Raw genomic sequence first — 56,117 nt, 5'->3', positions numbered from 1 at the left:
TGTTTTGTTAAAACAAAAAGCTGCACTTTGATACACTCTGGTGTACATGCATAAGAAAACATGAGCATGAACTCTTTTTTTTTTTAAAAAAACACTGCAGGAATGAATGCTTTCCATGTCTTTGGAAAGATGGTGTTTTCACCTTGAAAGCAGCACTTGTCGTCCAGATTATGGGTTTTAAATTGTGGGTGGGCGGGCATGTGCTCCCAGGCTCTGGTCCAGACAGTGATTGTGGTGGCACTGCAGTCTGTCTTTTTCTCTTTTTTTTGGATGGATGTTAAACACGGAAATCTGGATAAGAGTTGCAGCTCCCTCTGCTGATCTGAGAGAATGGTCTAATTAAAAAGCCTGTGTCAAAAGAGCCCTCACGCTGGCCTGGAAGGCAGCAGGCAGAGACCATTTCATTTAAAGAGGTTGCAAACTCCAGTTCTATAAATAGATTCTCATGTGTACATACAGCTTAGCTTCAATTTTCAGATGGCCTCATGCACCCACTTTCAGTGCTACAAAGAATGCTTCAGTGAGTCAGATGGAGACAAATGGGAAAGCCTCAGGGTGCATCCCTTCTCTTGCATCACAACCTGAAAATGAGATGTTAGGCATGTGGATACAAATGTGCTGAAGCTTGCTTGGACTATACCTGTGAAAGTGGAGGGTGTGATCACATATATTGACACTGTATATTTCCTTAAGTCATGTGAGGGCTACATTTATCGTCCTGTGGAAATAACACTGTTTATCTAATTAGGATCTTTGCACAGGAAATGTGGTGACACGTCAGCAGGCTTCAAAAGCATGCAGCAAACATGAGAAACAGAAGCTTTTTTTTTTTTTTCAAAACTACAAATGTCTCAGAAAAAGAAACAACAGAGAAAGTCAACAGGAGCCGGTGCCCCAGGATGTAGAGTTGTCATGCACTGGCAGGGCATTGACCTATCCTCAAAGAGCTGCTGGACTGAGCAATTACCTGTATCTGCAGCCTGACAGCCAGGTGGATGCCCAACCCCAATTTGCCTTTGGCATCTTGTGGTTCTGGCTGTGGACCTATAAATCCATTAAGCCTTTTTTGTCGACTTGTGTTTCAGGAACTGAACCGCCCTCCCTCAGAGGGGGCAGTGCGACTCTGTGCTCAGATCCCTTCCACTTAGAAGTCTCTGAGGCCTCCGTGCTTTCCTCACATTATACTAGAAAATCAGAATTCACTGAGTTTAGTAATTCCCGACGCTGAGGAAAAGTCAACTCAGGTCAAGCTTTATAACACTTCATACATATGGATGCCCATTGTGCTTCATCTTTGTGCATGCCGCAAAAAACAAAACAAAATGCACACACACGGGCATATGCGTTCAAGCTTTTCCCTGCAGAAAAAAACTCATCAAATGCAGCAGAAAATAACAAGGTGGACGCTGGATTGAGAGCTTATTTATTATTATTTCAGCTGTCTGTCATACTAGATGCACATTCATCTGTCCGACGATACACTGAGAAAGCCCGAGGCAATGTAAACGGATAGTGTATCCCGCAATAAAGACAAAAACATTACTGCTAGCTCTGATTTTTTTTTTATCTACCATATCAGCAGCACATCCTCATCACCAGGACAACTTCTTTGCTTTCATGTAGGAAGCTGAGAACAAACAGTGTTTATGTCCCAGCTGTTGTGGCTCTGAGCTGCTTGTGCAACCTGTTTCCATTTACTTTGCACATGTGCACACGGCTGGATTATAAACTGTTTTATTTCCAGAAAAAGGAGGCTTTATTATCAAAATACTGCACCTAGTCAAAGACTAGCGCAGGCGTCTGCCTGACCTGATCTAAATGAGACAATGAGGGCAAAAGGGGTTTCTAGTAAGGAACAGCCTGTCTCCTTCTATTGCTTATGGAGCATTAAACTTCAGGTGAACTCTGGGGTTCAGTCAGCTTGTAACTCGGTCTCTCGCGCTCTCTCTCTTTCAAACACACACACTAACACACCAGTGCACGCAGACACCCATCTAAATTTCATGATTTCTCCTTATGGAGGAAGAGCAGAAGTAGATATTAAAAAAATACCATGGCAGACCATAAATGTGACTCAAGAATGAGGCTTATCTATAGTACTGCAATAGCAGACAGCAGTCAGGTGATGGCACTGTTGTATTCCTTTTTGCAAGCTTGAGTGTTTTCTTTATAACTTCCCAAAAGCAACTCTTTACATTTCATATGAGAGATTTTGCCCAAAGCACAAGAAGAATCAGAGGCAAAAAGGGCACGAGCAGATGCGAACACCCTCCTACAATGAACTCAGCGAGCACCTACGGCTCAGCCAGAAATAGGTCACAATAATCATCTGTAACGGCTCAAGTCATAACCTTGAAAATTCAGTTACAAAATACATCCCTGGTCCCCAGTATTCTGGATGGCCTCAGTCAGTGTACTTAAACCATTTAGCTCTGTAAAACTGGTTAAACTTAGAGCAGAAAGAAAACATGCACAGTCACTCAAAATCCTATCAACTAAGAGCAGAAATGCTTTCCGGCTTTAATTAATTACAGTTTTCTCTATAGGCTTATAAAGTGCTATTTTGTAGTTCCCATATGTTTAATAGTCCCCCACACCACCACCACCCTTTTTTAAATAACAGCTTCTAATCAGACTGCTCTGCATTAGTAATAATTCATTACAAGCTGTGTTCAAAAAAGAGACACATCACAATAGATGGGGGACAGAATAATGGAAATTGTCCTGGTACAACAAAAGCACCACGGCTGAACATTACTGACAGCACCATTTGGTTGACCAGTGGCAGCAGAAAAATAAACACATATGACGGGCAAACAAAAGGCTGAATGGGCTACCAGATCTCAGAGCCAACAGCTGTAAATTACTTCAGTGGGTAGGGGATGGGAAGGCAAAGGGAGGGGAAAGGGTGAAGTCTCATCTCACTGATGGACAAATCAGCAGTTGTGTTTTCTGGCATTGCCTCCATAGGCTTCTCCTAATTTTGTGGCTTGCATGGAATGGGCCACAGTTAAATCAGATATAGTCTTGACTATGAGAGCATACCTAGAGAGGGGCCGAACAATCCAAATATCAGTAGTACCAATACCAACGCTGATATTGGTATTGATACTAGCATGACAGGATCGATATTTTGTTTCTTTCCCAAAGTCAGTATGCAGCCCACAGGATTGTGATAAATAAATATTTGTTTTTTGAAAATGAAAAAATATGCTAAATATACTATTAAAATGTCTATAGCCTATAACACATTTAAACAACAGAACTTGGCCCTAAGTGCTTTAAAGACAGGCTCATTTATATTCCACGTCTCCAAAAAAACATAGTTTCAAAAATAAATGAACATTTGAAAGGTGTGTTTTATTGTGCTAATTGTTGTGGAAAATAAAAAGCAAAGTGTAATCAATAAAATTGTTCAAATGTGTGAAGAACTTGTAATTGGATGATAAGTCATGACACAGTGATCTCCCTCATGTAAGCTGCCTTTAAGGTATAACTATCATTCTCGGTATTGGTATACCGATACTGGTACCAACATTTGCAGTATCACACAGTGCTGAGCACCACCAGCTGCAGCAGGGACTCTGCAGTTCAATCTCATTTTGAATTAAAAAACAATAACCTGGCTATCATTTATTTATTGCTCATCAGTGATTTATAACTCTGTCTTCAATTAATTATTCCTCTGTAAGATTGTCAACTTGTGAGGCAGTGGCCTCCTGAAACCGACACTATCGGGAGTCACTGGAGCAAAGCGAGAGATAGTTCAGTCTTCTCTAATTTCCCCGAATTCAATTTGAAGCTCATTTGAGGATTTATGAGGAACTGTTAAAGTTATCGATTGACTGATGGCGAGAGCAAAATAGCTGCTGGGACTAAGGTTGCCTGGGACAACTACCTCCCCTTGATGAAATAAGTCCCTGCGGTGTATTGTGGGACTGCCCTGCGTTGTATTGCGCTGGGGGTTGGGGGTTAGCTCGTCAAGTGAATGGTTCACGCCTATCCCGCTCTCTCCTCTCTCGGCCGTGTTGTGCCCTCCTCTCCCCTCCCCGTGAACAAGTTATGATGGCGGAACTGTAGATCTCGGGACGAGCAGGAGTGCACCGCCCGCCCTCGGTTAGCAAGTGTATATACTTATTTATTTATCCACCCAACTTCACGTCTTCCCCCTCAGCTATGACCCGCTGGATTCCTACTAAAAAAGAGAAGTACGGAGTGGGTAAGTGTTTGTATTTAACTACGTGCCCACCACCCCTCTTTATTATTTTCTTTTGCTAGTGAACAACTCTCCGCGTTAACTCCCAGAAACTCCACCAACTTCAAGAGGGACAAGAGTCGGGAAGTTGGGAAACTTAAGTTACTGGCGACTTTGTTGCTGTTGTTGTTTGTGACCTGAAGTGATTGTTACCACACTGTTGCCCAACTGGGTTTCACAAGCTTCCCTGTGGGGGCTTGTTCTCCCGTTTGTCCCTCTGTGCAGTTTGGTTTTAAGTGAGAAATTATTTACAGTTCAGTTACTACAATGTGCGAGGAGAAATGGGGGAAGAGCCGGGAGTTCAGTGAACGTATCAGCCATTCTTGAGTTTATAATCCCGCCGAGCTGAAGCTGTGCTGTAGTTAAGGTGAACTTGAATGAATCGTCATTTTGCTGAAAGGTCCTTTCCTTCAAGGACTCCTGTCGGGCCCCCACATGGGATCCGCTGCTGTGACTGCATGCCTCATGTGAGATAGTGGAGGAATGTTATTTGCATAGGCACGAGAGGAACTTTGTGGACAAGTGGCATTTGGCTACATTTACATAAGACTGTAATGTGTCAATGCAGTGGACCATGACCACGTAGCATATGTTTGTGGTCCTCACGACTGTATTTTACACTTAAGTTTGTTAAACTAAGGTGTGGCCCTTCCACCTGTGTGTGTGTGTGTGAGCTTGCAGTTTACTTTGCATGTATGAATGCATACACGTATGCTCGTGCTATCAGGTACCAGTTATCCACGCCCTCAAGGCAAATCAGCACAACTGTTGTCTCTGTTAGGAATCCCTTTGATGTTTACTGTAAAGATTTTATAGCCTACACAGGTTGTCTGGTCATCGGTTTCTTCCCTGAGTCACTGCTGGATCTTTTGGTTTAAGCTACAGACACTTACCAATATCGCTTCCTGGTGTACTACACACATGAGAGTGAATATATCTGGTGTCTTTTTTTTCTTCTTCTCTGGATGAATCACAGCTTAGGACTGAAATACCTTGGCTGTGTTCTCTAACCTGGATCCCCTGCCCATGACTTTATTTTGGCTTTAAATAAAATGTTCTGTGCTCGATTTGCTGTTGTGACTAAAAATATTTCTAAGCCACAATTCTAAGGCCGCATGTGTTTCTCTGCACACAAACTCTGCCTTTTGGTTTGCATGTGACCTTGTTTTAGCAGCTGATATCGAGGAATATATATATATATATATTGTGTAGATGGTGCCATTCTCCTGACATTATTTTTCTTGCCCCAGAAACAAGGCAGGAGTCACTAACGTTGTACGTAATCCTTAAAATGCCATCGGAAACCCGTACAAGGGCTTACATTTTTAATCCGATTAGTTAACCAAGGCTGTGCTCAAATACGGGCAACTACACTTTTTTGGATGAAAGAAGAGATTGTAAGGGTTCTGATCATATCAGTTATATCACACTAGTTAATGGGGAAATGTGAATAATAAGGAGCTTAAGAGCTGTAATGGTGAATTTGTGACACTGTCATAATAGGATAGCTTCATATTTTTTATATCCAGAAGAGAAACGCTGCCCTGGAGGCTCAAAGGCATTGAAATCACCAGGTCTTGGGGAGTGATGACACATGTGTGGCTCCAGAGGGAGCTCTGGAAAATCCGGTAAATTACCTCAGGTGATGTCAGTTGAGTCAGCATCAGTCGGGACTTCACGTCTGAGGAAGAAGAAAAAAACCTGGAGGTACGGAATACAGAACGACCAATACATTTAAATTCCCGGCTAATATTGGCCTGCTTCAGATATGCCACTGTTGGTGTGTATGCTGTGTATTATGTGCGCCGACAAGGAAATATAATGCAGGAGAAGATGCTTGGGGTATTTTACGAATGAAATTCACACAGTTTATCCAGTAGAGCAGCGTTGACTTCATTGTTTTTATGCTAATGACACATCGCAGCTGGTGCCTGCCTTTTTATTGTAAACTGTGACCAGTTTTTGAAGTGACCCTGTTGTTACAATGACTCTATTATAATTTTTTTCTTCCTGTTTCAGTATAAATGCTGTGTGTTCAGTACAGCGTAGTACTGTGATAGTTTGCATGGAGATATTTTATCGATGCAGGGACACGAAAGATCTATGTTTTATAAAGTAAATGGAAATACTCATGGAATACTACAAACAAGAGGGCTCATCTAATGCACCACCACACTGAGAGAATGTTAGTGGAGCTGACGTACACTAAATTGACTCAAGTGAAAAATTATCTATCACTGGACACACTTACAGAGCAACCGCCTAATTCAGAGCACGCTAATGGCTCAGTCACACAAATGAAAATAGGACACTAGCCTCCTTACGTCTATGAAGTCTAGCTTATGGCAACATTTATGGCAGGTTTTAGTGACAGTGTTGGCACGTTTGACTCATTTTACAACAATAAAAAGACTGGGGTGAGATAACTTTATCTTATTGGATAAAACCAAGTTTAACCGTGAGGGCTTAATTTGCAGTTGTTAATTTGCATATGTCTTTGCAATATTCTGTTAAAATGTTAAGAAAAAGGTAAAAATTCTCAATAATATTGTATCTTGAGTGAAGTATTGTGAGTGTATCTGTTGTTTCCCCATACCTACTCTATGCATAGTTAAAGAATATAGGCAGCTATGTTGATAATGGAATTTTCCATGAAATCCATCAAAGTCTTATCAGCACTGGCTGGTAAATCCACTAATATAGTGTGCAGCATGAAAGAAGTTTCTTCGACTTCTGAAGCTGTAGCTCATCTCTGCTTGGAGGTAGATTGGTTGCCAGTCTACACAAGGCTCCTTTAGATTTAGAATAGCATGCCTTTATTGCCTCTGCAAAATGTTGCACAATTAAATTCTGATGTATCTCCTGTTAGCCGTGCATACATACAGAGGAACCACTACGAGGAGAACAAAACCGCTCCATCAGTGCGCCTCCACCCTTGTCAAAGCAGACCTCTCCCACTAGTCTGGAATAAGAACATGAATTTTCTGGCTGTGCTAAATCGAACCTTATCCCTTTTAAGAACTGTCCATTGCGACGCTCACAGTATTATTTGATAACAACACTTACTCGCTGGCGGTACTCATTAAAAGGGCCCCTTCAGAAATGTTTGAAGAGGCCTAAAAATATCGCCTTGAATAATAATGTGTGTCTGAGAAGGGCTTACACTCTTCAAGAAAATGTAATAGACCATCTAAAAATTCTTAAAAGCACAATGTGAAAGTTAGTTTCATTAGAACCGTGATGTCTCCCGATAAACTGAGTGGTGCGCTATCGTTTTACGTGCCCTGGGTGCATCAGGTGTCCAAATCAGTCTTGTGTAAGCAGTTTGTTGGCCCACAATGACTGTGAAAATAGCTGTGTCACAGTTATGCTTGTTCACATACATACAAATTTAAGCTGATGAACACCCTTTAGTGCAGGGAAGTCGAGACAGTTCCAGTGAAGTAACAATAAACATTTCTGAGTAACAATAAGCGGCTTGTGTGATAATTGAGTCATAATTGTAAAAGCTGTCTTACAGTTTCTTACAAGCAACACTTCTGCCTCCTGTTATTACCTGAAGTTTTCCTCAGAGAGCTGCCATTCTAGCCACCACAACTTCCACTTGATGAAATTAGGCAATAAATAGCATGTAGCATTTTCTTTAAAATGATGAACCGCTTACTTTTGTTCTCTCTGCTTGCCTGGGGCGGGCGGGGTTGGGGGGTGGAGGTTGTTATTAACAAAATTCACTGGCTTTGCAGCGTAAATACATCACAGTCATTACATCCCCCAGTTTGCCAATCTTGCCATGTCAAACCTAACTGCAGCCGGTGATTTGGAGATAAGTGCTGCCTTCGTTCTCAGTTCGGACAGACTGAACCAATACCTGTTTGCTTTTAAAACGTAATAGCAGATGAATCTCCTTCTTCTTTTACAACCTGGTGAAAGAAGTCTGTACTTCTAAGGTTTTTTTAATTTTCTTTTTCTGTTTAATGTTGCAGCAGGGTTTTTTTCCCCTACCCAAATAAAAAGATGAACCCAAGCTGCTCTAATTTTATCCTTTTTTGCACTTTTTGCTTTGAACTTGAGAATTAACTTTTTGATTTATGGATAACATAAAAAGACTTATTAGCTGGAGCACAGTTTTAAGATCATTTCTGGCTGTCTAGACAAGGAGATGGGAGGCTCAAGGCTTTTCTTGTGAGGCCTTTACCTTTTGAGAAATGCTGCCGGGGGAGAATTGGCTCAAAAGCAAACCTTAATAGACTTACTTATCTAATGGCTTTTTGGAGAGATACTAACTGAACCTGTCCCTGCTTTTGGTAGTGTATGACATTTGTATGCCACAAGAGATACTGGATGTGATACATCACTGAGTGGTAGTTTATAGGAGGAAATAATAATATTTTAGTAGTTGCATCTGAAAAGTGATTTGATTTTGTATAAATGAATATGCTGCCTGTGCATCAAACCCCGTGCAGCGTGGCACTTAGTATTTCTATCCCATTATGGACTTTATGTTATTTTTTTTTTACTGCACTGAAGGCTTTTCTACATTGAATGCAGAGGATTTGTATAGTAACATTTTCAAGGATTTCTTTCAGAAATTGATTCTTTCATCATTTAAAGCTGTTTTTTTTTTCTTTTCTTTTAATGCTGTGTTGTTTTATCTTGGTCATGCAATGGTCCTTTCATGCCCAGTCAGCACTAAGAACAATAGATTCTCATTGTATTGTGTTAACTTTGATGAGCTGCCAGCGGCTGCCCAAACTCTTCGACTGGGGTGTTCTTTAATTGTTGGCTAGTGCACCTCTATGGTAAATCATTTAGGGGGAATCAGGCTGACTCTGATTTAACATTAGCATGCTCATTAACTTGAACTTGTGCCGATAGAGCTTTATTGGACTTTACAACAGTAGCTACAGGCTCAGCATTTGAAGTTTAAGAGGAAGACAGGGTGCCTCAGAGTGGCACAGATTAGCTTTGCTGCCAGAGCCCAGACTGATGCTTTTGCTTTAGACAGTGTGGCTCTTGCCAGGCCCGGACACTGTCAAGTTGGTGAATGGCCCATTGTCACTCTTGGCTTGACTAGAGGCAGATGTCATTTTCTTCAGTGCACATATTCTGGCTGCATATATAATTAATTTCCTGGTGATTCATAGTATGCCTGTAACTTCTTTTTAAATACAAAGACGATTCCAAAAAAGTTCAGACTGTGTAAACTGTAAATGAAAAGTGAATGCAATGATTTGCAAATCTCATAAACACACATTTTATTCGCAATCGAACATAGAAACCACATCAGTTGTTTAAAATGAGAAAATCTACCATTTCAGGAAAAACAAATAAGTTACATTTGAATTTGATGACAGCAACATGTCTCAAAAAAGTTGGGTCAGGGGGGCCATGTTTACTACTGTATAGCGTCCCCTCTTCTATTAACAAAAGTCAAAAATATCTGGGCGCTGAGGAGACCATTTATTGGACTTTTGGGAGAGGAATGTTGTCCCGTTCTTGTCTGACAGGATTATAGCTGCTCAGCAGTCCCCCATTTCTCATTTCATGATGGGCCAAATGTTTTCAGTTGGTGAAAGGTTTCGGCGACAGACAGGCCAGTTCAGCAACCGGATTCTTCTATTATTAAGTCATGCTATTGTAATAGATGCAGTATGTGGTTTTTGCATTGTCTTGCTGAAAAATGGAAGCCCTAGGCTCAAAAGACATAATCAAAGCTCCCAATTCCATAGACACTAATGGATCCCCAGACCGTCAGAGATACAGGCTTTTTTGCTGAGCAACAGATCGTCCCTCTCTTTTTTTTTTTAGTCGGGAGGACTTACAAGAAGAATTTCAAATTTGGATTAGTCTCACCACAGTTTTCCAGTTTGTCCATTTTAAATGAACTTGGCTCAGAGTAAACAGCAGTGTTTCTGGATCATGTTCACATACAGCTTCTTCTTTGCACAATAGAGCTTTACCCTGCATTTGTCTATGCCACTTGTGGAAGTATTCCTGAGCCCATGCAGTGATTTGCATGACAGAATCATGTCTGTTTTTAATGCAGTGCTGCCTGAGGGCCCAAAGAGCATGGGCATGCAATACTAACTTCCATTGTCCTTGCGCACAGAGATTTCTCCCCATTAACCTCTTTAGCTGCAGTTTTAGCAGCTATTTTTTTTCTTCCCCTTACATCTTCATCCTTTTGTTTCTGCATCCCAACTTCTTTTCTTACAGTGATACATTTTCTCACTTTAAACATTTGAGACTTTGTTCTGTTGTAAATAGAATTGTGTTTCTGAGCTCTACAAAACATTGGAATCTGTTATTATTTACATTTTGCACACCATCTTTTTTTTTTTTTTTTTTAGATTTGGGATTGGAAAACAACATCTGTCGCTTCTGTTCATGTTCATGTTCAAAAGCAGGAAAAGTTGAACTATTATTAGGTTGCACTAGCTGTCTATTTTGTTGACACAAGGAAGAACCTCACACCTGTCCAGGTGCTCCTAACAAAACAGCCGTCAAAAGCCAACGTGATATTCCAGGAGTTTTTTTTGCGCAGAAATGCAAACAAAGTCTCAAGCAAAAATGTGTTTTATGGAAAGCCGATGAGGAGGAAGTCAAAGAGAAGGAAAAGCAGTCACATTCAGTGATTTGTCAAGTTTTGGTATTCAGACTGAGGTGTGATAAGCTGAGCCAGTTGGAGCGTGCAGTGAAATCTGGCCTCCAGCAACAAGCATTATCACCATGCAAGTCAGGGCAGAGCTCTGCTCATAGTTCCTCCATCTTACTGTGAGAATGAGTGGCTGCGCGTTATTGCAGCTCCCTCAAGTCGTGAATAAGACCTTTGCTACAGTAGTGTTTGCCAAGGTTTCTCTTTTGCAGTTTTATGCGCGCGCGCATGTGTGTGTATATGAGTGAGTGTACATATGTTTTTACGCACAAGCATTTTCTTGTATTAACCCCTCCAATGTCTGTCCTGGTAAACGGCTAAAAAGGAAAAGATAGGAGCTGCCTCCAGGAAAGCTGCAAGGTTAAAAATGAGCACAGGGAGGGGCAGCGCTTGCAGGTGAGTCACTTGGCAGAAACACAGGCTGCAAGTGTAACTGCCGACCAAAGGTCACAGCACGCATGTTATCGGATATAGGGAGAGTCTGATGCTATTGGTTTTTTAGCGGTACTCCTCACGTTTGACACTGCAACTACCTGCTCCGGCGCGGTCTATTTACTGGAACGTTAATCACAGCCCGAAGGCATCCAATTCAATTAAAAATAGCACAAACGCTTTAGAGGTTTGAGTCACACAGGCGTGCTGCACAAACACACTGCCTGCTTTTAGAAAACGCAATAAGATGAGGAATAAATCAAAGATCAAGATCCTCTCTGCTGCGTGTGCGTGCTCTGTGACATGGAGGTTGAATTGGTTTCTTTTTTCCAGTGAGAAGCTGCAAACCTCTGATCCAGAACTTCTTTTAAAACAGACTTGCTCCTCTGTGCAATAAGTGATTGAAAAGGGATTTGGGGTTTTTGCAGTAATTCACCGGACCTTGAGGAGGAACAAAACTCGTCAATCAATCTGTCTGCCCGAACCTTTTTATTTAATTTTTTTTGGTTAACAGTTTTTGTTATGTGTGTGTGTGTGTGTGTGTGTGTGTGTGTGTGTGTGTGTGTGTGTGTGTGTGTGTGTGTGTGTGTGTGTGTGTGTGTAAGATTCACATTATGAGACAGTCCTGCTTTGTCCTTCAGTGATCTACAATTATGATGCCAGTGGCGAACAGGAGCTGTGTCTACAAGTGGGGGACACGGTGCACATACTTGAGAAATTTGAAGGTGAGCAAGCATAAGCACACAGCAGGCCCCGACACATCCCTCTTTCCCCTAATCTAAAGCAAGCTGACACAGGAACTTAAATGAGATGTTGAACTAACTGGCACTCAGTGTGTTATGCATAGTAATGTAAATGAGTCTATTACATTGTCCTCCTGACATCACTCCTATCTCGCTCTATCCCTCAGTGTAACGTTTTTGTTGGGTAATTTATGTCTTCTTAGGCTGGTATAGGGGCTATGCTCTACGCAGGAAATCACAAAAGGTATGGGCAATAGTGCTATATTATCATCATTGTCTTGGTGTGTATGTGTGTGTGTAATTTACTGATCACTATGAAATTTTTCTTTTTCTTCAGGGCATTTTCCCTGCTTCCTACATCCACTTAAAGGAGGCTACGGTTGAGGGAATAGGGTGAGATCACATATCAGTAAACAGATCATTTTGATGATAATCTGCTCTGCTTTTGGTTTGCTGTCCAGCCTTGTGTTTTGCCAGCAACATAGCAGTGCACTTACAATTATCATAAGTGAGGACTCAGTAATGCTTTTCTTGGCTGTGTAAGGAAACCATCCACCTATTTATCATGTATAGAAAAGCACTTGAATCTATCCAAATTATATGACATGATCTATGAGTGATGAGCCACTTTTCCAATGTCTTTCTATTCTCTTTTTGTGGCTGGTAGCCAGCAGGAAATAATTATTCCGGCCGATTTACCCCTGGTACAAGAGCTCGGAGCTACTCTGAGGGAATGGGCCCAGATATGGCAGAAGCTGTATGTGGTATGTGGAGACTTTTTTCTTTTATCTGCCACTTTGACTTTTGTACACACAGTTCCGTGCACCTCTGTTTTTCACCCCTTTGACACACTTTTGTTATAAAGTTTCATTGCTCTTCATTCCTCTGAAGAAAGGTATTACTTATAATAAAACCTGTTTAACTGGCAGGAGAACAAGACAATTTTGTTCAGGACTGTGCAGCAGATGGCCTACAGCCTCATCGAATATCGATCTCAGATAGTGTCAGGAACGCTGCCCAAGGATGACCTTGTAGAGCTCAAAAAGAAAGTCACAGCAAAGATTGATTATGGAAACCGGTATGAATCCTTTTTTTTTTTTTTTCCTTTAGGAACTATTATTGTTGTAAAATCTCCTCAGGTTGTATGGGTGAGCCTTTTAAAATTGCTTCTGTAAACTTATTTGATGCTGTGTTGATCCTCTGGCTTGCTCAGGATTCTGGGTCTGGACCTGGTGGTGCGGGATGAAGCGGGAAACATGCTGAATCCTGACAGGACTAGTACGGTCAGCCTGTTCCGGGCCCATGAGACCGCCTCCCGCAGCGTTGATGACAGGATACAAGAGGAGAAGGCACAGTTCCGATTTGTTGATACTATCACTGGCTGTCAGTTTCATTTAATGTTGTTGTCCACTCACTGTTTCCGGCCTTGTTTTCATCCAGACACGGCTACAGAACCTGGAAATGAGGCGTCAGACTCTTTTCAGTACAGTGCACACCTACAGCTTGTTCATGAACTTGAAAAACTTTGTGTGTAACATTGGAGAAGATGCCGAGCTGCTAATGTCTCTGTATGACCCGGATCAGTCTGAATTCATCAGGTTAGCTTGTTTTTTTTGTTTTTTGTTTTTTTCTCTTAACTCGACAACTAAACAAGTTTGCCGTTCGATAGTTTGCGCTCGTCTATGCCTCTAAAAGTCTATAGAAATGTTCACAATGTTTATATAATTGATCAGAAAACTTTTAAAGAAGTATTAATGGCTCGCAATACTACAACTGCTAAAGTGAAAAATTAGGAATTGCAATTATTTATGTAATGCAATGGGGAAAACAAATGTAATAATGGCTGGAGGTTGTGCATTATCGTCAAATAACTCAGCACAGCTCTGCTTTAAATTAGCACTCAAGGCTGATCGTTGTTAGGCATTCATCTGCTTGCTGGTGTAGAAAACTACCGTCTCTATTTGCTGTTAGACATTATACCCGCATAAATAATGGAAGTGATTAAAGCAACCTTTAAAAAGTAAACATTTTGCTAACTGAATGTTAGACAAATTAGTGGTGCAAAACCTCGAAACAGTCATACTGCCGATGCTCATATCTGACCCACCACGTACAAACGCAACGAGTGGAAATGACACTGTTTTCACTTTACGCTCAGACGTTGAGATCTTGTAGATGGAACATTTTAAGTGCAACAAATAGCTTTAGATCTGGCAGGGCTAAAGCTGAAAGAAGTCAGACTTGGCGAGAAAACCCAGGCTGACCAGCTGACCTCAGTGCCTCACTACATCAGCAGATGGCTGGCAGATATTATTCGTGGTTTGCTGTTTAAGCTGCTGGCCTGCAAGCTCTTATTGCTGTTTCTGCAAGTTGCTTTACAACCCACCTCCATCGTTTCATGCTACTCGTGCTTTGTCTCACTGAAGCTGCCGTCACACACGGAGTGATTTGAATGTTAAGCATCGCATTGAACTTCACAGTTGGTTGCTAGTTGAAATTCCGGTTGCCTAGATAGTCCTAAAATGTAGCCTGTCATGCATCACTCTTCAGTATTCAAGGTTCACCTTCTACCAGATTGCAGAAGTTGGAACAGTTTGTTGCCAGGATGGGGCTGGTCCTTCAGTATCTGCGCTGCTCTAGTCCGGCATCTCCTGGTGTAGGTGTCCTGAAGCGGGGGGAGAGCAATCCTGCAGCAGTGTTCTGCTGTACGGATCACTCTCTGGAGAGCTTTTTGGTCCTTCACACAGCTGTTCCCAAACCACGATGTCATGTTCTGTGTGAGGATGCTCTCCACAGCACCTGTATAGAAAATCCTGAGGATCTTTGGAGAGACCCTGAACTTCCTCAGTTGTCGTAGGTGATACAGGCGCTGCCTAGCCTGGACCTGAATGTGGGCAGCCCATGTCAGGTCTGAGGAGATGTGGACACCAAGACACTTGAAGGACTGCACCCTCTCCACTGGAGCTCTATTGATGATAATGGGCTTGTAGTCTCTGTGCTGACCCCTTCTGAAGTCCACCACCAGCTCCTTGGTCTTGCTGACGTTCAGCTGGAGGTGGTTGTCCTGGCACCATGATGCCAGATTCTTCACTTCATCCATGTAGGCCGCCTCATCGTTGTTGGAGATGGCACCCAACACCACTGTGTCATCAGCAAAGTTCTCAATGGTGTTGGAGCCATGGGTGGCCACACAGTCTGAAGTGTAGAGGGAGTAGAGCAGTGGCGAGAGGACACATCCCTGAGGTGCTCCTGTGTTGATGGTGATGCTGTTAGAGACGCATCTACCCACCCTCACCACCTGAGTTCTGCCAGTGAGGAAGTCCAACACCCATGCACACAGACGGCTGTTAAGTCCCAGATCCCTCAGCTTTGTGAACAGTCTGCAGGGCACTATTGTGTTAAACGCTGAACTATAATCAACAAACAGCATTCGCACATAGTTACCCTGTTTCTTGTCCACGTGGCTGAGAGTGGTGTGTAGGACGTGGGCGATGGCATCCTCTGTGGATCTGTTGGATCTGTAGGCGAACTGCAGCGGATCTGTGGTGTTTGGGATGGAGGAGGAGATGATGTTCTTCAGCAGCCTCTCAAACACCTTCATTACTACCGAGGTCAGTGCAACTGGCCGGTAATCGTTCAGGGATGAGGGTTTGCTGTTCTTGGGCACAGGGATGATGGTGGATCTTTTGAAGCATGTGGGGACCACAGACTTCGCCAGGGACTCGTTGAAGATGTAAGTGAACACACCTGCTAGCTGGTCAGCACAGCAGCGTAGCAGACGGCCGGTGATGCCGTCTGGTCCCGCCGCTTTCCTTGTGTTAACTCTCCTCAATGCCGCTCGGATGTCATGTTCCGTGATGCTGGTCTATTCTGTTATTCTGCATTCTTATTAGTATTCACTTCACTGGCTTGCCACGGAGATGACCCACCTGCTTCGTGTTGACAGCATTGCTTAAAGCCACCCTGAATGACATTGGCTTTCTATGGTCACCACGTTGCTGCAAATCACTTCCTGTGTAGATGCAGCTTTGATGTCATGTGCATTGTTATGGGATGCTCTGTTCTGTGGGGGTGTCTCGCTGCTGTCCAACCTGCATTTTTCCATATTTGTGCATGGAAATGCAGGGATGTGTGCTCTCGGGGAGGTCCCAGAACAGGGATGTACCGCCAAATATAATTTACTGCAGATGGAATCAGTCTTGTTTTGACTAAAATGGTCCTGACAGAAATACCAATAATGACCGGCTGGTGATGATTCTTTTAGGATGGCTGCATCCTCCTATGTTTGGTAAGGCCTACAGGGATATCTAGGCTCTTATAATTATGGCATTTAAAATATGCAGACACTTGAAATTTTTTTCTGGAAACTTTTGGATTTTATTGGGTGAGACATAAAATAATGCTGCTTTTACATCACTGGCTTTGGTTTCAGATAACGCCGTCTCTAACTGTGACTTTTATTTAAATTCTTGCAGTGAGAACTTCCTGGTGCGCTGGGCCAGTACGGGAATGCCTAAAGAAATTGAAAAACTCAACAACCTGCCAGCGCTATTCACGGTAACCAAATCCCTACCCACCACAGTGCGTTCCCTCTCTTTCAGATTTAAACAATCCAAGCGCCGCCTGAAGTCTGTGACAAAGAAGACAATTAGCGTCTGGATTGCTCCTAATTTACTAAAAGTTTCACTGAATGGCTCACTCACAGCACATCATTGAAAATTTGAATGCATTCGCCTCCATTATGTTGCTTCTGCTTAAGTTAATAAGCGGTGCTCTGTAATCAAGTCACTGTGTTAACCTCCATGTGTGCCATCAGGAGCTAGTGGTTTGGAGTGTGATAAAGCCACATTAATCAAGGTGTACAGTTTAAGATTATAGCAAAGCACACAAGTGGATGGTCCTTTGAAAAGTAAAAACCTTGAGAAAAATAAGCATATAAACATGCTGGGAAGGCGATGTGTTTAAAGCTATTACTCCACTCCTTTATCATGGAAATATTTTCCATCTGGTCCTCAGCTCCAGCCCTGTGTGTGTACACAATGACTGGCAAGTAGAGTCACTGCCTTTTGTACCTAATGCACCTTATCTCTCGCAGTGCCATAATAAATAATCTTTTGTGTGTCTTCTGTGTCCAGGACCTGAGCAGCACTGACTTGATGAGGCAGCGACTCTTCCTGGTGTGCCAGATCATCAGAGTGGGCAGCATGGAGCTGAAAGAGGGCAAGAAACAAACAGGCGGACTTAGGAGACCGTTTGGTGTGGCCGGTGAGGGACTTTTTTATGTCCTAATATTTGTAAGAGCAGTATAAAAGTTCAATTTAAGAAGGAAAAAAAGAAAAAGCTAGCCCTCTCTCGTGGTACAGATGCATGAATAGTTTTGTTGAGGTGGAGAAATGAAAGATCCATGTGTCGAAACGAAATGGGAACACCTGCTTCCTGACCTAGAAAATGCCTTCACTCTGCCTTGGCAAGGCAGTCGGAGGAAAATTGGTTTAGCAACTGTCTTTTTGTTTTCGGCCAGATGATTAGTGGATTTGATGGGAAATGGTTTTCCTCTGGTGTTCCAGCAAATGGACTGAAACCGGAGTCAGAATGAACATTCAACTCAGAAGTCATATTATTCTTAGCCAGGGAAAAAGCGTTTAAAAAAAAAAAAGCATTCTAGGAAAAGATCCGGGTGAAATGAACAATTCAAAGGCAAGATCAAGACCGCTCAATATATCTTACTAAGCTGGCTTTCTGCTGCGCCAGGCAACAGGTGAGCGAGATCCAACACCTGGCTCGGCTTCTTTTTCAGACGTGGAAAATACACTTTCCAGACTTATAAGTTAATTAACTTTCCGAGCTCTTTAAAAAATAAAACAGAAAAAAGGTGATTCCCATTTTGCTGTCGTTTTGGCATTTACTAGAAAACGCTGTCAAATCTAGTTAATTAGCTCATCTTTTTCAGTCTGCATCCTTACTGTGAATGTGTCAATGTGTTTGTCATTGCAGTTATGGACATAACAGACATTGCCCACGGCAAAATAGATGACGAGGACAAACAGCATTTCATCCCCTTTCAGCAGTGAGTCCTCTAATGTTGTCATATTTTTGCTGTTTACAGGCTCGGTCTTGTTTTGTAACGCAACTCAATTGAGCACAAATAATTCATAAGAACATGAATAGCTCTCGAGTTATACTTACTGCCAACTGTGTTCCATTACGTTTGCTTTTTTTTCTTTTTCCAAGGCTGCAGTTCGACTTTTCCTACACTGTATTTCAAGGACAAAACACTTTTTGCAGTTCTAAATGAAAGAGAAGCTTCAAGATCATGTTTTTAGGGCACCTACAAACTGGAGGGGGAGGGGGGAGATAAACAATGACAGTCATATGTTCACAGGGATCGTAGATGGAAGAGAGCCAAAAATATCTCGACTCATTTCTGGCTTCTGTACAAATTTTACCAAGTTTTAACCTCAGTTTTTCTTTTCTTTTCACTCTAGAACAGATCACTCTGTCTTTTTGAGAAGGTAGAGACCAAAAAATAATACTGATTTAAATTTTCAATTCGTGGCATCCTTCTTATCTTGAAAGACTTTGGCCCTATGTGCTTTGTATCTGACAGGAAATATGCAAGCCTTCAGATAAATATTAGTTTTTGTTTGGACATATACAAAGGAAAGATTGCACCGCTGAGCGTTTTAAGCTTTCCAGCCTTGACAGGTTAATGATTTTTTTTTTCATTTCATTAACAGAGTAATGTTTTCGCACTGTACGAACAATTAGGTAAATATAAATAGACCAGGGTAAGTAAATTTTTAATTGAACACAAGATAAAAATAAATAAATAAATAACTACAACGAGACACTGTTACATTTTTCTCCTGAGCATTGAACGTGGTGAAAGGCTGTGAGATGGAACCGATTGAGATCACCAGTTTTGGCAAGCTGTCTGTAGCAAACTCTAGAGTTCACCTTACATCTTGGGACACACATTGCCCAGTTTAATCTGAGCTGGTCTGGTGAAGTAGAATAACTAAATAATAACCTAACATATAAAAAAAAAAACGTTCATAGATACATAAACGTTCATATTTAATAAACTTTCCATTTACAAAACAGCATGAGATGCTGCAAGAAAAATGCAGTTACAACAACACGTCTCAGTTTTTCTACATTCAGTTTGCTGTCAGCACAGTGTGTCGGCTTAACTGTCTTAGTCTAATATCATTATGTAAAAGCCTTGGGTGATGTCTTTGTCGGCAAGAAGGCTGTAAAAGTGATGATGATTCAGACCTCTGTCTCAGATTAAATTAATGGTTTGGACAACAGCTCTCGTGATGCGACTCGTCCTTAACAGCCTGTAACACCATGCTTTGTGGTGCAAAATAAAGTAACCCCTCCAAAAAAACAAAAAAAACCCATTGATTTTCTTTCTCTGCTAATTTTACACCTTAAAAAGCCATCCAGTGGACCAGCTGGGACCTTTTGCTGGGCCTATTTTGGCCCTTGATTAACACCCCGATCTGCTGTGTTAACCTGCAGTCACAGGTAGAGCAGACTAGCCATAGCATGGTGTTGGAGAACTGAAAGCTAATCCAACATTGTAGAAGAGTAAAAACACAACATTTCATTGATTTAATGTGATATATGCTTTTGCAGCACACAGAAACCTGACAGTGAAACCTTAGCTGACACGTTTCTGCTTTCCTTGTTCCTTGTTACTAAACCACTACAATAGAGTTTTGTGATTATTCCCTTCTGTGTAATTACAGCGTCGGCACTGTGTAATTCTGTTTTCTGATACAAAGATGTTTGGCTAACCTCGCTGAGTACTTCCATAGTAGTGTAACTGTAAACTAAAAATGTGGTCAAGGGCTTTAAAGTACTTTAAAGATCAAAACTGATCGATTCTTTTTTTGGAAATCTATAAAGAGATTTCAAATTTATACACATTGGTGTTTGTCTTATTAAAAGTTAGAGTAGTGCTAGTATTTTAAGCAGATTTTCTCTGCTGTAGTCACTCGAGCAGAGCAGCAGGGATCTGGGAGAGATGGTGCGTGTTGTCAAAAACTCCAGAAAGCCTCACAGTGCCTTCGCAGCTCTTCCGTCCATTTGTTTGTCACCTGTCAAAGATGCTGGCAGTTGATTCTTTTTTTTTTTTTTACTTTCATTGTATTGTCACCTCTATATTTCCTTCTTAGGATAGCTATGGAAACCTACATCCGTCAGAGGCAGCTCATCATGTCTCCGCGCATCCCTTCTCGAGTCATAGGAGAGAATGAGCCCCTCACAGCTGTCTTCAACAAAGTCATTGCCACGCGGGAGGTCAATCACAAAGGCCAGGGTAAAATGAAGTGCTCACAGACAGTGTGTTCCCCTGTGATTTTAGAGGGTTGCTCTAAATTGACCTTTTTTTTGCTTTGAGGAAAATAATTGATGTGTGAGGGGTCTGCAAGGTGCAGTCTGCCTCATTGAATTTCTTTACATGTTTGCTGGCAGGGCTGTTTGTGACCATGAAGCTTCTCCCAGGGGACCTTGCCCAAGTCAGAAAGGACTACCCCCACTTTGTGGACCGCAGCACCGCTATCGTCAGGAAAATGGGCTTTCCAGAAATCATCCTCCCTGGTGAATTAAAGCCTTTGTTGATGGGCAGTTCTCACGACGGTCATGCTCATTTTAATTGCTCACGAAGCTGTGAGGGGCTTTTTTAAAATTTCTCAACACAACCTTCTGATCGTCTGTTATCCCTCATCCAGGAAACGTGAGGAATGATATTTATGTAACCTTGCTACAAGGAGAATTTGACCGTGGTAAAAAGAAGACCCCCAAAAATGTAGAGGTCATACTGAGTGTGCACGATGATGAAGGCAATCCCATGGAGGTAAAATAGACCAGTGAATGACATTTAAAAAAAATGTAATTTAATTTGATCTTAATGCAGCTTACTGAATGGCATCTTTATATAAGTCATATAATTGTGACAGTATACATGTGGTTGTGGACAGCCCTAAAGATAGAAAAGTGTTCTATTTCACTTATCAACAATCAGAAGTTCTGTTTTTTTTCTGTTTAGTAAACACTAGTCTATAAAAACTGGAAAGCACAGTTCACTTACTCAAGTTGCCCCATACCTCTCTGTTAGAGATTATTGATGAGATTCACCAATAAATATGCCCTATTGTGGATTTTGTAAAACATAATTTGGAGTTGAAGCTTGCTTTGTTGCTTCCAGCTATTTGCAGAATTCTTCCCATTGGTTTAATAAATACCTGCAGCTTTTTAAGATCCATATGAGTGTCTCCAGAATGAGACTTGTCTTTCCAATCCAATGATATCCATGATAACTTCATAACTAGCAGCAAAGTGTGGGACTGTTGGAATGAGAATCAACACCTTCAAAGTCTGAGGCCACTCAAAATAGGGTGGAGTGCTCACTCCTAGACCAGGATGAATTACTACCCCAAATGGAGGATTTGAGTCACTTGCTGTCTTGTTCAAAAGTGATGGGAGAGTGTAGCATGAGATTGACAAACAGATTGGCGCCACGTCCTCAGTGAAGCAGACATTGTAATAATCTGTTGTTAAAGCAAAGCAGACGACTTATTGGCCAATCTAAGTTGCTACCCTCACCTCTGGTCATGAGCTCTGGGTAGTGACTGAAAAAATTAGGTTGCAGATAAATGAGTTTGCTTCAAAGGGTAGCAGGGTTCTCCCTGAAGTGATAGGGTTAGAGTTCAGTCATTTGAGAGGGACTTGGAGTAGAACTGCTGCTCCTTGACATTGAAAGGAGCCAGTTGAGGTGGATTAGGCATCTGATTAGGATGCCTCTTGGAAACCAACTAGTTTCGGGCAAGTCCTAATAGGAGGAGGCCCCAGGGCAGAGCTAGGACTCAACAGAGAAATTATATCTCTCAGCTGGATTGGAAACAACTCTGTGTCCCTTGAGATGAGCTGGAAGAGGTGGCTTGGGTGAGGGAAGTTGGGGCTTCAACTATGACCCAAACTCAGATAAGCGGCAGTGGATGATGTGAAGGAGGGATCTACCAAATTATTCAAGCTAAATTGTTTCTTAAAATCCTTTGGTGGGAGACCATCCGTATTGCTGCATCATTATCTAACTGATAACTGACATTTTGTAACTCTGTATTGATTACATGTAGCAATTTATGTGCTTTGCTGTACTTTAACCAAAAAAGAAAAAAGTTAGAGACAATTGAAAACAGCAGAAAGAACATTGAAGATGTTCCTGTCATGTAAACTAATCTCTTCCTTTAATGTCTTTAGAAAGCCATATTCCCTGGAGCCGGTTATGATGGCATAACGGAGTACAAGTCTGTCATTTACTACCAGGTGAAGCAGCCTTGTTGGAATGAAACAGCGAAGGTAAGCTCACAGCAAGCACCCACATGAGCAGCTCTGTGCCGTCATGTTATCTAATGAGATTTCTTTTCAAAATGGATTTGCTGTGGCTCAATTTATACAATAATCTGTTGGGACTGCATTGGTTGAATGCGCTATATGTAAATCTCCCAACTGCATTTGTTCCATATGCATAATCCTGTATTAGCACATTTCCTAATTCCAGTACCTTTTTTTTCCTTGTCCTTGCAAGGTGACGATTCCCATTGAAGACGTGTGCCGCTGCCACTTGAGGGTGATGTTTAGACACAGATCCTCCCAGGACTGTGAGTGACTGTGCCTTATTTGTATGACAAACACCCACGTGTAATGCTGCCACCATGTTAAACACAGCTAGTGTGAGTGTTCTTGGATGAGTTCCCATCTTTATGCTCCTATGTGCCCTTCAGCTAGGGACAAGTCAGAGAAGCCCTTTGGCATGGCCTTCGTCCGGCTTATGAGAGGAGACGGAACCACGCTGAGAGATGGCAGACACGATCTTATCGTCTATAAGGTATTGTTGCGGAATGATGTATAGGACAGGATGCTTTTCACATATTTATGCTGTGTTAAAGGTAATTCATTGAGCTTTAAGATAAGCAAGAGAATGTTTATTGCTTTTATCTAATTATGCAAAAAGCCTGTCTTGAATAGCTGACAATGGGTAGATGGATTATTCATGAATCTCTCCAGAGTCAATAAATATGAAATTAGATTTCCATTGATCAGTGAAACCTCATGATTCATTCCCTAGTTTCTGACTTTTCCTAGGTTGACGTGAAAAAAGCAGAGGATGCTAAGGTTTATCTCACCTTGCCAGCAACCTGGGCGGAAGTGGAGGAGAAGGAGAAGCAAACGGGAAAGCCGTTCCACCATTCAGGAGTCATTCCTGTGACTAAGGACAGCTTCCAGCTTGCCACACTCACCTGCTCCACTAAACTCACTCAGAATGGTACCATCTGGCTCATCTCTTATTTTTTCTGCCACCCTTCCAGCCTGTCATAATGAAAAGATGTCCTGTCACAAGTGGTGTTTTAAGAAATGAAACAGCTTTGTTGATGGATAGCTAAGCATACTGTCATTTGACCTCCCTGCTGATGGCTTTGAAATTAATTAAAGTGATCCGTGTTGCCAATATTTTGCTGATGTGTTGATGCTGTCTGATGCATTTCTGATTCAATTAATGCTGAAATTTCTGCCTTTTAATGTGGATTACATTAAGTGATGTGGCAACAGAGGAGACGTTGCTCCTGCTGCTTTTTGTGTGTTCATTTGTTTTCTCCCCTTTCTCCTTTAGTGGATCTACTCGGCCTTTTGAACTGGAGGTCTAACACTGAGGATCTTGACCAGATTTTGCAAAGACTCATGGAGGTGGAAGGAAGCGAGATAGTTAAAGTATGCACAAAAATTATCTAGAGTGTTTTAGAACACTGTATTTAATGGCATTGTTGTAACAGGTTTTTGTTTAATCCACAGTTCCTCCAGGACACTCTCGATGCCCTGTTCAACATCATGATGGAAACCTCAGAAAAGGACACCTTTGACACTCCGGTGTTTAATGCCTTGGTTAGTCACAGGAGCTACAATTGCATATAGCCTAATATTAGGATTCTCATCAGTTTAAAAGCCCAAACACAATTAAAACACTCCATAATTGGGATCAACCCATTGCTTAATTGCAGGGGTGTGGAACAAACCTTTTCATAATCCCATCAGTATAAACAACAAATCAAATGTAAATGATTTAACCTGATTAGTGTCTTGCTGAGCTCTTCCTGTCAATGTCCTCTGGCTACCCAATGACAGGCACTGTTGTTGTTGCAGTGAACAAACTGTACAGTATATATGCCCATTTTCAGTCAGCTGATCAAAACACATCAAAGACAGCTGACAAAAAAAAAAAAAGTTTACATGCAACAGCAGCCAGTGTCAGTATGTGTTAAATCCTACTGTTGAGTTTCAGTTTGGGTTCTCTCAGGCTGAATCAGTTCACAGGGATGAAAATGAGTCATAATAATAAAACTGAACTGATTTCACAAGTTTAGAATTTTTTTTCCTTCCCAAATTTAAATTCATTCTGAAATTTACAAAAATTGTGCGAAAGTTGCTGCGATCACCAGCCTTGATGATAAATGCAGTTCCTGTGCCTGCTTCTTAAAAGCCACCCAGTGTTTTTGGCTTTTGAACGCGTTTAATGCTCCAGCGTAGTCCATCAGAACTGCTTGTGAGATGATTGATCCCTACCCCCGCAAACACACACACACTTTCTTTTTTTTATGCCAAGGTTGGCAAGAACCCACTGTTTATTATTACTATGACTCCTGAAAGCAGCAATCTGACTTTCACACCCAGGCTGTGCGATGGTGACAGAGTAATCGGGGTTAAAACTTTCTCGTCTCTCTGTTTTCTTCCGTTTGTAACATAACTGAATCTGGCACTTCTCGTGCAAACAGCTAAGTGGAACGCTGTGAATGCCTTCTAGGACGCGCTGTATGAAAATGTGTGTTGTCATCTCTATATTTAAATCATATCATGCCTCCCTCTTGTCTGTGATGGCAGACTTTATGAAATATGGCCATTCATAGCAGCTTTGAGCGCATTTGCCTCTTGATGTTTTTCCGATTGTTTGAACTAATACTTTTTTACCAAAACCTGGCACTTCGTGTGAAGTAGTGACTGTGTGATGCTCTGTTTGCATTAGCGCCTACTTGATACAGCCTTTCTATAACGTTAGAGGAGTGAACAACTTTTCATTTACATAAAATGATAACCTTTATGAACTGTTTTAATCTGCACAGACTTTAGTTTTATTTCCTCCTTGTTCCTTTTGCATTTATCCAGGTATTTATAATTACTCTTATTGGCGACATCAAATTCCAGCACTTTAACCCCGTCTTGGAAACCTACATCAACAAGCACTTCAGCGCCACCTTGGCTTACGTGTGAGTCCCCGTTCTATATTTATACTTTTAATAGCTTGTGCTGTTTATTCTTAATTCTTTCAGCTCTTCTTCTCCTCCCACACCATAATTACCCCCTTAGACCTTAATGTCTAACTGATTCACTTTCTCAGGAAGCTAACCGGGGTGCTTAACTACTATGTGGGCCATGCTGAAGAGCCTGGCCTGACTGAGAGACTCTATGCTGCACTCAAAGCTCTCAAGTACCTGTTCAGGTTTATTGTACAGTCCCGAGTCCTCTATCTCAGGTGTGAGAAGCACTGCAACACAAGAATCCACTCAGCATTTCCATCATTCGGAGGGTGACTTCTTGTGTTTTAATGGTGGTGTTTTTACTGCAGGTTCTATGGGAACAGCGAGGACGGAGACGCTTTCTTCAACTCCATCCGCACCCTCTTCCTCTCTTTCAACTCTCTCATGGACAGACCGCTGGATGAGGGAGTAAAGATAAAGGTACATTGAAGGTGTTTGTGTGTTTAGGAACTAAATATATCATGTGGAAGCATTTTATAATTGTATTTATTTATTTATTTTTAACCAAAAAGCCATTTGTCTAGCTTTACAATGGAACTAAAATGCAGCTGGTCAGACTTTATGAAGATATTATTTTGGTTTTTGGTCTCTGTTTTTCTGCTGCTGCTGTTCAATAACTGCAGCAATCCAGCTGTGAAAAATGTGTTACACTGTTGTACACAAGTTATGGAGGAAGCTGTACAAATTAACTGCAAAATAATGTGAGCTCTTTGCTGGCGGGCTCGATGAGGTGAGGAACAAGCTCAGTTAAAAAGCTTGTTTGACTAGAGAATAAAAATCGTCTTCAGCCTGATGAGACCTGATTCTTTTCTTTTTTTCAGGGGGCTATATTGAAATACCTCCCCAGCATCATTAATGACATCCAGACTGTGTTTGATCCTGTGGAGCTCAGGTAACTCTCCAGAGAGTTTGCACAGCGGGAAATGATAATTGCCTGTCTACGTGCAAATTGTCATATTTACTTCTGAGCAAAGGAGGCGTTTTTCCTCAATTCTTGCCGCAGTAAAATCAACCCGTCGTGTGTGCGGCTCATTAGTCCTCTGTGACTATAATTACTGGATGTGAAATGTGAATAGCATTAAAATTGTCACAGCTGCTCTTTTGCCTCTTTTTCTTTCAGCGTTCTCCTCGCGAAGTTCATCGAGAGCATTCCCGACTCTCAGCTCGTGCGTCAGAAGCTTGGTTGCATGTGTAAAATGGTGGAGAGTGACCTTTTCAGGCAGCCAGGTAGGAGTCCTTGAGGCTCAAAAAAAAAAGCCTGTGATGACATTTCGTATGAGATGAAAGAGGAAAAGCAACTTTTACACTTGCGTACAAGTTTATTAGGTTAGATCCATTAACGGGAAATGTGCCGTGTTCCCTCAGAGTGTCGAGATGTGCTTCTGCCGCTTGTTACCGATCAGCTGAGTGGGCAGCTGGACGACCACTCGACTAAACCAGACTACGAGGCCTGCGTCCAGCTGCTCAGCACAGTGCTGGACAACCTGGACCGCAAAGACGTGGTGAGGCAATTACTGGTTCACGTCCAAATTACCGTAGGAATTATCTCGTCAGAAATGAGGTGGTCGATACGAGCTGCCAAAATTCAATTTATCCACAGAGAGCGTAAAGAGCTTAGGTATCCATGGGGATCACAAAGAAAAACTGCTACTCTTTACCATCACAAGGAGCCAGTTGGATTGAATTGAGCCTATTTTTAGATTTTATCTTAGTACTTTTAACTGGAGAAAAAAGCCTTAGGCAGACCCATAGCATGCTGGAGGGATTATAGATCTCATCTAACCTGGAGGAGTCTGCGATCCTCTGGAGAAGCTGGAGGATGTAGTTAAGGATAGGAATGTCTTGGCTGCTCTGCTTACCCTGCTGCCACTGTTGTGCTTATCCAAGATAAGCTGTTCAAAATGGATGGATGGATGGTTAAGTGGAACATCTAGTTATCCCAGTTTGACTTTTACTTGCCTAGGTTTTGAAATATTGCTCTCTAGTGACTTTTCCTCTCCCCCACCCCCCCCCCCCCCACCCCCCCACCCCCCACCCTATTATACCGGAGATGAATGGAATTACCTTCTTTGATGCTCCAGTGAGAAGAAAAATGGCAGTCACATCACTTCCCACATAGGTTGTCTGGATAATCCACAAACCTACATTTACTAGTGTGAAGCCTACCTTCTAACGTTGATAAATATGAAAAATACACATTAAATTATTTCATCCTTTTATTTTATACCTAAAGAAAAACAGCAGACCATAACAGACCAGCGACCTGCCCATATTCACGAGTTCCAAAAATAGAGCTATGTCAAAGGATGATTCAGCACAAGCATGACAGAGTAATAAAGTAGAAAGCAATAAATTCAACAAATCCCACTGCAGTATCTTTTTACTGTTTAGATGAGAGAGCAGGCTTCGTGTGTAGCTTGGTGATATGCAAACTGCTGCTGAGTTTTGTGGTCAAAAATGTAGCCAAGCTGACAACGTGGTGTCAGTAAATTTAGAGCTGAATCCATTAAAACGCTAAAAACCTTAGAGCTGGCAGTCTCTTATAGGTTGTACACATTTGTTTGTATTTTTGAATTGTTTCTAAGTTTTCTTTCCATTGCCAGAAAGCATAAATTAATCCTGATTAATTTAGTTTGCAACTGAATGTGGTCAATTTCATGCAATCTGGTAAAAATCACAAATCTGGAGCCTTCTGCATGTACACAAAATGTACAATAACTATTCATATTCATAATCCAGCCAGAACCACGTGGATTTGTAACAGGATTTCAGACATTCCCCCACAAACAGGGACATAATTGCTGCAGGACAGCAATTCAACTGCAAAATGATGTAGCCTCTCTTATATAAAGGATTATAACCAGAATACAACCCGATGGCAACCAGTTGAGTTGAGTTCCAACTCTGAGCTCATTGGAACAGAATGACTGTGATTAGCTGGAACGTGCGGCAGCAGTCTGCTATTATTTACAAGCCTTCGCCAGTTTGTCTGAGAGTGATTGCAGTCAGCACGAATCAGGCCGTGATGGTTTAGAGACGGATTCCACCAGGAAACCAGAGGTCACACAGAGGTTGAGGTTGTTGCACTCTCAACCACCTGAGGAGCAGTTAGTTGCCACAACTACTTGTTAGTCAGAAATGGGGGGGGGATGGACGACCACAATTTTTCTCTTGAATTTTTACTCTAATATGACTAAAATCCAGACATGACAGTTTCTGATACAGAAATGCTTGACAACTGGAATTAGTGAATCAATCCACTAATTGATTGAGTTATTATATTTTATGTGTGTATGTGCGCGTGTGTGTCTATTTTAAAATTAAATACTGTGGGCACCGCAAAGGGAATTTCATTCATCTCCACGGGGACAAATACTGTAAAAGCTGAGTATTTCAAAAATAATGAAAGCGCCCCTGTTAACAGTTTAACAAAAAGGGATTCTGTCAGTCTGTGACAGCACGTCTACGTCGCTGGTAACGGTGCCTGAAGCTGTTCTGTCTGCGCAGGGTCCAACCAGGGGGCACGTTCAGCTGATAATGGAGAGGCTTCTTCGCAGGGTTAATCGCACTGTCATCAGCATGGACCGATCATCTCCTCTCATTGTAAGACACACTCATATTACAGCTGAAATGTGTCCTTGACAACCACATTGTCAGTATTGGTTTTAATATTAATGGCACTGACATGAACAATGGCTATATATATAGCTGAATATGTAAAATATGTGCTGAAAGTGTCTTTTTTTTTTTTTTACTTTAAAGATATTTGACTGTCTCTCTCTTGTGGCAGGGTCACTATCTCGCCTGCATGACGGCGATCCTCAAACAAATGGACGACATGCATTACTCCCACTACATCAGCACCTTCAAGACGAGACAGGATATCATTGTAAGTGTCTTGGTTCCTCCCCTCTTGGCTACAGCTTGTCCTGAAGCATCTCATCAATAATGGGCTTTAAACCACCCAGGCCACTTACTGCTCCTTAAGAGAATATTGATTCTAGACATTTCATGCAGTGGATTAAGCACGCATGATGAGGATGTCCGTGGGCCTTAATTAAGCCGTGGGACCATTATGCCTGACTGACGTGTAGTTGCAGTGCTGTGAATTTTTGGCAGGTTTTATTATATTTCTTTAAAGGGCTGGAGAGTAAACCCATGCAGTAATGATTTTATTGTACTTTTGACCCAAGGACTTCCTCATGGAGACATTCATCATGTTTAAAGACCTCATGGGAAATGTCTTCCCCGCTGACTGGATGGTCATGAACCTGGTGCAGATGGGAGTCTTCCTCAGGGCCATTAACCTGTACTCAGACGTCCTTAACAAGTTTTTCCTGGACAAGGTGCATTTTGAACTCCAGGTTAGTCTCGTCCTCCTCCTGCTTCAGTAGAGGTTACATTCTTTATTAAACACAAACTCGAAATCGGTTAATTATGGTATTAATATTTGAAAACCCTGCTTCCCCTCGCAGCTGTGGAATAACTACTTTCATTTGACCGTGGCGTTTCTCACTCACAAGACGCTGCAGCTGGAGTCCTTCTCTCAAGAAAAACGAAACAAGATACTGAACAAGTGAGACCATTTACTATTCATCAGACAGGTTATTAAAGATAACAAACAGATTGTGCGTTGTGTAGAATGTAAACAAAAATAGAGTGCGTTTTATAATTGGCTAAATATGGAAGAAAAGCATATTAAATGCTGAAGAATAAATGTGTTTTCATTTTTATTTTTAATACACAATACAAGAAAAAAAAGACTGGCATCACTTTTGTTTTGAAAAGTCCTTATTTTTGAAAGCACATTTGTTTTCTTCTAATGTAACCTGAAATTGATTGGAAATCTTGTAAATGGCAAATAATGATTAATGGAATAATTCATCATAAATCATTTATGAATTTTTTAATGGAGTATCTACAAAGGCATACATTGGGCCTCGTTAGCAACCATTACTTCTGTTCTCCTGTGGCACATTGTGCTACCGAACTCAAGTTCATCACATTAAAAGACTGATTAATCATTTGAAAACCCCATTCCTATTACGTCCGCTGTTGCATTGATTAAAGAAGTGGTAAATTTGGTTAGTGGAGCGGGTGGAGAATCAGGCTCTGCGGGTCAAATTATAGTGTTAAAATGGACCAAAAAAATTGAAATCTAATGTTCTTCTCAAGTTCTAAGAAATAAAGGGTATCCTGGTAATTCAACAGTATGTACCACTCCATTTAAACAAACTGGTTTTAGTGGGAAGCCAGAGTACCTACAGGAGTTTGACAGATACCTCACAGGTCCTTATCTGCCAGCTTCTCAAACTAAAAGAACAAGAGAGTTTTTGATTCAATTTTATTGATATAGCGCAAATAATAGCAACAGTGGCCTAAAGGTGCTTTACATTGTACAGACCATACAGTAATACAGACCCAGCAATCAGATGGCCCTTTATGATCTACCGAATCCAAACTGGAAGCTGAAGAGGTGGCTGAAAGCTGAAGGCTCTGCCTCCCATTTTACTTTTAAATACTCTAGCAAGCAAGTGAGCTGCTCTATATGGGTGATATGGTACTACGAGGTAGGATGTGGTCTGATAATTATTTGTTCTATTTTTTGTTTTCCTTTCTGCAGTTAAATATAAGATTTAAATCATATGCAAATGACTGCATTTTGTCATCATTTCCCATTTGCACACCTCTTATGCCACTTTTGTTGTGGTTGTAGAGCATATTTTAACAACGCTTTGATTGAATTTTGCTGCAGATACGGAGACATGAGGAAGACTATTGGATTTAAGATCAGAGATATGTGGTATAATCTCGGTGAGTGTGCTGGACCATCTGGTAATGCTTCTGTTATCACAGAGTTTGTGGAACTGTGTATTCATTCCCTGCAAGTAATGCAAGGGGAATAACAAGACAATATTTTTTTATTGTCCGGCTTCATATTTTGTTGTTGTTTTGTTTGCCACATTATTAGATTTGTCCTCTCTTTGTTGAGAATGAAGATGTGGTTTATTGCCTCCTCAAATAACACTATGATGTTTCTGTGTGATAATGTTCGTTGTCCCTCAGGCCCCCACAAAATGAAGTTCATCCCAGCTATGGTCGGACCCATTCTGGAGGTCACATTAGTGCCTGAGCCCGAACTGAGGAAAGCCACCATCCCAATCTTCTTTGATATGATGCAGTGCGAGCACAACTTCAGCCCTGGACACACGTTTGAAACGGTGAAAATCTGCCTCAGAAGTTCGCCACTTTGGTGGTTTTTGTTTGAATTCTGCGAAAGCTGCTCCTGGCTAAATATGACATTTGTGATGCTTGTGTGATGGTGGCCTTGGTTACTTTATTTATTTTTTAAATTTTCTTTTCATCTTTGCAGTTTGAAAATGAATTGATAACAAAATTGGATCAAGAGGTAGAGGGAGGCCGAGGGGATGAGCAGTACAAAGTCCTGCTGGAGAAAACGTAAGCCAGAGGAGCAGATCAAACAGCAAAGATTTCTTTTACCCGAATCTGTTTAAGGAGTACACCGCACTGATGAAAAGCACTGATTCTTTCTCAAAAAGGGATTCGCATAGGATTGCTTCAAAAAATAATACAAAGGCCTTTCTGATTGTATTTTGATTCGGCTCTCAAGGAGCCAGAAGAGCGAGGTAGTCTGTTAGAATTGTAAGCAAGTCGGGCTTTAGCAAAGTGATGAACTAGAAATTTACCTTCACAATTGAAGAGTGGTCTATAAATGACTTTTGTTTTGTTGGGTATGTGTAGATTATTGGAGCACTGCAGACGCCACAGATACCTGTCCCAGTCAGGAGAAGAGCTGGCTCTGCTGCTGAGCAGCCTGCTGGAGAATCTACTGGCGTACCGCACCATCACACACGATGAGAGCCCCGAGCACCGCATGAGCTGCACCGTCAATGTGCTGGTATGCCCTCTGCCTATATTAACCAAAGGTGTAATGCTATTTGCAATATAAAGCAATCACCTATGCAAATAGCTTGAAAGAAAATGTTTAAAGAAAAAGCATCAAATTTTCCCTCTTTTTTTTTTTTTTTTTTTTCCTTCCTGCAGAATTTCTACAAAGAGAAGAAGAGGGAGGACATTTACATTAGGTGTGTCAGATTGAGACGTAAAGCCTATTGGTTTGCAGGCTAATGGGCGAGCTGTGTCTAACCGCTGTGCTCTTGTAACAGGTACTTGTACAAGCTGCGAGATTTGCACCTGGACTGTGAGAACTACACAGAGGCAGCCTATACTCTGCTGCTGCATGCCGAATTACTGGAGGTCTCTGACACATCAAAGCCTTTTTTTTTTTTTTTTTTTGACAGAGAGATCTTTTTTTTAAAGTCTGAGCTGTTTAATCTTTTTCAAGTGTGCTTCTAAATGGTGAACTGAATGCTTATTTATGGTTATTTGCTTTAACGCAGTGGTCCGACAAACCTTGCGCAGCTCATCTGATACCTCGGGGAGACGGGGAGCATGTGTGGACCCAGCAGGAGCTGAAAGAGAGGCTCTTCCAGGATATTATATGTTACTTGGACAAGGGCAAGGTGATTATTAGCTGCTCTACATGTGAGCTGTTGTCTTAGCATGAGGCTTAAACCACTCCAGAGAATGTCTGTTCTGTAAGTCAACATTGGCAAACTTCTCAGGAAGTTGCAAAAGCAACAAAAACACAGACCCAGCCACAAGACTCTTGAGTTGTGACAGCGTTTAGGCTTCTCAGTAGTTAGCGCATGAAGCATCAACTGTTATCCCCCGAAGCTGTGAGGTAGGGGTTTTTACCGAGAACAGCAGGGGGAACCAGATGGCGAAGTATACCTTGTGTTATGTTTACAGTAGTCCCTCTTATGACCGAGTGGTGCATGTGTCTTCTCAGATGTGGGAAAAGGCCATTGAGCTGGGCAAACAGCTGGCCAAGATGCACGAGAGCCACATGTTTGACTTCATGGAGCTGAGCCAGCTACTGGTAAGAAGAGATGCTTTAGAATTGAGTACTGCAAATAAAGCACTGTGATTACTGAAACCTCAGAGAAAGTCACCTTCATAAACAGATAGGGGAAAACAACTGATATAAAGTGCAGACTCTCATTGTTTATGGCCTCATTAATACTAATTTAAATGAGCGTGATGACAAGAATTATGTGCCAGCTCGTTCGAGGCTGCAGCCGGTTCTCTGGGAAGGAGAGAAGAGAGTGTGTGCGGTAACCTTTTGCTGAGCTCATTTTCACTCCGACAGCGTCTGCTGATAGTGTGGAGTTTAATTTGATTATGTGCAGTCTAGTTATAAAGTCTCTCAGCGTTAGTCATTTTGTATATTTGTGCTTCAGAAGTCTTTTCTTGAAATTAGGTAAAAGATAATGAAAGTTTTGTTGCAGTGATTTCTTTTTTTGAATACTGTTATAAATGGTTTTATTTTTGTAACTGCTGTTAGTTTAATTTCAAAATACTGTCTTTGAACTGTATTTACAATCTTGTTTGGCTTGTGTTACAGAAAAAGCAAGCTGAGTTCTATGAGAAAATAATGCATGCGATGCGGCCGCAGCCCGAGTATTTTGCTGTTGGATATTATGGCCTTGGATTCCCGTCCTTCCTCAGGGTAAGAAAATGAACACCTATCTCAATAAATAGAGACTTAGGAAAAACCCTTATGTACCCGTTGCTTATGCAGTGAGCTGGCTTTTTGAAAAATGTCTCGGGGCAATGTGCAATAATGCCGATAAAGGTTATTAGCTTTCTGATGACACGAGCGAATGTCAGCACAAATACAGCATCACACATGCACACCTCTCGTATATCATGGAAAATGAGGTTGATCATAATTCTTGCTGCTTATTGACTTTCATTTGATGTGTTACACAATTACACTTTCTGCTGCAGAATAAAATGTTCATCTACAGAGGCAAAGAGTATGAGTGGCTCGAGGACTTCAGCTTAAAGCTGCTCTCTCGGTTTCCAAATGCCGTGCGGATGACCAGCACAGCACCCCCCGAAGAAAACATTAGCAACTCCCCAGGACAGTGTATCCTTTAATGATAAGAAAATGCTTTTAAATCATATGTCAGCATTTTTGGACATGGAGTATTGTGACCCACCCCTTATTTCTTCATATTTTGCTTCCAAGAAGCCAGACTTGCTTGTGATTTTCTTTTTCTCTTTTCTTTTCCTTTCTTTTATGTGGTCTTCAGCCATAGTTCTGCAGGCCTTATAGATGTCTTTCAAAGTTTTTTCTTTGGAAATTGGCTGCTTTTTCACCCATTACAGTCCAGTTCTTGTATCTGACCCTTTTCAGAGGAATGCTAGTTAAGCTACTTAACCTATGAATTATTTAGGCATAAAAAAATGCCACCTAACTCATGAACCATTATTGCGGGGCTTGATTTCAGCCCTTGGTTGTGAGGATCTAGTTAACATTGATGAAATTATGAATGCAGAAAAGTTTCATCAGAACAGGAACGGCATCATTTTTTAGCATGGAAATGATCTAAAATAAACTATCAATTAAGTAAGTGCAAAAATCTTCATAGATTGGCCTCCTCAGAGTCCCAGCCTCAATATCCCAATATTAGTGAAGCAGTGTGGGATCGTTTTGACAGAGAACAAAAGGCAGTAAAATCCAAAGAAAAGGAGAACTATTTTACTATTTTACGAAAGCTTGTCTAAGAGAGTGAATGTGCAAACAATTTTTTGCCTCACTGTATCTATTCTGTATTTCTGTAACAAAAAACCCCAACCCCCCAAAAGATCAAAGCAGGTCTAGCTGAAGATTCACAGACCAATGCAGATGTAAGAACCATTGTGTATGTCTGATACCTTCATTAAAGCTTTAGCTTTAGCTTTGGTCCATGGCTAGTTAGCACATATTAGCATGCTAAGAGAGTATGTTAGCACCAGCACTGTGAGAGTTCTTTTCTTACCTCAGGAGTACAATTTTAAAAAATAAGAAGGCACTTGCTTTTATTTGCCAATTAAGGAAACTCTTAAAACCATACTGAGTTTGACTTGTGTTTGTTGTCTCTGCTTTTTCATATTGTCCCTCGTCTTATCCTTAGCTGAACTTCAGACATCCAGTGCTTTACTGTCAAGCCTGTTCTCACTTTGCCGAAGCAGTTTAAAGACAAGGGGGTTCCAGAGCAGATATTAAAGTGCGTAACAGAACACTTAAAGGCTGATTTATTTTCCCGTGGCTATCCTGGGATTTATGGTTCCCTGGGCAAAGCGCTAACTCAATGGTGTCCTTCCCTGTTCTTTTCCAGCTATTACAGAACCAATGAAGTGGACCAATTCCAGTATTCCAGGCCCTTCAGGAAAGGTGAAAAGGACCCAGACAATGAATTTGCGGTTAGGACTTTTTAAATTTACTTTAAAGCAATGACTCATATGTAAGCATACACTCATAAATTAAAAGAAGGCAGAAAAAAACCCTGTGTAGGCACATGCCGCACCTCAAAGATTGATGAAGACATGAAAACGTCAGCCTTTATATTTTATTGTTATTTATTCTGCCCTATAGACCATGTGGATCGAGAGAACAACATACATTACAGCCTATCACTTCCCAGGGATTCTCAAATGGTTTGAAGTCAAATCTGTCTCAATGGTAAGAACACTGGACTAAGCCTTGATGCTCACACTCTGTGTTTTCTTACGTCGCATCGTTTGGTTCACTAAAATCTGTCCTAAAATACACTTTATTTTTAATGTGTGTCCTTTTTAATGTGCAGGAGGAAATCAGTCCTTTGAAAAACGCCGTAGAAACCATGGAGAAAACCAACGAAAAGCTGAGTAACCTTGTGCAACAGCAAGCATGTGATCGCTCACTGTCCGTCAACCCACTGTCCATGATGCTCAATGGCATAGTTGACCCCGCAGTCATGGGTGGCTTCTCCAACTATGAAAAGGTCATTTAAAAAAAAACAAACTAATATGACATTTTCTCTTCAGATTGCTTTTTTTTTTTTTTTTAACAGACAAATAATTTAAAAGGGATTTTTTTTGTAATTGGGTCATGTTATTAGGCTGGAAGCTTTGTGGAAGTTCTCAAAGCAAACAAAAATAGTTTCTGGACAACAAGCAGATAAAAAAAAAATCTCACGCTTCACAGTGAAATGCTGATTCCCGACAAAGACGTCCTCAACACACATTCACTCATTTTTGTTTCAATTATACCAGTGTGTATAGGGATAGTAACTTTTGGCATGGATTTCAAAGAACAGCTCGTGCACAGAGATGGGCAGTAACGCATTACTTGTAACGCGTTACTGTAATCTGATTACTTTTTTCAAGTAACGAGTAAAGTAAGGGATTACTATTGCAAAAACGGTAATTAGATTACCGTTACTTTCCCGTAGGAACGCTGCGTTACTGCGTTACTAAAACTGTGATTTTTTGCGAGAATGTCTCACGACAGTGACGTAAGCGAGTGCGCCGTTAGTGACAACAGCTGTGTGCAGATCAACAATGGATCACATATCGATTGTGGGAGAGAGTATGAGCGTGCAGCGTTTAAAGCGTGGAAGTACTGACCTTACTTTGAGTTTGATTCCATAAAAAGTGACAAAAACATTAGCGTCCATCGTGCGTGGGAAGAAAACTTCTTTTTACAGCGAAAAAACCCCCTAAACTTCCAAGCAAGCATCGAGTGCGCAATGACGTAATGGGAAGCTCACAGAGAAACTCGCGGATTCTTCAACTGACCTCCGCCTACCGCACTCCCGCTTTACAGGTGAAAATAGAGCAAAAGGACCGCTAGTCTTTGACTTTATTTATTTTCTGCTGTGTTTTACTTGCATCTATTTGAAAGAGTGAGTGTAAACACACAAAAATTATTTTATGTGCTGGAATGTGCAGAAAATAGGTTTAAATATTAAACAAATTTCTTCCAGTCAGAGAATGTTGCATGTAATTAAATTTTTGTTTGATGCATAAAGTTAAAAGATTAAAACTGATAAAACAAGTTAAAAAAGAGAGACTTTTCCATTTGATTACATTTTGTATGATGGATTATGTAGAAAAAGTAGAATTGGGCTGAAAGATCTATCGCTTTATCACCTCTTCAGGTTGTAAATTGTGATTTTAAAAAGTAACTAAGTAACTAAGTAATTAATTACTTTTGAAAATAAGTAATCAGTAAAGTAACGGGATTACTTTTTTAGGGAAGTAATCAGTAATTAGTTACTGATTACTTTTTTCAAGTAACTTGACCAACACTGCTCGTGCAGTACTGTGAATGCAGTTATACGGTCATTAACTAAAGTAACGGACAGATTCAAACTCTAATCTGATGATTGAATTAAAGGAACAGCAGTGCTCATGGAGCACACAGAGATCACAGAGAACATACTGTCCTCTGAGAAAACATGGATTTTGATGCATTTCACCTTGTTACAATACTTCTCATTGTTAGGCTCATCTCTGCATGAAAGGGTAATTATTTCTGTGTGTTTTTGAGCATTCCTGATATCACATCATCAAATGAGAAGTCAGTAGATGGAAATAAGCTTTGTCATTGTGGCTTTAGTCGCATAAGAACTCTTGAAGATTTTCACCATGGGAACAAAAAAAGAACAAAGAACAACAAAGTCATCCGTGACCCAGATGACAGCGAACAGAACTTCATACCAAAAATGATCTTTTGAATTCACCTGCGTTTTTTGTATTTCTGGTGTAGGTGGTGGTGTAGAAATACTGCATATGGACATGTGGACATGCCAAGTGTTTGGCAGGCTGTATGAATTGATCATTTACTGCGACAACAGCAATGTAAATTGTACAAATGGGAAAAAAGGCTCCTTTTTTTCTTTTTCAAATTGAATATGTACAGTGCACACTAGAAGCCACCCTTTACATCTATTAAACTATAGTAGAACAGTGTCTCACTGCTTCTCCTTGCAGACTGCATTGTTTGCTGAATTGGTTTCATGTCGCTTGCACAGCTCTTAACTTTTTTTTTGAGCCAGAATATAAAGCATTCAATCGACCAACTACTGCCAAAGCCCTCTAATAAAACATAATTAATTCAACTCCAAACAATAATGGTGAATTATAATTTCTAAATCCTTTTTTTTTTCTCCCCCACTCAAAACTTCTGGCTGGCCTGTTGCTTGTTATGAGCTACTTGATTGTATTCATAAGTATACCACTGTGGCCTCTTTGCCACTCTTTGGAGCTCTATTCAATGTAGCCAGTAGCTGTATTTTAAGTGACAAGGCTTTAACAACACAAAAAGACCCCAAGTTGTCCAATTTTCATTCTGGTTCCATTCTCTGCAGGCTTTCTTCACAAACGCCTACATCCAAGCACACCCAGAGGACCGTCAACGCATTGAGGAACTTAAACGCCTCATCGCCCTGCAGGTAAATCCTTCGCTTGTCATTGCCACGGTATCCATGACAGCAGCCTTCTAAAACACTTAGGTACTCCTCTCCCCCCTCCAGATCCCCCTCCTGGCAGACGGAATTCGCGTCCACGAGGAGAGGACAACGGAGCAGCTGAAACCCTTGCACAACCGCCTGGTCACTTGCTTCCAAGACCTTCGGGAGAAAGTGGAGAAGCAATATGGCGTCATAACTTTGGTGTGTTGCCAGCTCAAAAACTCAATTTAATGTAAGAGGGTGCCAACTTAAGCTATTGGCCCTCTTGCCTTCCTATCAAATGGTTCTCATTCAAAGCAGAGTGTACATTATATTAGTGCAGGACCATAAATCTTCCTTTAACCAATCTATTGCGACCTGTGTTTTGCCTGTCATTGTGCTCCTCCCCTGCCAAGATCTCCTCTCCTCCCCCCAGTGACGCTTAATCCCATTTGTGTGTCCCAGCCCTGCTCTCTCACTGAGCAGAAGAAGAGTCGCGTGGGCTCGGTGGTGATGCCCTACATCCTGCCCTCCACCCTGCGTCGCATGTCCACTATCTCAACCATCTCCAACGCCTCCTCGGGCCTCTCCAGCGGCTCTGCTTCCTCAGACGGGCCCTCCTGCCTTTCCTCCCAAGAGTTAGTCCCAGCATCCTTGTGCTGCTTATTTTATCTACCTTTCCATCCTGTCTAGACATTGCTTACTTTAAAAAAAAGACTTTTGTTTTCCTTGTTTGGGAAAAAAAAAATGCACCGTCTATGCATCTGATTCTATATCTGCTTCATTCACAAACAGTTCCTTGTTGTCCCGTCCCAGAGATCGCAGGGCGTCTGTTCTGTCCCGCTCAGATGAAGACAATAGGATTGCTAGAAAGAACAGAAAGGAGTGGAGTGTGAGCAAATCCCAGAACCTCCTTGAGAGGCAGTCAGATGGAGATGAGGTAAGGCCTTATGCCCAAGAACTGTTTACACACTTCATATTTCTTCTGTTATTCTTATTCCCCTGTAACATGCACTAAACAAAGGTACTTAAAAAGGCCGTGTTGTTATTGTGTCAAGTGTTTTAACTGTGAATTGGGAGCAGTCCCGTTGTGCTTAAATGGTTTTGCATTGTTGTGTTTTCCACTTTCATTCTAGACTCCTCCAGAGAAGCAGCAGAGGCCCAAGAGTTTACAGCTGGGAGATCGCCGGCTTACCCTCTCCCTGTTTCAGGGGGTTTCATCTCAGCTCAGCTTGTCTAACCCGCTCAGCCCTCTACCTGCCTCTCCACACACACCGCAAACACCACGCAGCTCCAGTATGTTACCCCCCCACCTCCAAAAAAAGTCAAACACTGCATGTCATCGTTTTATTTTCTCTTAAAGTTATGCCTTACACACGCAGAAACAGGAGGGCTCCGTTGTGTAAGCACATTCTGGTCTGAAGCCCTAATCAGGTCACACACACACCTCGTATTCACTGATGCATGTGGCCTGAAAAGCTTTTATTTCCTCTCTCCTGTCATAGGTTATTCATCACTTCTCACTGACAATGATGTCAGAACCATTGACACTCCAGGGACTCCTCCACCTATGCCACCAAAGAAACACCCGCATGAGATTGACAACTCCGGATTTTCTACAGAGGTATGTCTGCTCAGAGAAAATCTCACACACCCCCTTACAAATACATATTTAATGTCATGTAAACGCTAAAATATTCTGTTTTTATTTTTATTTGAAGTCCTAACACGAGCACTCTTCTCTTTTTCCCCGAAGTTTTCGCCTCCACTCCCGATGAAAATTGAGAGCAAGCCTCCTCCACCGCCTCCAAAGGCACGGAAGTCAATGTTCCCGTCCTATGAGCACCCCCCCCAGTAAGATTATTACCCCCCTAATTCTATGATTTGGCTGTGATTTATAAACATAGCTTCATTTGTGGCAGAGTGGAAACCCCACAGCAAGGTACAGATTGCAGGACCATCAGATTTTCAATGGGAAGCATATTTCTGATGCAAGTTGATTATAGTTCCAAGCAGTCCTTTTAATTTTGTTGTTAAGCTGCGAGGAAGTTTAGGTTTGGGATTTCTGTCAATAGACTGTCAATAAGGGTACTAACGTGCAAAAAATGGATATATGATTTTCAGGTACAGATTTTAATTCTCTTTTTAGAAAAGATACTTTTTTTTTCTTAACACAAAGCGAATGTGGTGAACAAGGAATGATCAATGTTGTAATGTTATATTTTATTTGTAGACTAATCAGCCACAACATTTAAACCACACACAGGAGAAACGAACACTGATCATCTCATTATAATCCAGCATCGTCCTGGGAAGTTTGGTCTTTCGTGTGGATGTTAATTTAACCACAAACACCTGCTAAAGCTGCTGCAGACCAAGCACAGCTACCCATGGGAAAAGCAGCTGGTAGCAACAGGCTCTTTTCCTACACCACAAAAAACTGCTCAAGACCTACTTGAAAGCATCCAAAACAGCCCAAAGCATTGACCTGGCCTCCAAACTTCCCAGATTTCAGTCCTATGATGCTTCCACAAAATGCACCAAACCCTCAGGGGACAAAGGATCTGCTCCCGATGTCCCAGTCCCAGACAGCACAAGACATTCTGTGTGGTCCCCTATCAGTGGCCTGTGTCCGAGTGTCATGAGGGGAACCTACTCAGAGCTGGTGGTTTTAATGTTGTGGCTGAACAGTGTGTGTGCTTATAGAGTGACACTGGATGACTCATTTCCCCTCTAGCTGTTTACCAGCATTCCATTTTTGAACAGTAAAAAGCTGCATTAGATTCATTTCGAACTTGATTGAGAGCAGGGAAAACAATGTACAGAATGTAGTTATTGTTTGTTGACGGTGTCTAAACCACAATGTTTCAGAGACACTGGATGGCATTATTGAATGTGCTGCAGATTATGCGTTTGTTTTGATGTTGATGATGAACTGAATACTGTAACCCGTGCATCCAAACTAAACTACATCATGTTGATGGTGAGGTTCAGTGAAAGGACGTTTTGGAAAATCTGCATATTTGCATTGGTTAGGAGACAAGATCATAGATGCCACTCTTGTACCTTTTTAGTGGGCATGTAGCATGGAGCACAGACTGTGTATAAAAGACGAATGACATCACTGATTGGTTTGTGATTTCTGTATTTTTGAAGCCTCCAATTTAGCTAAAATCATGACAGCTTGCATTTCTGGAACAGGAAGTGACCATATTTAGGCCACTGAGTGTAGTGCTAAGTTTTCAGCTAAGCTGCATCCATGGGTAAGATGAAACTATTCCAGGAAATTCCAGTAAAAAAAAACAAAAAAAACAGCAACAGCAGGTCCATGTTTGCATTGGTGCCCAGCAGATATAGACTAATGGCAACATTTGGTGATCTTATATTCTAATAGATCAGCTGACATAAACAGATTTGTTTGTTTCAGTTTTGGCCAACTCTTCTTGGATCAGATGGTTTCATTTTTGTAACAGTTCAAATGACCTTAACTTTGAACCATGACTGAAGCTAATTATACATACAATCCCAAAACAAGTATTGTACCTGGCTATAAACATTCACTTCATCTCTGGGTATTTTTACACAAGAGTCTATGGGGACTGACTCACTTTTGGAGCCAGCTTCAGGTGATCTGTGTTTTTTGCACTTCCAGGTTGTTGCTTGAATTTAAGCCAAAAGGTTAGCTTAGCTTAGCATTAGACATAGAAGACACAAAAATACACCTGCCATCTGCAAAGCTCACTTAATAAATCAAATCACGAAACTATAAGAAACCTTTAGTTTAAAGATGACATTGTGTGGCAATCAGAAATAAGATCAGAAAGTTACTGCTCTTGGCCAAGAGATACTCATTCTGCCACATGTAAAACACAACGTTTCCCTCTTTTGTGAACAAATTAGGATATTTTATTAATCCCAGAGGAAATCATGAGATCTGAATTGTTTCCAGTCGGCAGCTGTTTTCAGTCCTAATGCTAAGCTAACTGTAGGTTATGGAGTCATCATTTAGACAATGATGTAAGTGGTATAGTCTCTTTCTCTTGTCGAGAGAGTAAATTTTCCAAACTTTCTAACTGGTCCTTTAAAGAACCCTAAACGCTATGTGCTACAAGCATAAATACCTCTGGAGTTCACTTTAGTTTGATATTTCAGGTGTGGGTAGATTTTCTTTTTTATCAATTAATTTTCAAGTAAATTATTGCTATTCGTTGAATTGAGTATTTCCTTAGTTTTGCACACCCAGTGTGTACAGAGATTGTTTATTTTGAGTGCAGTGTAATTTTTAGTATGATTTCAATATACACTTTTTCCTGTGCGCTGTCAAAATGTTCTAATAGAAACAGTATGTGCAAAATCTCTGCATGTAAAAGTGCTTTAAGAATGATAGAGTTGAATCTTTTGTTAATTTGCCAGTGTTTTATTAAATTTACATTGTTTTTACAAGGGATTAACTTCTTTTGTACAGTGGAAATTCCTTAACGTGCATCAAAGACATTTTATACAAACAATGCCTCAAGAGATATATGATGATCTTTTTTATGAACAAGCTGTTGTTGACTTAACAGAAATAAAGCAGTTTCTGAAATGCCTGCAGACTCCCTATTTTTTTCTTTTTTTTTGATGACTATGATTATTTGAAAAAAAAAAAAAAGCCTTTTAGCTGCAATCTTGCCTCCATACAGATTATCCTCTGTACCCTCGGTGGAAACGCAGCACTCACACAGACAGTTATCGGGATGCTGTTGATGGCGTGAAAAAAAATTACCCACTCAAGCTCAAAACATCAACAAACTAGACACAGAAGTGGTGACCTATGCATTTCAAACACAATTAGAGTTGGTGTAGGTAAACGATACTTTGCTTTAGCTCACTGGTGCATAGGCTGGAGAGGCTTTTCGTGTGAAAGCAGGGAGGACTTTACGCAATTCTTCTAGGAATTGTGGGATGGTGCTGGTGTTGCTAATCTGTATTGTTAATGGCCTCTTCCTTCCTGTTTGATAGTGAGGTGCGGGGGTATCTTTCTCCCTTCAAGTCTCATGGGTAGTGGACATTTAAAGGGATGTTCACTCATGCAAAGGAAGCAACGTAATAACTGCCAACTTTAGCTGGATACTCGGGAACATCTCCATGGAAACAACCTCATAGTGTAAGAGGTTTGCGGCTTAATGCTGTAACAATTCCAAGGGCAGAAATCACAACAGCATTGTTCCTTTCTGTTGCAGACGTCTTTCCAGTCTCCTCTCAGCTGACTTACAAGCCAGTGGCACATCGGAGTGTCTGAGTCATTCCACAGTCTGAGGTCACTCACACAATTTCCATTTCCTTGAGACAGCACTCAGTCGAAGTTTGAAACATTTTTTCCACAACACAGTTGCAAACTCTTACACTTCATTTATCAGACATAACAAAGTACTTAAGTACAATTCTGAGATACTTCTCTTAGATATTTCTGCTACTTTAATTCTTTTATTCCAGTCCACTGTATTTTAATTTAGATCTTACTGCGGAAGCTTGGGCGGCTGCTTTTCAGAATATTTACAAGTCATTATAAATTAATTTCCGGTATAAAATTCGATATAAAATTCAAAAATTTATTTTATTTTTCAACCTGCAGGATTTTTTTGGTCACTTGGGGTCAGCAGAAACAAGCTGTGAATACAAAATAAGACATACTGTCCTCCTTAGTTCGTAGACAACATATAAGTTCCAGGTGGAATATTTATTTTTCATCCATCCATCTGATTTGGGGTTGCTGGAGCCTATCCACAGGGCAGGACACAGGGTACACCCTGGAACAGGTCATCGATCTGTTGCACACATTCACACTTGTGGCCAATTTAGGAATCACCAGTTAACTCAACCCCATGCATATGTTTGGACTGCAGATTGAGTACCTGCAGAGAGGGATCATGTAAACTCCATATGGAAAGGTCCCAGCCTGGATTCAAACCCAGCACCTTCTGTGCTAGCCACTGCACCACCATGCCACCCCTGTTTGTTATAATTTCACTCATTTAAAATGATAATTATCGCATTTATTGCCTTTTGTCTTTTAAGTCTTAATTTGCATCTTTTTTTATCTTCCACTAAATGCAGTGTAGTTTTAAAAAACACAAGTATTTATTTATTTATTTATTTATTGCTTTAACTGTCAAAGGAAAAAGTCCAAAAGTGATCAATAAAACAGCTTTAGTCTACCGTATGTGCATATGGTAGTTAAGACTGGGTCCAGTTTGAGCAGCTACAACTGTAGCCATTTCTTTCAGTTAATCACTGAAGAAATGGCCATTTGTAGCCATATTAGCGCTTTTATTTTTTGGTTCCTTTTATTGTATTGAGCTGTTCTTGGCCTCATCTTTAACCTAACTTGCCCCTGTTATGTTGAATCCAGCTCCCTCCAACAGGGAGAGGGGAAGACGACAGGAATGGAAGCGGAGGCCTTGGTACGACTTAACTCCCCTGCATCAAAGGATAATACGCCCTTTCTTACTTTGTCCGTTTAACAGCTGGAGGGATCCCGAGTCTCTGTGTGTAGTGGGATTAGCTGCACTATTGTATCTCTGCTTTGAACCTCACTAGGTGGTGCCAGAGGGTGTGAACTAATGTAGCATTGCAAGGAGGTCTGCTGCATTTTTTTTTTCATTTTTTCCTTTTTATAAAAAAGCCCCTCTATTTACTCAGAGTAGGTTTGCTGGGCATGAGTGCACTTTTCAGGAACACCAGCTTCATATCCACACTCTCAGCAACAGCTACATAAAGTCACACCTGGGAGCTGTCGAGTGCAGGTATACACGATTCTGTCGAGGGCCAGCGAACACATATACTAAAAAGGAGGATGTTGGGGGGGGGGCTTCTCTTCATCGGGTTTGTGTTTTTTTCCCCCTCATATGGTGCAGGGATTTGGCCTGGCATCCTTCCAGCTAACGTGCAGGTTACTCCAGTCCCTGTGTGCAGCTTAAACTATCTGCAACCTGAGTGAGGGGGGAAAAACTCTTAAAGCCAGGTTCTGCATACGTTCCTGTTTTATTAATATGCTCTGTACTCTTACCTCAGTCACATGTATTTTTTAACGTTTTCAGATGGGCCCCGAGTTACATCATGTCTAAGCACGCATGCTTCGGGATCTGTTTTACAGGCCTAACTTATTATTTGTACTACTGAAATATTAATATTCATAGGTACTGGCCTGGTCAGCTGGTTATATGGCCCCGGTGTGCGTTCACTTGCAGAGCTCTAAGTGGCCAGCACAGCTAAAATCCCATTCTGATGCAAGAAACTGTAATTAATGGTGATGCAGCAGGACAGTAGTCATTACTGAAATTGCTAGCACAAAAGATAAAAGAATACTTCAAAGTTTTTTAATAAGTTCAGACAATGACCAATTGATTTCAGCACAAAGACCTCCAGCAGAAAGCAAATTGGCTTTTTTTTGTCCCCCAGTTTTTAACTTTTGAAGGAAGGCTGGCTTGAGTCTTTTGTTCGGGCACCTTCAGACAAGACAAATACAGTTATTCACTAAGCCAGAAGTTAAAATCATGTATCAGCGTTTTCCAAAGAGTCCTCTTGCCGTAGATGAGCACCACGGCAGCAACGGTCGTGTAGAGCGATGTGAAAAAGATTGTGAGATAGAGGGTGCTCTCTTGGTGCGCCACAATTTTGTAGTTGACATACAGGTCTACCACGAGCAGGACAAGGAAGTTGGCCACTAGACCAAGAGCCATTTCGATGACCCTTATCTGAGTGCCCAGCTTTGGAGGGTGGGTTCCATTGGTGCTAGCTTTCATGTGCTGGAGATGGATGGCCAGGTGAACAGAGATGGAGATGCAGCATTTCACCATGAACACCCCTGGAAATACATCAGAGAGGAGCAAGTACATGACTTGATAAACCTTCACAGAAGTGGTGTCAGAGAATACAAGTCCACAGTCTCCATTTGCTTTGTAGGTGATGTTGCCAACCGCGTTTCCAGCAGCTGCTGGGTTGCCAGCGTTAAACAACACAAGCATTGGCAAACAGGTGCCAAAACCAAACAGAGGGATGAGAATCACAGCTATGGTCACGTGCTTGACGATGACATCTTGGGCATGTGTGTAGCAGTGGTTGGGTTCGTGAACCAGTTTGGTGCTGTAGTAGAAAGTGAGAAAGCTGCTGTTCCACATGATGATGAACTTGAAGCTGAAGGTAAGCACCAGCAGGATAGCGTAGCCTATCTGGGCAATCTGGCAGTTACTGTCCATCTCATCCATGGTCATCCAGAAGTAGCAAGTCATCTGGTGAGCAATACTGGCCACCGACAGAGCCATGGTGATAGTTTCACAAGGCGTCCACTGCTTTTTCTCCTTGTAGTTCAACACACTCATCAAAGAGATATAGGAATTAAAAAAGACAGTGGTGATGCCCAGCACACCCGTCATTACCCAGAGGGGATATTTAATTAACACAAACATAACCCCAAACTCTTCTGTGCCGTAAACTTTAACAAGGATACCGTAGTCTTTAAGTCTCCGTGCAACACTCAGCAGTCTGTGTGGGCTTCTGAAGTGCTTTGGTTTTGCTGCGTTCAAAGAGATGACAAGAAGGGGGGGAAGAGGAATAATAAATTATATACACACACTCAAAAATCAGATGATTCTTCATTTCTGTCACAGAATTGAATCAGTCATAGCTTGTCAGAAGGGCCCGAGGAAAAGATTCACACATTTAGCATTTGAAATTCATTAAACAGATACAAATAGGCCCAATTAAAATCTTTGGTCAATGTTCGAATTTTATGCCAATTCTGAAATTTAAGGTGGTCACATGCAAAGCGAACAAGTGAGGTAAGAAGGTTAGAGTAATTAGTGTAGGAAATTCCTACACTAGCGAAGCTCACCTGGGTCAGATATTGTGTTTTTTATTGCCGTGAATCCAACTGAAGGTTTCTGCTTACGTTCTCTTTGCCTGTTAGTCGTGACAATACCCGGTCTGGCTCAATAACTTTGGTAGCAGCTGAGGAATCCTTTGTTTTGTTTTGTTTATTCAAGCATTAATCCTTGCCTGGAGTTGTCTGCAGGATGCACACGCAAGGTGAAAGTCTTGGATCTAAGTTTTCTTTTCATGGGGATTTATATTTTCACATTGGGTACGATTTGCATCATCCCTGACCACAGGTAGTGGCGACAGCTGGTTTGCATTGACATGAGGTGGACAGGATATGTGCTCATTATACACAGATCAAAAAAAATAAATAAATAAATAAAGGGACAATTTGAAAACATCAGATCTCAATGGGAATCGATGAGCTTCTGGACAGTCTGAGCTGCAACCTGGCAGCATTGTATGGACCAAAACACAATGTCCCAGAGATTTGCATCCATTCAGGGGTATCAATTCTTTCATTGTCATAGAACTGCCTGCATACTGTCATCACATCACCCGAAGGAACTTTAATCCAGATACCTAAAGGCAGTTAGGGCACTGTTGTCAAGCTTGTAGAGGTCTGTGTGTCCCTGATTGAAATGCCTTCCCAAACCATCACTGAACCATCACTAAAACTATGATGCTGAATGATGTTACAGGCAGCATAACATTCTCCACAGCTTATCAAGACTTTTTCACGTCTGTCACAAGTACTCAGGGTGAACCTACTTTCATTCGTGAAAAGCACAGGGTGCCAGCGGTGGACCTGCCAATTCTGGGATTCTATGGGAAATTCCAATCGAGCTGCACAGTACTGGGCATCATGAAGCCTATTTCTGGTTGTTTGGTAAGAGACATTCACACCAGCAGCCTGCTGGAGGCCATTTTTTTTAGCTCTGGCAGTGCCCATGCTATTCCTCCAGATACCAGTCCTACTGATACGGGAAGAACCTTTTATGACCCTGTCCAGCTCTCCTTAAGTAACTGGCTGTCTCAAAGAGTCTCCTCCATTCTCTTGAGACTGTGCTGGGAGACACAGCAAACCTTGGCACCTCATGCTGCCAATAATAACACTGACTTCAAATTCAAAACTAGTGAAAAAACAGTCAGAAAAGACGAGGAAGGAAAAATGTCAGTGGCCTCCACCTGTAAAACTGGTTCTGGGAAAAATTCCTGTTTTGGGTATTGTCTCATTGTTGCCCCTCTCGTTTCATTTCATGACCAACAAAGCAGCTGAAACTGATTAACAACCCCCTCTGCGACTTAACTGACCAGATCAATATCCCACAAGTTTAATTGACTTGAGGCTGCACTCTGATTAAAAAGTCCTTCCATTTTTTTTTGAGCAGTGCATATTGATATCCAATGACTTTACTGTACGTCTGTCAGTGCAGCACAGCAGCTCAGCCAATCCACAAACCACAATCCAACACGCGCCGCATGCAAATACTTATTCCTGCTGTCCGCCACATATTTACAAACACCAAACCGCCCACACGCCCATTTACCTGATAAGAACAGCAAATCACCTTTAAGTCACCTTCACAAGCCGTGCTCATGCAGCACCTTATCACTTTAGCTTGTGCTGTGGAGCACCCCAACTTTCTTTTTAATGAGGTGCTGACTTAAAATTATAGTTCAACTCTATTTAGATTTCTTGTTTACTCCATTTATCCAGTCAAAACAAGCAAGATGCTGATTTCATAAGCACACAGTATGGCTTTCCCAACAGTCTGCAGTCACACTTTTCTTTATAAAAAAAAAAAAAAATCACCTTAAGCCAAATTTCAGGGACAGATTCTGCCTTTTTGTTGCACAAGAGCATTAAAAAGCAGTTTTCCATACAAAAGCTCTTTGAAAGCAGACTGCGGTGGTAGCCTTTTCTTTTTTCTAAAAATAATAATAATACAATTTCTTTTACTATGCCAACCCTGTTAAAACTTCTGCCCTCCAAAGCAAGACTGCGATTTTCCAACGAGGCTTCCAGAACAGTATTTGTAATTAATTATTGTATCCGTTTTCCTGCTTCTTGCATGGATCAAAGGACAGGCTAACGTGTGAGCACATGAGAAAGCTTGACGGATGTGCATTTACTGGGAAAGAAAGGGGGAAAAAATACTGGTTAGAGCAAACAGAAAGTCACAGACATTAACACGGACCCACAGAGGATGTGTTTGTCTTCTTGGGAAGCAAACAAACGACAAAGTCAAGCACAGCAGAGGCACATTAAACACTGTGTTATGCCAGTCTGTTGGTGTAGCTGTGTGGTGGGTTGGGATGGGGTGCCCCTTGCCCTGAAGGGGACTGGAAACAGAATTACTGACCAAGCCACACCACTACCAGCAGCTCGTATTCATTCAATATACGCACCTTTTGAAGATGGGATCTTTTGAAGAGAGGTGGGGCTGCAGGCACAGTGCTGACTCTGCTTACTGAAGGTGTCAGCTGCAGGTCAGTACCGCTAGTTTAAGAGCTAGTTTACCTTCTTCCTACCCCCTCCCCAAAAAGATCAGACATGCATCCCTGCACAGGACATGAACGAGGCAATTCTGCTTCGTTTTGCTCTACAAATTATTATATATATTTTTTTTTACCAGAAAGCAAACTGCCATAAAGAGGGTCAGAGGTAAAGCTAACTATTCTAAAGTGTCCCCAATTATCGAGCCACTTACACCCCTGAAAATAGCAGCAACTGTGAAAGCTGTGAGAACACATCGAGCATATTAAATGACCAAGATTTTGAGGTTTTTTTTTTAAACAAGAACTTTGCACTAGATATTTATTTTAATGGATTCTTCATTCGTTAATCTCTCTAATTAAGTTACATTTGTACACATGTGACCCATGTGGACCGACAACACAAACACCCGAATGCCATTTACATTTGTTGTTCGCCTTGACTTGCCAATTAAAACATTAAACTGTACAAAATAAAAAAATAACAAGAAGGAAAAAAAGCACCATAATAAAAAATAATTGCTTTGCTATATACATTTTACATACAGTTTTAAAAAAAACAAAGCAAATCTTATTTGTGATTATGAAAACCTGTTCTTCTGTTTGCTTTACACTAGCAGTGATGTGCTAAAGTGCTTCATGAAAGTCAGCTGATACATATAATATGTCACATGAGGGTAGGATTTTATGAGTCAGTAGCTATGCAAACACTCCCATTGTTCCCTGGTTTAAAAAACATGTATATATTATTGCAACTCTTGGCCCTTATATACTTCAGACACAGAATATTATTTAAAAGGTGTTGAGTCTTTTTTTTATTATCATAAAGTGTAGTTGAGCACTAAAAATAAAATTAAGAGCCTGTTAGGCTTGAGGTTTGTGGTCACACGGCGTATCCATATTTAGGGTCATATGTGAGGTGAGCGGGTATCTCCCCGCCTGTGGTCGACCCATTGCTTCCATTTGTGAAGATTGGGCCCGATTCATTGACCGTAGGCAGATTGCCCCTTACGGAACTGTAGATGACGCCGTGGTGAGTGCGGTATCCCATCACTGAGCGGAGGCTGGAGTGCCGGCTGGAGTGCATACTGGAGTTCCTGCTCGGGGGCCTGCTCTCCGGGGCCTGCGCATCCTCCCTGGGAAAGTAGAGCCATGCAGGTTCTCAGTTAAGCTGCTGCACCAATCTGAGATCGTTTGACAGATGCCTCAAACGGCCATAAAATACCTTATTTCATTCGCGACCTCCTTCTGGTAGCGACGCTTGTGGCAGCAGCAGATGAGAAGCCAGATGAGAAGCAGGAGGAGCAGCAGAAGCAGCAGAGCGCCTATCACAGCGCCAGCTATCACACCTGCTTTATTGGTAGCTGGAAGAGGCAATGTATTGCTTAGAAATCAAACGTGTGCAGCTCACCTTCTTGAATTCCAAATCCAACAAGAGGATTATATGTGATTTTGCATAAAAGCAAGTCAAAAAAGGTACCTTCAGGATATGAGTGTTCAGAGCTGTTAAACTGAAAATAAGATGATGATATTGTAGACTTACGGTTGTATGCACGCAGTACGTATTTACACTGCCCTTTGCCCACAGCGTTTGCTGCCTCGCAGACATAAGTTCCAGTGTTGCTGTCTGTATGGTTCTTTATCAGAAGCTCCCCACTCTGTTGGTCTTAATGAAAGAAGACAGCACTGAGTACAAGCACATTACCTACACAAACACAGCCGCATTAGTGTTTAGAGAAGAGCATTCTTAGAAAAAGGCATCCTGGTGCTAAGTTGCTTACTTTGAGTAGCAGTGGATGGAATTGCAGCTCCGTTTTCTCTCGTCCACACATAGCTGATGGGAGAGGATCCTTGACGGGATACGCAGCGGAGGGAGACTGTGCTTCCTTTCTCCTCACCACCTTCAACCCAACACTTTGGCGTTGATGGGGGAACTAATGAAAAAAAAGAAAGAAACAACCCATATGGCACAAAAACTATTTTAGTGCAATGCTCTGATTCAACACTGAAGCATCTGGGTATGGCTGCAGTGAGGTAATCTACTGAGACAGAAAGAATGGAGGAGCCTTTGCATTCCATGTGAATGAGCACATTTAAAAGCAGACGGCTGAGAAATGAAACAAGTTAGACCGGTTAAAAAAAAAAAAGAAGCAAAACAAAAAAAGCAATTTGTCCTCACCCAACACAACCAGTGTGATTTTTCTCATGTCAATGCCTGGGAGCTTCTTGACTTTACACTGGTATGTGGCGGTGTCTGAGACTGTCACACCAGTGATAGAGATCGAAGCATCTCCCTGGTCGGGGTTCCCTGTGAAACTGAACCTTTTGGAGACGCTGTTGTCCGTGTAGTGGGTCTGGCCACCTGAATATGATAAGATCTGAGAGGCAAGATTTGCACTGAGTAATGTCTTATTTTTTGATTCAGGTTTTCCAGCTAACTGAGCCTAAATGCAATATTTTCTCTGTCTTTCTATAATTCCTCTCTGTCATCACACATGCAACATACCACTGTGTCCTTCTGTGTCATGTCCGGACTGACGTTGGACCACTCAATATCCAGCGGTCCTGTGTCTGCTGCGGCTGGAGTATAGGTGCATCCCAGTTTAACAGTCGTTCCCGTTGCATACTGAATGGTCTGCGGCCCCGTGGATGTTATCTGCATCGCCTCTGTTAACATGGGATGAAACCAAAAATTCTATTAAGCTCCGTCTAACTTAGAACAATGCTTTCTTTCTCCATTGGATTCTTACAGTCGTGTACCCAAGTTAAGAGACAGAAAGAAGACAGAATAAAATGAATTTCGCTCTCAAACGTATTAATATTTCTCCCACTTAATGGCATTCAAGCTCTGGGCCTGCGCTCCTGTGCCGTCTCAGGGAGGAGAAGAAGTGCTGATGTGAGACTAATAGGCCTTTTAAGTCAAACTGAAGATTTTGAGGGCTTGGACATGAATTAAAGTAAAAGTTTATTTAGATTTTTGGGTTGGGGTTGCATATTCAATTTAACTTATTAAACTCTGGAGGCTTATTAATTGTCTGAAATATATCGGCAAATAATGATGAAAGCTGAACACATGAGCTAGTTACGAGCCGTCTCTGAGTTGACACACACTCCCCGCTAACTCACTCTTTTTGGCCTTAGATTTTTATTCAACTGTTGCCAGAGTCAACACTGATAGCGTGGTGACACATTTCAACAGATCAGAGTTATTTATCTCGATAATGTTCGACTCTATCTTCTCGCCATCCCTCCCCCTTTGTTCGGGTGTCCAACCTTCAGAAAATATCTAAATGGAGCTCAAATCAAATCAGCCTCTGTTTTGACATCGCTCATCATTAAATCCACTATAACCCTCTGAAAGCACTCAGAATGCACTTTAGTGGCACCACAACAAAGCAGAGGATGTCAGGGGTATTTATGAAAGCGTACACAATGGCAGATGTGATGAAGTGAGTGTGGAAAAAAACAAATTAGTCAGTCAAATGTTTACACCGTGAAAGCCGCCCTCCCCAACTCCCAGCACCCCCCAAGGGCAAAACACTGGGATCTAAAGAAGATGCGATTTCCACGTGAAGAGGCCACTGAGCTAACTTGCCAGTAGGTTCAGCCACTGAGCTCAGTACAAACATGCACATCCCTGTGCCCTCCCCTCATTGGCAAATACAAAGGTGCCTCACAGTTTTTGTTTTTGTTTTGTTTTGTGTGTGTTTCCTCCTGCTCACCCCTACTTCTTCTCTGGAATAATTTTTTGACTCGTCATAACAGCAGAAGCAGACGTAGAAGTGTTTACATCAATGATGCAGAGGAATTTAAAGGAATTGCCACGTACAATGCTAAACCCTGGATGTCGCTCATCGTAAATAAAATGATGGTTGGAATACTGCCATCATTAATGTTGTTTATTTCTCCTGTGAATGGAAATGCACACGCCCAGGTGCTTTCCTCAAATAGTCACGATAGAGCCGAAAGAATCAGTCGTTGCTCTTTATATAAGGCGGTGAACTTTTGGTCTAATTAGGAAGCATTATCTGAATAATGAAGGGGACGTTGAGGGTTTTTTCTGGGCGTATTTGATGTAATTTTTTTTTTTGCATTTTTATGCTGCTCTTATATTTAATACAGACAGCTTGGATGGGGGCCCGAGGCTAATTACTCCCCTGGTCACAATAAAATCCATCAGGGTCGCGCTTTGCAAATGCACATAGCTGTTTGACCCTCAGCCACAATAATTTAAGGTATGAATGATATGCAGGGTACTTCTCAGCCATCCCCACTACAAACGCACCCTTCAGTGAGTACGTGAAATGGTCAGATCATCAGCTGAGTTACAGTGAACTGTATCTGCTGTGTGGATCACAAATCAGATTCAGGTTCAGAATTCCTAAGAAAAACAACTCTTCTGCTGGTGATCGTTGTGTTCCCTGATTCAACATGCTCAGAAACCTGAAACAAACTCCTTAGATGTAATCAAAAAGAAAGAAAAACCCCACACTCACCTGTTCTCAGCTGAATTGTCACCAGAAACAGCACAGCCACCTTTAGCCTGACGCTCGTGAATGCTGGCTCCATTTTCAACCTGAGAGCAAACACACTATCAGGAAAATAAGAGTTTTAATCTAAAGGCTTGTATTTGGCATCAAAAAGCAAAGATGTCTGGCGTCATTTACCTCTCCCCCAGAGCCTTTATCACTTTTGCTTAGTTGTTTATCTATAAACTTACATCACCTGAGAACTCAGTCGTGACGGTTTATTTTGTGTGTGTGTGTGTGTTTGTCTGTACAAACTACCAAGAAAATCAAATGTTGATCGATAAACGCTATAAAGGGAAGAATAAAAATAACAGCTCCGACATACCTTAAAGTGAAGACACAATCCACAACAAAAGTGTGTCCTTGAAGGCTAACCGGTGTGACAGTACAGGTGTAGCAGGCTTATTTTGTCCTCGGGTGAAACTCAGGTGCAGTAACTATGGCCACACCCTCTCTGTCCATAGTGCACCTGTTGGCCACTCCTAGAATTGGAAACACGCCAAGCCCCCTTCATACTTGTTTTTATTTTTTCTTGTTTGAATAAAAGATAATCAAAAAATGTGAAAAGAGACTTTTGCTAGTTTAGGTTTCCAGTCTCTGTGTGTGTCTTGGCTGAAAACAGTTTAATAAACACCTACATCTTGCTTTTTTCACAGTTTTATCTATCATCTATTTATCACATCTATCATCTGTTATTTCATAACAATGTAAATTCTCTCTCTTCCTAAAACTACGGTATGATAAGTCTGCTGCATGCTGTAGAGTTCTTTGTGGTATGCTTATTTTTAAGGTAAGAGGAAAGTTATGATACTTGTTTAAGACCGAATGGGCCAGAAAAAAATGTTGCCAGCCCTTGTGTAACCCGTCTTCCTGACACTCCCATGAACATACACTGACTGGTTTTTGTTGCTCTGCCACACAGGGCACATAGTGAGATCCATGCTGATTTGGGACTAAAAGACAACTTAACGTGACAGAGCGGCAAAGCGCAGTGCGGCAGCTGCCACTGCCGTTCATGCTGTTAGTGAGGTTGAAATGGCTTATCAGCTATGAATGATTTACCAAAACACAAAGTTTTGATTTAGGCCAGAAATCAATTCCTTTTATTTTTCTGTCTCAACTGTGGCATCTTTTATGATTTTCAGTTCATAAATGTGTTATTTTTCTTATCCTGGTGCTCCTCAGTTCATCCACCATCTGAAAAATGCTATTTTAGCTTTTTCCCCATTTCTTTGAGCCATCTTACTTCTGATTGCATGCTCTTAGTAAACAGAAAGTTTGAGCAGCAGGTACACAGTCCTGTGCTCACAGCCTGCAATGACCATATTAGGAATTTCCACCCTCAGTGACTTCTAAGACCGAAAAAATCCTTCTGAAACCAAATGTTCTAGACTAAAGCTTGAGCTGTTGGCTCACACTAAGTTCC

General features: G+C 41.5%; 3 protein-coding genes across 7 annotated transcripts; 1 reads left to right on the top strand and 2 right to left on the bottom strand.

The window, feature by feature from the left end:
- Window positions 1-4,022: 4,022 nt before the first annotated feature.
- On the top strand, window positions 4,023-43,396 carry dock5 (dedicator of cytokinesis 5). 4 transcript variants are annotated; one of them, XM_086313590.1, is made up of 51 exons: window positions 4,025-4,219; window positions 11,984-12,067; window positions 12,289-12,329; window positions 12,423-12,478; window positions 12,753-12,849; window positions 13,015-13,163; window positions 13,299-13,434; window positions 13,526-13,683; window positions 16,561-16,642; window positions 17,221-17,350; window positions 18,080-18,152; window positions 20,272-20,414; window positions 20,570-20,695; window positions 20,827-20,951; window positions 22,355-22,453; window positions 22,683-22,755; window positions 22,879-22,982; window positions 23,240-23,420; window positions 23,766-23,863; window positions 23,945-24,034; window positions 25,310-25,410; window positions 25,542-25,676; window positions 25,770-25,881; window positions 26,283-26,353; window positions 26,582-26,688; window positions 26,827-26,963; window positions 28,969-29,064; window positions 29,252-29,350; window positions 29,655-29,825; window positions 29,937-30,037; window positions 31,217-31,275; window positions 31,528-31,682; window positions 31,835-31,920; window positions 32,224-32,380; window positions 32,527-32,567; window positions 32,649-32,739; window positions 32,883-33,005; window positions 33,335-33,424; window positions 33,950-34,054; window positions 34,336-34,477; window positions 35,519-35,600; window positions 35,712-35,796; window positions 35,969-36,055; window positions 36,180-36,356; window positions 38,727-38,810; window positions 38,892-39,029; window positions 39,273-39,445; window positions 39,624-39,747; window positions 39,944-40,103; window positions 40,313-40,431; window positions 40,564-43,396. In XM_086313590.1, exons 1-51 carry the CDS (start codon window positions 4,177-4,179, stop codon window positions 40,663-40,665), a joined length of 5,598 nt encoding a protein of 1,865 aa, XP_086169716.1. In that variant the 5' UTR covers window positions 4,025-4,176; the 3' UTR covers window positions 40,666-43,396. The 4 variants fall into 4 exon arrangements, with proteins under 4 accessions (XP_086169717.1, XP_086169716.1, XP_086169714.1 ...); XM_086313589.1 differs by having other exon boundaries at window positions 4,026-4,219; window positions 39,603-39,747; XM_086313588.1 differs by having other exon boundaries at window positions 35,519-35,796; window positions 39,603-39,747.
- Window positions 43,224-47,686, bottom strand: tas2r202 (taste receptor, type 2, member 202). The gene has a single exon (XM_086313593.1). The coding sequence runs from the start codon at window positions 47,252-47,254 to the stop codon at window positions 46,316-46,318; it is 939 nt and encodes a 312-aa protein (XP_086169719.1). The 5' UTR covers window positions 47,255-47,686; the 3' UTR covers window positions 43,224-46,315.
- On the bottom strand, window positions 47,257-55,171 carry vsig8b (V-set and immunoglobulin domain containing 8b). 2 transcript variants are annotated; one of them, XR_015131795.1, is made up of 9 exons: window positions 55,017-55,171; window positions 54,659-54,753; window positions 52,669-52,829; window positions 52,342-52,540; window positions 51,944-52,096; window positions 51,706-51,828; window positions 51,388-51,526; window positions 47,680-51,298; window positions 47,257-47,361 (listed from the first exon to the last, which is right to left on the bottom strand). XR_015131795.1 is itself a non-coding variant. In XM_086313592.1 (8 exons), exons 2-8 carry the CDS (start codon window positions 54,729-54,731, stop codon window positions 51,046-51,048), a joined length of 1,101 nt encoding a protein of 366 aa, XP_086169718.1. In that variant the 5' UTR covers window positions 54,732-54,738; window positions 55,017-55,159; the 3' UTR covers window positions 50,465-51,045. The 2 variants fall into 2 exon arrangements, 1 of the variants encoding a protein (XP_086169718.1); XM_086313592.1 differs by lacking the exon at window positions 47,257-47,361 and having other exon boundaries at window positions 50,465-51,298; window positions 54,659-54,738; window positions 55,017-55,159.
- Window positions 55,172-56,117: the final 946 nt, after the last annotated feature.

The sequence above is a fragment of the Aulonocara sp. 'chitande type north' Nkhata Bay genome, linkage group LG12, assembly GCF_057382095.1.
Source record: "Aulonocara sp. 'chitande type north' Nkhata Bay isolate Kocher_YH1m ecotype deep benthic linkage group LG12, A_spYH_male_GT1.1, whole genome shotgun sequence".
NCBI lineage: Eukaryota > Metazoa > Chordata > Actinopteri > Cichliformes > Cichlidae > Aulonocara > Aulonocara sp. 'chitande type north' Nkhata Bay.
The sequence above is the reverse complement of the archived record's forward strand: the minus strand, read 5'-3'. Positions and strand labels throughout refer to the sequence as shown.

What these genes read in the sequence shown, in the direction of transcription:
- dock5 (XM_086313588.1), top strand. Translation starts at nt 4,177, where the DNA reads ATGACCCGCTGGATTCCTACTAAAAAAGAGAAGTACGGAGTGG. An exon ending in CACTAAACTCACTCAGAATG is followed by an intron (nt 23,421 to 23,765) that starts GTACCATCTGGC and finishes TTTCTCCTTTAG; the next exon opens with TGGATCTACTCGGCCTTTTG. An exon ending in ACCCAGACAATGAATTTGCG is followed by an intron (nt 35,797 to 35,968) that starts GTTAGGACTTTT and finishes TCTGCCCTATAG; the next exon opens with ACCATGTGGATCGAGAGAAC.
- tas2r202 (XM_086313593.1), bottom strand. Translation starts at nt 47,254, where the DNA reads ATGTTTGTGTTAATTAAATATCCCCTCTGGGTAATGACGGGTGTGCTG.
- vsig8b (XM_086313592.1), bottom strand. Translation starts at nt 54,731, where the DNA reads ATGGAGCCAGCATTCACGAGCGTCAGGCTAAAGGTGGCTGTGCTGTTT. An exon ending in TCCATCCACTGCTACTCAAA is followed by an intron (nt 51,829 to 51,943) that starts GTAAGCAACTTA and finishes TCTTTCATTAAG; the next exon opens with ACCAACAGAGTGGGGAGCTT. An exon ending in CGTACTGCGTGCATACAACC is followed by an intron (nt 51,527 to 51,705) that starts GTAAGTCTACAA and finishes TGCCTCTTCCAG; the next exon opens with CTACCAATAAAGCAGGTGTG.